Source organism: Podarcis muralis, chromosome Z, assembly GCF_964188315.1.
Source record: "Podarcis muralis chromosome Z, rPodMur119.hap1.1, whole genome shotgun sequence".
NCBI classification, from domain to species: domain Eukaryota; kingdom Metazoa; phylum Chordata; class Lepidosauria; order Squamata; family Lacertidae; genus Podarcis; species Podarcis muralis.
The window spans coordinates 24009820-24081908 of record NC_135673.1 but is presented as its reverse complement, the minus strand read 5'-3'; the positions used below and the strand labels follow the sequence as shown (position 1 = coordinate 24081908).

The 72089-nt window shown below is 43.1% G+C and overlaps 1 protein-coding gene across 5 annotated transcripts; it reads right to left on the bottom strand.

Moving 5' to 3' along the window:
- Positions 1–25392: 25392 nt before the first annotated feature.
- CZH8orf48 (chromosome Z C8orf48 homolog) lies at positions 25393–43071 on the bottom strand. Of its 5 annotated transcripts, none has more exons than XM_077922230.1 (7): positions 42799–43071; positions 41422–41631; positions 38271–38407; positions 37189–37314; positions 30690–30922; positions 28939–29091; positions 25393–26122 (listed from the first exon to the last, which is right to left on the bottom strand). In XM_077922230.1, exons 2-7 carry the CDS (start codon positions 41502–41504, stop codon positions 26018–26020), a joined length of 837 nt encoding a protein of 278 aa, XP_077778356.1. In that variant the 5' UTR covers positions 41505–41631; positions 42799–43071; the 3' UTR covers positions 25393–26017. The 5 variants fall into 5 exon arrangements, with proteins under 5 accessions (XP_077778356.1, XP_077778358.1, XP_077778357.1 ...); XM_077922232.1 differs by having other exon boundaries at positions 38271–38532; positions 42799–43065; XM_077922231.1 differs by lacking the exon at positions 42799–43071 and adding an exon at positions 40985–41101 and having other exon boundaries at positions 38271–38532; positions 41422–41440.
- Positions 43072–72089: the final 29018 nt, after the last annotated feature.

The following is a 72089-nucleotide window of genomic DNA, read 5'->3' as shown; positions in this document are numbered from 1 at the left end:
GGAATCGCCGCGTGGATCACCAGCACACACGTTCTTTCCCTCTCCCTCCCTCTCCCTCACATGGCAGCGGCACCTCCTCCCTCCCTCCTCCTGGCTTCTCCCTGCCCTGCCTAGAGGAGGAAGTGGGCTGGGCTTTGTTGGTGGCAACAGCAGCAGTGCTCGAGCAGCTGCCATTTTAAGCAGCCCCTCTCCGGAGCTCTTTCGCATGCCGCTCATTGTCCCTCCGTCACTGCCGCCAGCCCCTGCCACTCACAAGACACAGGTAAGCAGCCACCGGGGCTCGTGGTGCTCTTGCATCATTTCCCTCTCTTCAAAATATAGTCTGGACCCCACAAGGTCTGAGGGACAGGGGACCAGCCCCCTGCTGAAAAAGTTTGCTGACCTCTGGACCCTAAACGGTCCCCCAGCGAATGCATTTTTAAAACACCTTAAGTGCTTCCACCTTAAACTTAAATGTTTTAGACATTCCTCATAATAAAAAGGCTCAAATCTCCTGATCATTTTGATCACCCTTCTCTGTTCCATCACCAACCCAACAACAACCTTTTTGAGATAGACCAGCTGGAAGAATACTTATACACTGAATGATGCTGCATGATTCTGATGCCTTCCATTTTCTTTTCTGTCCCTTCCTCTAAAATCCCTACCATGAAATTTCCCTTTTTTTCAGTGCCACTGAACACTTCACCGAAGTATTGTTGTGGAATTCGCTCTCATGTGAGGTAGTCAGGCTATCAGTGGCTGTGATCTACCTCCACTGTCAGAGACAGAATACTTCTGAAGATCAACAGCTGGAAACTGCATGAATGGAGAGTGCTGTCATGCTATGGTCCTGCTTGCAGGCTTGTGATAGGCTTCTTGGTTGGCCATTGTGAGAACAAGGGACTGGACTAGATGGGTTACTGCCAGTGCCGGATTTATGTATAACCCAACAAGCTATAGCTTAGGGCCCCACTCTCTTGGGCCCCCCAAAAAAATTTAAAGGGTGAAAAACTGGATGTACATTTCCAAAATATAAGATAAAAATAAAGTAAAACCTACATAAAGTTAGAGCTTAATAATTATTTCACTATTAATACACTTCTACTTTATTGTATTTCACTATTAATATACTTCTTAATTGTATTTCAGTTCAACAATTACTTTGATAAAATACATATTTTGTTATGTGCAAATGGCTTTAGATATCTATTAGGTCCATAAATTACCATATAGCATATATTCAACACAAAAAACAGCGACAATTTGTTGTTGGCAAAAAAAAGGAAAAAAAAAGATGGACATATATAGTAGCTTAGGGACTCATGAAACCTAAATCTGGCCCTGGTCACTGGCCTGATCCAGTGGGCTCTTTTTATGTTCTAATCTTAGTCTGAGAAATCTCCACCATACTTTTTCTGAGATAATCACGTTCAGTAAAGCCATAATTGATAACTGTGTGTTAATTTATTCTATCTTCAAAGGCCATCCCAGATGCCATTTATTTAAATCTATATATGATTGTTCTTCATTGGCCAAAGCATTGTGATCTGTGTTAATTTAGCCTACAAATTAAAGCAGTCAATAGCATTTGCAGATTTTTACTGCATTCCCCTAAGCCTTCTACCCAAAGATAAATGTTCATTTAGAGACTTGACTGGTACTTAAATATGTGAGGGGCAAAAAAAATGGCACTGAAATATGAATCCCAAGAAAATAATGTATTGTTTATTCTGATTTGCTTTGCAATTACTTTGTGTTATTATGGATTTAAAAGGCCTGCCAGTTAATCACACAAGCCAGTAGTTTTGTAGAACAGATTCTATGATCTGAATGGGTATGTGCTGGCTGCCTTTGGGTGACCAATCTCAAAAGGCATTGGGGAAATCTCTCCAACACGGTCAATGCTGCAACCAGGATATGCACATCACTTGTCTTTAAATATTTCATCTACAAACTGCCCAAGTAAAATGGAAACAACACCCTGTAGCAAGGATTGGATCTTCCCACATAATGTGAAGACGCTCAAATTTAAGGTAGAATGTGAAGTATTATAAATTAGTGGTTTTCATTAAAATGTTTGCTCTTATTTGTAGAGTGCATATATAAACTAGGCAGTGTAAAGTACAAGACACAAACAATATCTTCTGGTTTATGATCTAAATCGGGAAGCGGGTGGCGCTGTGAGTTAAACCACAGAGCCTAGGACTTGCCGATCAGAAGGTTGGTGGTTTGAATCCCCACAACGGGGTGAGCTCCCGTTGCTCGGTCCCCGCTCCTGCCAACCTAGCAGTTCGAAATCACGTCAAAGTGCAAGTAGATAAATAGGTACTGCTCCGGCAGGAAGGTAAACGGCATTTCCGTGTGCTGCTCTGGTTTGCCAGAAGCTGCTTAGTCATGCTGGCCACATGACCCAGAAGCTGTACGCCGGCTCACTCGGCCAATAAAGCAAGATGAGCGCCATAGCCCCAGAGTCAGCCAAGACTGGTCAGGGGTCCCTTTACCTTTACCTTTATGATCTAAATAATGTTTGGGAAGGGGAATGGAAAATGCATGACCAGTTAGATAATGATAGAATGAATTGATTCCCCCCCCCCTTTAAATCAGGGGGTTAAATATACCAAAGGAGGAAGCAAAACGTTCCAATACTGGAGAGCAACAATTTAACACAGTGGCTAACCATTTTGACGATCATTTTATTCTATGATTAAAGGTAAAGGTACCCCTGCCCGTACGGGCCAGTCGTGTCCGACTCTAGGGTTGTGCGCCCATCTCACTTAAGAGGCCGGGGGCCAGCGCTGTCCGGAGACACTTCCGGGTCACGTGGCCAGCGTGACAAAGCTGCATCTGGTGAGCCAGAGCCGCACACGGAAACACCGTTTACCTTCCCGCCGGTAAGCGGTCCCTATTTATCTACTTGCACCTGGAGGTGCTTTCGAACTGCTAGGTTGGCAGGCGCTGGGACCGAACAACGGGAGCGCACCCCGCTGCGGGGATTCGAACCCCCGACCTTTCGATCGGCAAGCCCTAGGCGCTGAGGCTTTTACCCACAGTGCCACCCGCTATGATTAAGCTTTGGTAAATGCCTGAGTAGATCTCATTAGGCATGACATGAGCAACACTCAGCGCAGCAACTTGGACCCAGATTGCAGGTCCATCCCAGATGAGATGGGGCAAGTCAAATCCGTTGGATTAGCAACAGAGGAGGCAGATATGCTAGATACTGATCCAGGCCACAGCATCATAAATACTGCAAATATTTGCAAAGGTTGCCATTCTAGGCATCCTTGCAATAAGGAGATGCATCTGCTGGATTTTTTTCTTTGCTGCTGAATGAGGATTTGCCTTCTTTACAACAATCACTGATCAGCACTTCTACGTCCTGTTAAAAAGAAAGGATGGGGGGAGCTCCCAGGAAAAAAAATACATTAAATAAATCACCATCATAACTGGGGAATACTCTTAAGCCCTATATCCATTTGCAGTGAAACAGTTTTTCATTCAGAGGCTTGACTGGCATTTCAAACCAATGCAGTTATCTGAGCAGAACAAAAAATGTCAATAAAAGAAATCCTAAAAATGAGCTTCATTGCCAGGAAGCATGTACTGAAGCATTATCTGGGGCCATTGCAATAAGCAGACAGTAAGCAGACCTGTAACCTGCTGAAATTCAGTACTAATATTCTCTTTCAGCATTCCAAAATTATGATGACGGTGAAGACAAAGACGTTATTCAGCCAAAGATTTTCCTTACTGGGTTTTAGTCTTAAAAACACATATAATATACTGACTTCCCAGTCGGTGAGTCCCATGAGAGGAAGCCTGCTCACAGAAAACAACAGCACAAGTTGCTTTGCTCAGATTTAAACACTATTGAGACCAACCTAAGTGTGTGCAATGAAGACTGTGTGGTTGCCAGAGTAAAAAGATCTAAAGACTGGTTGTATCTCCATTGAATACTCTTCACTTTCTGTGGAGGCATACTAAGCTAGTAATTTTGACATAGCAGAACTTTCTCTCAATAATTGAGGGTCATCACTGATGTTTTATCATGAGCAGAAATTTTGTATGGCTGTGTTGTGCACAGAACCCCACCCTACCCCATCAGCCCTATAATTTGCCTGATGTTGCCCCAGCGGCCACTTAGCTTGCCTCAGATCAAAGTTTGCTTCTCACATAAAGTTAAGATAGGGTTTTTAAATTTGGTTAGAAGGAAGTACACTGATCTGCTGTGACCCAGGGCTGTCTCTACCTGACGTGACTGAGGCCTGGATCCACCCAAATGTGTTCTAGATGGCTTGGGATTCAGGCCTCAGCTGAATCCAGTGCACACCCCTAAAATGTAGTTGTCAGTGCATCATTGTCAGAGAGGCATATACCTGTAGACCTTTCAGCAACATATGATGCCATCAAAGAGGATATCCTTCTGGACCATCTCCCAAAACTAGGTGCTGAGAGGCAGCTGTTCTTAGGAGTTGTCACTGGAATCTCCCAACCTCAAGGCTCAATTTTGACTCATATGCTTTTTGACATCTGCATGAAGCCACTGACTAAAGTCTCGGAGGGTGATGTCATTAATATGCTGGCAACATTTAGTTCTATTTCCATCATATCCAGGTGAAATGGCATTGCTCTTGAACAAGTCCCTGGTCTCAGAAAGGGACTGGATGAGGATGAATAAACATAAGCTCAGCCCAGGCAAGAGAAAGAAAGGGTGAGGGATTCAGCAGAGCATCTGGCTGCAAAAGGCCTGGTTAAAATGGGCTTGAGCTCTTCCTAAGGTATCAGGTTCAGGTATTCTTGGACACATCTTTGATCCTGGAGCTCCAGGTCACCTTTTTCAGTTATGAACACTGACATTCCTGCTTTCATGACCTCTAGATTGGATTTTGTGCTTTGTTTGGAAAGGGCAATTAATACAAAATGCTGCTTCCTGCAACCTGGCCCAGATTGGCAAGATCATATTAGAGGAATCTTCTTTTTAAAGCAACAACAACAACAACAACAACAACAACAACAACAACAACAACAACCATACTGTGTACCAAAGTTCTAACTCAGCTTTAAGCTTTATCCAATCTGGTGGCCCACAGATGTTTTGGACAACTCCCATCAACTCGGACCATGCTGGTTGGGGTTGATGGGAATTAAGAGTCCAAAAACATCTGTTAAAACTATATTTGAGATCCACTCTTGACACCTACCTTGGGGTATGTATGTATGTATTTTGCAGAATTGCTACCTATTAGAGTCAAGTCCTTCTCAGTTGTTGCCACCTACCCTGAAAGAGAATTGTTGGCTTCTTTTCTCATAATATTAGAACCCTGGGTAATCCAATGAAGATGAATGTTGGAAGACTCAGGGCAGACAAAAGAAAGTTATTCACATAGCACATTGTTTGTTTGTTAGATTTCTCATTAACCATTTGCTGAAAGGTCCCAGGGCTGGTTACAAAAGTAACATCGTTTAAAACAGATTAAAAAGTTGCAACCAATTGTAGAAACAATTAAAAGCCATTCCGTATATAAAACAATTAAAGCAGTTCCATATAAGAAAACAGTAGCAACAGTTAAAAACTATTCCCCCTATAGAAGCAGTTAAAAATAGTTCCAGTACAGATGTAGACTGGTTTAAAGATCACCACTTAAAAGGCTTATTGGAAGTTAAGCTATGGAATTCATTTCTACAAGAAGTAGCGATGACCACCAATATAGATGGCTTTTAGAAGGGCTGCACGCACACAATACTTTTAACACATCCCCCCCTCCCCAGATTGCTGGAAAGTGTAATTTACTCCTCACAGGGTTACAATTTCCTGCACCCTTAGCAAACTACAGATCCCAGGATTCTGTGCCTGTGTGCTTTAAGACAATTTAATGGAGGGTAAAGTTACCAGTGGCTACCAGGTATGATGGCTAAATATTACCTGAAGCATCAGATATGCCTTTGAATACCAGTTTCCAGGAATCACAAGTGGGGAGAGTGCTTCTGCCTTCAGGTCCTGCGTGTGGGTTTCCTGCTGATTTACATGGCCTTTGCTCTGATCCAGCAGAGTTCTTCCTAGTTCTTATAGGATATTTCCCCTCAGGTGGTTAGTTTGGTCCCAAAACATGCCTCCTTTTGAAGCCAGCTAACAGTGTAAGCGGGCTATTTTTATTTTGGAGGGGGGAAACAGACTTGGAGCCCCAATCTGCAGCGTGCTCATTGCTGCTTTTTGCTTTCCAAATGAAAACAGTACATTTGGAGAGCAAAGAGCAAACAGCTACAGGGCTATTTTCAGCAGACAACAAGCGAAGGTCTGCAGTCCAGATCATCTTCTAGCCAGCCCAGGATGTTTTTCTGATAGAGGCAAGGCAGAAAATGCCACATCCCCCCTCCTCCACTGCATGCCCACCACACTTCTCCTGCCTGCTGCCCAGAAGTGGCAGGTGGGCAGCAGGCAGCAGGTGTGCTGTGGTGAGCACACAGTGTGTGCATGCCAAAGGAAGATGAGCAGGAGGTGGCTGACAAATGCAGGAGGCTGTGAGTGGCATCTCCTCCCAGCTGCCTGGAGCCTGTCACCCTGAGGCCACTGCCTCGCCTTGTCTCATGGGTGGGCTGCCCTTGCATGCCCCTGCAGCTGCTGATTCTAAAACAAAAAACTGTCAGGTTACGTTTGCTTGTTTAATTGCATGACTTAACATTGCATATTGTTCGGCCCCTGGAGATAGGTAAGGGCTTGTTGTTCTGCCGGGTCTTTGAAATGAAGATTGATATTGCTTGCTGCTGTTGCTGATCCTTAAAGGGATTCAGATTTGTGTTGGCTTTATTGCTTTTAATACATTGAGCTCCATTTTTCAAGGCTGCAAATCACATATCATTACATTATCTGGAATAAGATGTGATTCTTGCTTCTAGAACCCATCTGAGGATTGAGAGAAAGGAGATGTGATGAAAGGAACAGCTGACTAAGACCAGTTTATATTAACTTGTTTAAGAGATTTCTACGCCGTCTTTCAGGGTAAAGACCTTCCAAAGTGGCTTATAAATTTAGGGTTCATTCATATGTAGGGATTGCTGCATTTGTTTTCCTGGTTATAATGCTAGTGCTTCTGTTCTGGTTTCTTTTCTTTTTTCTTTTTACGCTACAATACCTGTTGCATTATGGAAATGTGGCTTTTTGATCAATATGCCACCATTTCAAGCTAAATTTCATTCACACCTGTGGATGTGGTGTGACACAACAGCACACATCATTGAACATGTCATATCATCACTCTTTATTCACATGAGTCCTTCTGTTCCCCCATGATTCACCAACAATAATGGTGGGAGAGAACCATATGCAAGAATTAGCATGCCAGAACTGTATGCCCCAAATTTGCATGACATGATCCATGAAAACCATAGGAAAATTACAGCACAAATCTCCTGTGATTTTCTGGGTTAATGGGGTTACAAATGGGACTTTTTTTCCTGGAAGCAATTAACACAATAATGAGTGCTAGACAGATGCTAGATTTCCACAAGTGGCTTTTATGTTATGTCAAAGATCTTACAAAGCACTGAAATGATTAGGTAAGGAAACATTAGGGAAATGAAAAAAATAGCTCTGTGTCCTTGTTCCCAGCAGGAGAACATGCACACAGCACCAAATTGAACAGGATTGAATGCTGTGCTCACCAACTAGTGATTAGGAAGCATAATCCTGCAATCCTGCTCCCTGAAGGAGTCTCCCTTGCTAGCATGATCCCCGCAGGGCCCAGCAGAATTGTAGGGCCCAGCAGAATTGAACTTTGATGGTGAGCAGAAGGTTCAGTCCTGGACTCTGCTGTGTAGTTTGGCAAGGGGGGGGGGGTGCGCGCTGTATCCATCTGGATGTTTATTAGGGTTTGAAGCTCTAATTAAACATTAGGGCTAGCCCCCAAGTCAGATCAGGGCCTGGATCCAAGACTGGTCAGAGTAGACAGGGTTGGATTAGGCGCTGAAACATATTGGGTGGAGGAGAGCATGCACCATTGAGAGAAAGTCATGGTGGTTTTTGCAGCAACAAGAAGAATGTATAGTGGAACTCCTGCTTTGCCAACAGTTTTCCCCTCTTCACAAATGGAGAGGGAGATTCACACTATCTTACAGCTCCTGTAAAGTGATTTTTTTTTAAAAAAAATACATATAGAACAAACCCAAGAACAAAACTCAAAGCAGCATCAGTTTAAAAGCCAGCATAACAGTTTTAGTAAAATTCAGATTGAAGCAGAATGGAGTTTAAAGACTTTGTGTGAAAAGTTACAAAGATGGGGCCATATACATCGAACCTCCATTACGAGAAAGTTCCAAATGTATGGGGCCACAACTGAAAATGCCTTCTCTATCATGACAGCCTGGTGTCCATGGATAGCAAGCTTGCAAGCAGTGACCACTCATATGTTCAATAAAAATGTATTTTTCTGGCTGCTCAAGAGTTTGATTAAAAGCCTGCAGTTTCCCATATTTGAGGAATGACGCCCTGAACTCCGGTTAAGTATCTCCAAACAATTTGGAATATTATACATCACTGCTATCTTCTTCCAGAACTGGAATTCACCCAGAATGTTGAGTACTTCTCTTGCTCCTGGCCATTCTTTATGGCTCTGCTTCAGATGTGTCAGAACAAGGCTTACTTCTTTTATTGTGAGATGGTGATAAGCAAGGTGGAAAGGCACAGTGTGTTCAAGGGCAGAGCAGACCAACGACTTTACAAGGAGGTCCAAGTGCTTCCTCTCAATGGAGACTTGAGTAGGAAAGGAACATAAGGAGTAACAAATGCAACACTTTATATTGTGAGCAGAGAGGAGGCATAACTGTTAGCTTAAAAATGCAAGCCCAACTTCTCCAGCTCATAATCTTTGCTCAAGCCATAAGAAGCACAGTTCTATTCATTAATGAAATTCTGGTTCTGGCGGTCTCTTGCAATAATCACTCGTTGAAATCATGCTCTTTAAATAGATGAAACAGTGTAAAAATCATAAATGGGGTGTCCCAAGGAAGCTGAAATGTTCCTTCATTGGTGTGGGCTGTGTCCCTTCAGTTTTCAATGCTCATTTTTTAGTCTTTTCAATTTTTTTAGGTAGTAAATTCGCCTGGTGCATCCCAACTGCCTTGATGGGACAAAACTCCTTTGCTCCCCCACCCTCCACAAAACTGTATTCAACTGCAGCCCCCTTCCTCCTGCTCCATCAATGAATGGGGAATAGAAAAATAGGCCTGGTTGGGAAAAGCAGGGTTGCATGAGGAGGCAGCTCTTCTTGAGACTGGGTAAACCCCAGAGAGGAACAACCATATCCCTGCTTTGTGAGAGCTCCCTGCATGCTAAGCATTCTGTGCCCCCCCCCCCAGCAATTATGCTGGGCTGGTCAATGTGCATAATTCATTCCAGATGAAATTGATATTGGTAGTTTGATAAAAGGTGCAAACTGCTATATTTGTCAAAGGTAATGTAAGAGGAAGACTGTGAGCATCCTATATATTTCTTCTTTCCCACCCTTTCCATAACACACGCCCTGCTTTATATGCTTAGATTGTGATATCACCATTAATCTTTGTGTCTAACACTTATTCGGGAAGCTCTCAGTTATGGGAGGAGTGTTTCTGCATCCTAAAATGCTCCTCCCAGTTCGGTGAAGCCCCCCTCCCCATGTGATCTCTCCGTAAATAAAGTTGAGGAATTTGGCTGGGTTCACGGAGCTGCTGCTAAGGCGGATGCTCTGGTGCGTGTGTGTGTATAGGTATGTGCGTGCGTCCTGCGTGTGATGCTATTTCATCCTCCTGGAGCCTGCAGTGCTAGAAGCGGCGCGTCTATTCAGCATTCTGTGCCTCCGGCTTCTTAAAAGAGGGAAGCGACCAGGGCGCTTACACCATCTCAGACCTCCTGCAAAATCTGCCTTCAGTATATACACAGGGAAAAGGGAAGGAACAAAAACACACAGACGGACAGAATAGCCTTGGAAGTAAGCCGTTGCTAGCCCTTGGAGGGACCAAACAGTGTGTGCATATATCCATATCTATATGTCCAAGTAAGGTAAGTGTGACATTGCTATGATTGATCAGACGTTATTTTATCTGGACGATGAGGGGCGTGGAGGGGTGGCTGGGTGCCTCTTTATTTAAATGCAATAGTGGCTATTCCCCGATCCCTCCTCTCCCTGTTGTAGAAATGGAACACAAAGCACGTGTGATCCTTTTCCAGAAAACCTATAATCGCGAGTTGATTTCCTGCAGAAGGAAAGCCTAGGCTGATCAAAGGATTGGAAAGGACATAGGAGCGGGGGTGGTGAATGGGAGTCCAACCCCATTCAAATGTGCCTTTTGTTCGGGTTGGTGGCGTTTCGGATCTTCCCCTCCAGGAGCGTCGTCGGTTGTAAGTTGCGACGTTGCATTTCTCTACAGTATTCAATTACCGCAAGCCATCGCCTCTTTGCATACAAGTCAGGCGGAGAAGGGAGAGAGCTTCAGCACCTGGACAGCGGCAGCGGCTTCTGCATAGGAATGCCCGCGGCCAGTTAAGACTTAATGGAAGATTTATCAAAGCTCTGCTGATGAGTCTGAGGCGCTCTCACATACGTTGAAATTCAGCAGCAGCCTTTTGTCTCATCTGCAGCCCGAAACGAAAGCTTCGCCCTTACTCGAAAGTAAATCCTTGCTTTCAATAGGGGCTCATGCCCAAGTAAGCCAGCGAATTTAGGATAGCAGGCTTTCCTTCTTGCACTAACACACATAGGAAAAAGCATCCATGCACAGCCATATGCACTCAGCACACACTTTATGTTGTCCATTGTTGTTATTATACTGTATTAATGTAAATATTATTTCCCAAAGTGGTTTTAAAAGCTTACAGACCAATGGGTACCATGATTATACTGAAGGCCATTTCCAAAATTATCCATTGTCTGCATTGGAATTAAGACTGTAATTGGTGCCATGAAGTGACCTGCTTCAGGCAGCACCACAAATGAGGAGGTGGGGATAAATGAAGGCAGGAATTGGTGCAGAAATACTTTTCAGAGTGTTAGCCCTAGCGTGGCTGGTGGTGCGTTCAGGCTCTGCTTGAGGCAGCAAAAAGGTCTAGCACAAGTGGAAAGCAATTCCATGTTCATCATGTGTAAGGGACAGCATGTGAAGGTTTTCCAACAGGTGTACATTCAGCAAACAATATGTGTGCATGTCTGTGTGAAGATCCTCACTTGTAAGTCTGCCTGTGCTTTCAGACTTCTATGCACTGTTGCATTCACTCCTTCAGTGCAATGGTAATTTATGTGATGGTGAGCAAAAGGCAAAAATGTACCATCACATTCTGAAGAAGGACATCTTATCATTTCCTCTCTGCTTCCCTTCTCAGGTACAGGTCAGATAGAATATAGCTTAAACATATATTTTCTAAAATCAGAAAGAGAGAGAGAGATCTCACTTCAGGCTTCCTGGGGATGGGAAGCTTTGTGGAGGCTTTGTTCTTAGTTCTATCAGACTTCAGCTCCAACAATCTCAAAAGTCGAGGACCAAAGTCACAGACTTTCTGCATATCCTGGAAAGTCCAAGTATCATAGCCACTACAAAGACACACATTATTGCTTTCCACCAGGTCTTGTAAATTCCCCTGTAATGTCTACATTAGTTTTATGCTTGTGTTGGTCATGAACAGTTCCTGGAAAGGAATTGTTTCTTTGAGAATGTCTCTCAAAGAAGTGAATCTGCAAGATGCAGTTTTTAAAGGGAAAGTATGTGTACAGTGGTACCTTGGGTTACAGATGCTTCAGGTTACAGACGCTTCAGGTTACAGACTCCGCTAACCCAGAAATAGTACCTCGGGTTAAGAACTTTGCTTCAGGATGAGAACAGAAATCGTGTGGTGGCGGCAGCGGGAGGCCCCATTAGCTAAAGTGGTACCTCAGGTTAAGTACAGTTTCAGGTTAAGAACGGACCTCCAGAATGAATTAAGTTCTTAACCCGAGGTCCCACTGTATATGTATAATTGTATATTAAAGTGGTCCAAAGTGGCACAAGGAATGTCTATGTTATTTGCAACCATTTCAAGATGAATGGCAAACATTCCCCCCTTAAATGGAAATTAAAATGCTTAAGGAATTTACTGTGACTCCTTTCTATGATTTGTTATGGCACAGCAATGCTGTTTCTCTCTCTCCCTGCATGCATGTTAGGCAGCGCAATCAGGACTTAAATTGCAAAGGTTCACAGCAGCACTGAATGGAGCTCGCAAGCCTTTCTTGGCATTAAATGACCCTTATTTTGTTAATCTATGGGCTTATATAGGCATAGAGGTTGAACAGCAAAAAAATGTAAGATAAGTGTAATGCAGCTCTCTTGTCATTTGACCTTGGAAAATGGAAGGATTCCTGTAAAGATATCTGCTATGTATGGGAAACACATGGCATATTGCAATATGGACAGTTATCTATGTGAAAGACAGGTGTAATTCAGGGGGTTTGTGTCTACTTAGAAGTAAGCCCAATTTATTTCAGTGGGACTTAGTCCAAGGTAAATGAATGTAGGGCTGCTGCATTGCTCTGTAGCTGAACAGTACGGTATGTTAGGTTTCCTGTGCTGGGATTAAGTGATTGAACCCAAGCAGATACGTACAATTGCAAGGAGAGCAGATGGGGTTTTTGCCTTAGGCAATTTTCAGAGTGAACACCAAAGATTATAAAGCTAAAGACATGACATAATTGTGAAACTGCTAAATCTGTAAAAGATTGATGAGGCTTTATTAATCTGCAAATTCCTGCAACACAGGAACTGCAGTTCAGCTTTATTCTTTTTTATTCATTATTATTGTTTTGCAAAAACTATCTTCTACCTAGGGTTGTCCATTTGCAACCTGGACATTGGTTGTTGTGTCTTCTTCTTTTAAATCTCCTGATTCAGCAGGAAGCATATTATTTTTAAAAGGCAAAAATTTAAAGTATCAACCAAAAAAGGTAAAATGCAGCATAAAACTTTACTTTCTTTAAGAAGTATTTTTATTTGTTAAAGCTGATTATTCTCAAATATTTTTAGAATACCCAAATATTTGCCCTTTGATTTCAGTTTCTCCTAATATACACATTTTGTATGGAATGTATACATTTTTGCAAGCAGTTTTCCCTAATGTAATGCATTGTTGTATGCTATTTGCACCCATATACGCATTCTTTTGCACACTTTGCCTAGCAAATTTTTGCGCACATTGCTTGGAGAGCTGCATTGCAAAATTCAAGGAAGTGAATGATGGCTCTGTTTCAGTTTGCCTGTTGTTTCAGGAAATTCAAATGAGATAATTCTGCATATGCAAACTAGAAAAAAAATTCTCATCCATTGTTACTGGTGATCAAGAATGATGGGAGCTGTAGTCCAACAATAACTGGAGGGCAACGGAAACAGATTCCACACCTGCCCACTTTTGTCACACTACAACTCTACACTAAGACTTGTCTTATATGAAACAGCTGTAAGAACAAACCAACACTGGCCCATCCAGGTCACAACTGCATTGCCTGTTCTGGCAGCAGAGCTCCAGGGTCGTAGGCAGCCTGACATTGGAGATCCCTGGAGCAGATGCAGGACCTGAGCCTTCGGCATGCAGGCATGTGTCTGTCACAGAGCCACAGACCCTCCCACAATTTTTTTTTAAAAAAAGCTTCTCAAAAATGTAATCTGAAAAGCAATTTAATGTTCCGGAGTGCAACTTAATGAAGTTGTACACTGCCTCGCATTAAGAATAAGTTGAGGCTTATTAGGGCTAGGGTTTTCTAGATTTATAGTCCATTCCTGTACCTTGATGTTTTCAGTGGAGCTTCAGCTTGCTCCAAAGCAGGGGTGTAGTGGAGCAGAATGGCTTTTTTTTTTTTCAGGAGGGGAAGCACAACTCTGGCATTTTCACACCAGGAGCAACGTTGTCATCCGTTGGTGTGGTTTTCCCCTGTGCTGTAACCTTATGGGACTGAAGGGCAAATCTGTTTTGGCACAGAATCCCTTTGTTAGGGAGGCTAAACTCAGGTAAAGGACCCCTGGACAGTAACGTCCAGTCAGATTTGACTATGGAGTGCAGCACTCATATCTGCTTTCAGGCCGAGAGAGCCAGCGTTTGTCCACAGATAGCTTTCTTGGGACACATGGCCAGCATGACTAAACCACTTCTTGCACACGGAACACCATGATGAGTGCCAGAGCCCATGGAAATGCTGTTTACCCAAGTCAAAGATGCTGACCACCACACCACCATAGTATCTCAGTATTGTGAATCAACACAGTTGCCCGCCCTTGTGGGTGTGGCTATAATGATGAGCTGATTCTTTTCACCATGATTGTGAAGCTCTTTACTTCTACACTGTGTCTTGATGAAACTGGAGCTGTTTAACATCCTATTGGTTCCTCTTACAATCTTGTCCTGGGAGGTGATGAGTCAGTGCAATCAAAAATCAGTGTTTTTGGATGGAATAAGGAGGCTACAAGGGATCCCACTACCACAACTACACATCACCACAAACACTTTATCTGTAACAACAGTTCAGTGTATAGAATAATTAAATAAAAGAAGAAAATATATAAATTAAAGCCTTAGCATTTTGAAAACCAGTTCTCGTTGGATGGTACAAAAAGTGTCAGGAAGAAAAGAGGCAACTTATATTTAAATTATATTTCTGCTGGTATAGTTCTGGGCCTCGTTGGTGGGGAAAACAGCTTTCTGTTTTGAATCAGAGAGATAAGCAAAATTCAAGGTCCTCATGGTGACAAAGAACATAGCTTTAAACAAATATCTAGAGATGGGTTTCCTGCCGTACAGACCTGTCTGCGTGCAAAGATCTGCAAAGGAGGCTGTGCAGGCAGTTCTGCCACCCTGCGAGGGTCTTGGGGCAATGGTGCATTTGGGGGGTGGATTTTTCTGTGGTGGTTTTCAGACTGTGGAATGCACTCTCGGAGGTGCATCTGGGCTCATCACTGTATACATCTCAACATCACCTTTTCACATGGGTCTTTGGGTCTGGAGGAGGAGTTCAGAATAGCCCTCCCACTGTAGGGCTGTTCCTGTTTCTGACTGCTGTTGATTCAGTTTAATCTGTGGTCTAGAAATGATTTGAGTATTATATAGTTGTTGTACTGAGTTTTATAGTTAAAAAAGGTAAAGAATCCCTGGATGGTTAAGTCCAGTCAAAGGCGACTATGGGGTTGTGGTGCTCATCTCGCTTTCAGGCCAAGGGAGCTGGCGTTTGTCCACAAACAGCTTTCTGGGTCATGTGACCAGCATGACTAAACTGCTTCTGGTGCAACGGAACACTGTGACGGAAGCCAGAGCACACGGAAATGCCATTTACCTTCCTGCCGGAGCGGTACCTATTTATCTACTCGCACTGGTGTGTTTTCGAACTGCTTGGTTGGCAGGAGCTGGGACAGAGTAATGGGAGCTCACTCCATTGCAGGGATTTGAACTGCCGACCTTCCGATCAACAAGCCCAATAGGCTCGGTGGTTTAGACCACAGCACCACCCATGTCCCTACTGAGTTGTATGTAGTCGACCCATTGACCACATAGTGAATAGTGAGCAATAAATAAAATCCTAGAAGATATAAAGTAAGCAAAGGAAAGAGTTGTACATGTCGGCCAGGAGTCATATAGGACTTAGAATTTACCATATGGGGATAATATTGCTGTAGTCAAAGATCTCCAGAAAGGCATTGCATCTGCCTTGAATTCAGAAGCCAGGCAAAGCATCATTCACCTTATCAATTACTATCATTCTTAAGTTTATCCATATATGCTTTTTTCCTCGAGCATTTCCTAGAGTTGGAGGCACTTGGCCTCAAACCTCAATTATCCATGTTCTGCACCCATGAAAAGTACTAATAATGTTCCCCACCTGCAAGCTTCCTAAATTCAAGGTGGCTTTGGTCATTATTAAAAGAAAACATTGCAAGATACAGTGGCAAAGCATCTAGGTTAACCTTCCTTCTGAAATGTCTTTATTTTTTTGCCATCTTTCTTACTGGCAATGAATTACTCATTTACATCTGTTAACATCAACAGAATGCTAATCCCTAGTAAACAGTCATTATTAGAGCCAAAAATCTCTTTGGATGTGCTGTTAATTAGCAAAACAGAAACCCACTCCATTCCTTGGAAGTCTGAGTGCCAAAGATTTTTTCATACATATGGTTCATTCCAAATGCATCTAATAAACCCTTATGTTTAGAGGAAGGTGCGGCAGCCAGTCATCAAGATTTGAACAGAATGCTGGGCTTGAAACATTTCAAAGAGGCTACCTGTAAGATTAAGGGTCTGTAGCTTAATGCAAGATTATAGGTTTGCATGCAGAATGTTTGTGGTCCACTCCCTGGCTTCTGCAGTTAAAAAGCCTCTCAGGTCTCAAAGCCAGAAAGATCGCTGCTGCTTGAGTTCATTGATCACCACTGCTGTTGGTCAGAATAGAGAGTCTTGGATGAGGTGGAAAAGGTGGTCTAAGAGTCACACAGTATTTAAAGCTGCACAAAATATTCACTACTTTCAATATTCACTTTGAAACATTCAGCACAGGACAAATTTACACCCTCTGCTCCCCCCCCCCCCCAAAATCAGAATGTTTATGCTATTCTGCAACCTTTTGTTTCCCTGGCTGCTGCGGCTGCTGTTTCTGTGTTCTTCTTATTTGTCCACACTGCCCTGGCCTCACTTGCCCACACTGCCATTGGCTATGGTGTCCTACATTATTAGAATTGCCCCCCACCTTACAATTAATAACACATGTGGCATGTTCCACACCACAAAGTGTATCAGCCATATTAACTGATTTGTGAAGAACCGTGACATCACCACGTCAGACTGCAGCTTTAAGAACTTTGACAGCAGTTGAAGGTGAATGTGTTGGCAAATGAGGACAACACCAGTGAGGTCAAAGGAAGGGCGAGAGAGACTAGCTATTTAAAGAAACAGCACGGATGCAGAGCTATTTAGCACAAGCACCCCAAATGTGACTCTTTTAAAAATTCGTAGGTTAAAAAAAAAAGTAGTTCCAGTTCAAGCCTAGAAATGAGCTCAGAGGATGGCCACTTTTCTTCCCCAGAGAAATACGGTAGAGATGGGCATTTTGAGTGTGAGAAGCAACATAGTCCATCAATGACACTGCTGGTGCATGCACTGGGAGAGTTAAGCAAATTTAAAATTCAATACATGGCATGGTGTAATGAGCACATAGGATTAAACACTACAAATCCTCCTAATGAGTTGCTCAGAGTTGCAGGAAGCTGCAAGGCAATTCTGGAAGTTAAATGAGGTGAGTAGGGACTGCCTTGTGTCCCTCACATGGCTCCAGCACATGCACATGGACACAAACCCTTCCCTACCTACACCTTTACTCTGGTAAACTCTGGTTTAGCAACCTACCTATTTCAATATAGAGGAAAAAGAGAGGAAAAACTGAGAATCGTGTGAATTGCAGGTTGTTTAGGTTCATACTGAATATTTGGTACGTGCAGGCCCCAAGTTTTGACCCATTGCCAACCAGGTGTAGAACCGTAAGATATGGCATTAGACTGGCTGCACAGTCATCTTCCTCAAGCAATGACCACCCACTCAGCACCTTACATCATGTATGACATCAGGTGTGCAGCGGTTAAGAAATGTCTGCAAAGCAACAATTGGGAGCCTTAAAATATGCTCACAATTGTTCCAAACTGGGGTTGGTTTTGGTACCTTTTAAAGTTGGAGGCTGGGGTTGGTTTCATTTTGGAGTTCCCAATCAGAGGTCTTGAATGGAGCCAAGCTGTGCCAAAAGCAGGGCTTGAAGTCTGCGTAGATTAGAGCTTATTGTAGCACTCAAGTTGTGCTACAAAGGGACAAGCCTTCATCTGAGGTGACCGAGGTAAAGGTAAAGGGACCCCTGACCACTGGGTCCAGTCGTGACCGACTCTGGGGTTGCAGTGCTCATCCTGCTTTATTGGCCGAGGGAGCCGGCGTACAGCTTCCGGGTCACGTGGCCAGCATAACTAAGCCGCTTCTGGTGAACCATAGCAGCACACGGAAACACCGTTTACCTTCCCGCTGTAGCGGTACCTATTTATCTACTTGCACTTTGAGTGCTTTCAAACTGCTAGGTTGGCAGGAGCAGGGACCGAGCAATGGGAGCTCACCCCGTTGCGGGGATTCGAACTGCCGACCTTCTGACCGGCAAGTCCTAGGCTCTGTGGTTTAACCCACAGCACCGTTGATTAACAGCTGGGTGGTGCTTCCTACCTGTCAGAGGTCCACTAGCAGTGGAGAAGCTCAGAATCCAGCCCGCTAGTTAGATCCTGTTCCCCATTCCAGGTTTACTGGAAAGGAAAACACACACACACCATCCTCAGCCAGTTTGCTGCAATAAAGAACTCAAAATCCTGCACCCACTGAAATTCTAAACTATTGTAACAAAACAATCCAGTTGCGTTTTTCACCTTGCTCTTGATCAGGAAATAATTTATCCCTTTTTCTATACATAGGCAACTGTTTACAGAAGTCGCAAGCTATGAGGTCAACTCTTTGCTTCCACATCAAGAGCTCTGGGGTGAAAGAAACACTGGAGCCTTAAAGAGCCATGGAAAGCAAGTGTGCCGAATTCCAAAAGGAGTGAAGAGAGCAGAGGTACTTTAATATATGCATGGAAGCCACAGTGCTGGAACTGATCATAATATTGACCATCTTTGGAAGAACCCACTTCTGCGCCTCATTGAGGAATCTTTGATTGTGAGCTTCTCTTATGAGTGATGAAACAAAAGCCAATTCAGAGTGGAAGAAAACTCAGACAACAACTGTCCACTATGGCTGATGTAAACTTGTTTTCTGTTTTAGCCTTCCACACCATCTTTTGCTGTGAATAAGTTACTACATTTTCCTGGTTAACCATCCAGGACATTAAAGAATAAGAAAGTGGTTCTCAGTTTTACAACAGAATCTTTAGGGAGGGGCTGTAGCTCAGTGACAGAGCATCTGCTTTGCATGCAGAAGGTCCCAGGTTCAATCCCCAGCATCTCCAGATAGGACTACGAATGTGTCCTGTGTGAAACTGGTTGCTGCCAGTCAGTGCAGGCAATACTGAGTTATATGGACAAATGGTCTGACTTGGTGTAACGTGGTCTCCTTTGTTCCAGAGACAATAATACACACCATTTGGACATAAATGAGGTTGGCTGCCAGGCTTGTGTGAGTGACTTCATGAACAGAACTGTGTCCTCCTAAGACGTTGCCTCATGATCATAGGAACTTGCAGCCCGTTTCTTCAAAAGCATCTCTGACTAAAGTGCTCCTACAGAATTCCAATGAGGTCCAAATTCAGTGACACTCCTATCCCTGCCTTTTTGGCATCCAAGGAATACGAGACTTATGCCATCCTGAACGCCACACGGGGTGCTGAAGCCCAACAGACAGAGGAGTCCCTTTCCTCTGCCATTGCACTGATTGTAGTGGTGGCTCTCATCTTCTCTTTGATAAGCATGTCTCTGGTAACCTACTGCTTTCACAAATGGAAGCTGAGGAGCAAAAGACTGCAGAAAGCCCATGAAGAGTATCAGAGAGACCACGAAGAAAGTGGGTTTCAAAGCACAACAAGACTTGTTTCTTAAAGGCAAAACAAAAAATGAACAGCAGCAACCTAAACGTATACGTAATATTTCTGCATTACTGAGAATGTTGTGGCGGGTGGGGGAAGGACTTTCAGAAGATAACATGTGGGTGCAGCAATTGAGTAGTAAATCTCATTCCTTTATCTAACAGGTCCTAGTTACCAGTGGTGGCTGGTGCCCTTTGGGGCCCATGGGATGGAAGGCAGAGAGGCCCTGACTGGGTAGAGCCAGAGCTGATGATAGACAAAGCCGCCTCTTTCTAGTTTTGCTTCCATCCTCCTCCCTGTTGGGTTCTGCAAGGGCAACACTGAGGCTGTGTGCGCGCAGTACCTTTAAAGCACACTTTCTCTCAAATAATTATGGGTGCTGTAGTTTCTTAAGGGTTTCTGGGAATTATAAATCTGTGAGGGGTTAAACTACAGCGACCAGAATGTGCTTTAATGGTGTGTAGTGCTTACACACCTGAGACTAAGGGAGAGGAAGCCTAGACTAAGGAGGGAGGGAGGCTGGTAGGGGCTGTTTGAGGTTGGTTGGACAGTTCCCTATTCACCCTAATGGTACAGCTTCCACTGCTAGTTGTTAATGCTTAGAATTTTTCCTACCGCCTCTCTCTTATGCTATATTTATGAAAACACACCACGACTGCATTGCTAAGTTTTGTTCCGTTTACTACCCTTTTCTATGGGCTGCAACATTCAAACTGGACTAAAAAGGAAAGGTCCCATAATTTGCTATAGGGTTACTCTGGAGGAGCTGGTTTGAGGATGGCAATCTTTTATTCATCTCAAATTTGGTACCAACACCAAAGAGCTCTAAACTCAGTTGCTGCAAAAGGTCGGATCCAGCACTGAAGTCAGGTGTGGCACATCCTGTTTTACCGCCCGAGGTGAAATGGAAAGTGCCACATTACCAGCACCACCCACTTCTGCTGGCACCACTTCCACACCTCTGCCACTGGTGGAGAAGCAATGACTCCTTGTGCTCTGTGAAATCTTGTAAGATTTTGGTGAGCTCTCGTTAGAAAGCAGTGCTGATACTGGCACTGCTTCTCCAGCAGCAGCAGGGCAAGTGCCCTTAGGGTTGCTGCCTCAGGGCTTCCCCCACCTGAGACTGCTGCTTCACCCTGCCTCATGGGCGCACCAGCTCTAACTGAATCACATGTGAATCTTCTGACTTTTCCGCAGCTAAAGGTGAAATCTACCTTTCTCAAACTAGCAAAAGGTTTGCCTGATCAAGGATAGCACAAAGGCCTCTGATAAAATAGTTTGGAATGCAGAATTCCACTGATCTTAATGGGAATTCCATTAAACACAATGGAAGCAAACAGAAGATGGGTGAAAATCCCATTGTAAAGATAAATGAAATGTGTGTTAACACAGATTTTTTCAGAGGCGACACTCAATACAAGGTGAGACATAATTGTAACAAAGAGGATGCTGCAACAAAATGTTGCAGTGTAGCTCACCTTCTGTTCAGGATTCCAGCTAGTCCACTCCACACACACACACACACACACACACACACACACACACACTGCTGCTAGCATTCTTTGACCACTAATCATTCTCAGTCCTCCTCCTCCTTCTTTATTGAGTTTATATACCATCCTATACCCACAGCAGTGGCGTAGCGTGGGTTGTCAGCACCCGGGGCAAGGCAAGTAATTTGCGCCCCCTAACCCATGGATTTGCGCCCCCTAACCTGTGGATTTGCCCTAACCCCAGATGTTGCGCCCGGTGCGGCCGGCCCCCCCTGCACCCCCCACGCTACGCCACTGACCCACAGGTCTCCATTTTGTTTTTTTGTGGTGTGAGGTAGACACACTAGCACCCCAGCAACATTAAATACTGGATTTCTCCATCAATTTCTACAGGCAGCTTTCACATTTTACAATGCTTCTGAGAGGGAATCAGGAAATGTCCATTCTAGCCAATGAGTTGGCCCTGTCTGCTTTTTAAAAAACTTCTATGTGCCTCTTCCTCCTTTTTCAGCCACTCCATTCTCCTCATACAGTTTTCACCCTCCCTCCCCGCGTCAGACAGAATTCTATGGCCACTAGACAAGGTTGGCATCCATCTGTCTCGGGAAACATGGATGAGTGTGCCTTTGGGGGTGAAGTCAAACTATTGGAAGGTTACACTGCCTGCTGTGACATGCTCAGTCCACATTGGGCTTTTAGTTGGGAGCAGGGAGAGGGTGCTACCCATCCCTCCCATAGGTGTTGATTTTACTAAGTTTTTTTGGGGGGGTGTATTTCTTGCAATTCTGCAACCTGCTAACATCTCCCTCTTAAATAAAGATTTCTAGCTACGTAAGGAGACCTTCTTCCCTTGTTCTTAAAAAAAAATAGTATCTCCATATTGCAAGAGAACCACATAATTTTTAATGGAAAAGGAACATTTTTAAAAAAACACACCCCAAAAACACAAAAACAAATTGTTGTTAATTCTGCTTCCACATATTTTTGAAAACAAGCATTGGGACTTCTTTCACAAGGTGAGAAACCTATTTACAAACAAATGAACGCAGATACTCACCTAGGATTAGTGAATTGCTAAAGCCCTAAAGAAGGGGTTGGCAAAGTTTACCTTGCCTGGGCTGGTTCACTCCAGCGGAGATCCCTTCGTGGGCTGGATCGTGCACGTGCCTGCGATTTCCGGTATCTGCGTTTGTGCAGACACAATTTTCGGTGTCAGCGCAGATGCGATTTCCAGCACCACAAAAGTGAGTCCCTGCGCAGTGTCGGTATAGCGCAGTGCATAGGGACTCGCCGAGGGGGTGGCTCGTGGGCTGGTTAAACAACCCCTGTGGGCCACTTGTGGCCCATGGGCCTTAGGTTGCTAACCCCTGCCCTAAAGCAAGCAAAGCACCCTCAGGATATAACTACATTTTCAGACCTCACATGCATTAATTTCATTGGAATAGTTTAAAGGCCAGTATTTTAACTTCTATGGCTGGGCCTGGGATCCAAAAGAACAGGCATCTATTCCACATGTTAAATAGGACTTTGGGCTTCCACTTCAAGTAGCCAATATACACAACAGAAAATTCTCCTACCCTTCAGAATGATTTATTTTATTCATAATCAGACCTATTTAAAACTCATTATGATTAATCAACTAAGATTTATTTAACTGGTTTGCAACCCTGTTTTCAAACCTAAACCCACTTTACTCTTCCTTTTAGCCAAGCTTACAGTGGCATGCTTCTATTTCCATAGCTTACAACATTGACATAATGCAAAAGACAGTGACTTGATGTGAGTAGCATACTCAAGAAATTATTTCTAGCTGGAGTGTTGGATATAACATCAGAACAAGTTTTTGACTTTGTTTTTGTTTTAGTAGGGTTTTAGTAGGTAGCATGTATATATAGACATTCAACCATCCTGCTAAAGTATATATAGCTTGCTTGCAATTATCATTAGCTAGTGTATTGCATATTTTTCAATGAGCTGTAAAACTGTGAGAATGATCTAAGTCTTTCTTTGAGGGCAAAAAAATGTGACCATTGTAAAAAAAAAAAAAAAAACCTGCAGAAGGAAACTAACAAAAAAAATATTCAAAACATAAAATGGTTATTAAGAATACTAAAATGTGGATTTAAAAGGCAATTCTTGTTTAATTGCTACAGAGATATTTTGAAAAATGTATTTATGGATCATACACATGATTATAAGTGGGAACAGAAGAACATTATTTTATTACTAAATAAAATAAATATATAAGCAGTGACCACTTATGTCTTTAAGAAGGATACACTTTCAATGTCCTTAGTAGGGCATATTGGTGGCTCAAAACACATTAGAGGAAGTCAGGCTGATGGCACTGGTAGCAGTCAACAGGTGGCACACACTTGCCCACTGTGTTCATACAGGAACTCCCAGATCTAGTGCATAAGCACTAGGGGAAAGCAGCTGAGTCCTGGCACTAGCCCATCACAGAGACATTAGGAGGGAAAAGGGAGTCCTGACAAGGACAAAGAAGATACCTTGTGCTTAGGGAACTCATGTTTGGGCTAGGTCTCACTTGCTCTGTGATAACAACCAATCTGACATGAAGCAGGGTACATAGTAGCGGACTGTGCAAGGTTCAATTTAGGAATATAGGAACCTGCTTTAACCCAGTTTAGATGTAATATAGATGAGGAAACTGAATCACAGAACCATAGAATTATAGCGTTGGAAGGGGCCCTGAGGGTCATCTAGTCCAACTCCCTGCAATGCAGGAATAAGCATGTTGTGCCTTATGGGGATCAAACCTGCTGTGGCCCTCCAAATGTTGCTGGACTACAACACCTATCATCCATGAGCACTGGCCATGTTGGTGGGGAGACTACACTGGCTGAGTTGGAGTCCAACAACATCTGGAGAGCCACTGGTTCCCCAGCTTTCATTAAAAAAAAATGAAAGAAAAAGTAACCACAACTTTTCCTCCTGTGGTTTTGCTCTTTTCTCCAATGCATCAGCTTCCTTTTCACATCTCTGTGACCAAGTCAACCCACAATGGTAGAAGAAACAGTTGCCACACAGACAAAAAAATAAATGTTGGATTGCTGCTTGTAACGAGAAATGGCATGAGTTTGAAGACGGCCACTTTCTGAACATATGAGCTGTACCCACAGTAACATATGTGTACTTCTGTGCAGTAACGTGTTGTAAAAAGTACATATTAAAAACAGACATTTGTTTGTAACGTTCAGTGGTAGATAAACATGTATTGGATGCAAAAAGCCAAGGTTCAGTTACTGGTATCTGGCAACCATGCCACAACATCAAGGGTATTTTCTTCCTTCTGTTACATGGATGAGGAATATCTTGCTATTACTGCAAGTGAAAAGGGACTATGTGAATATCGTACTAAGATGAGTTGTGCAGAATGTTGCTTGTTCTTGGCATTCATCTGTCTTGGGAGGCAATGGAAGAGTGCGTCTTCAGGGGTGAAGTCAAACTGTTGGGAGAGTTACAGCACCTGTTGTGGCTGTACAGACCAATATGAGAGACATGTTTTGTTGCAGCTGGGACAGATGAAGGCATCTGGTTGTGTTGTTGCAGATGCACCATGGCATTTCTTCTCTCTTTGCTCCTCCCAGCAGTCATTCCTACTCTGGTCACTGCTGGATACACAACCAGACTGACTCTCTCCAGGCACTATCGTCTGCAAGGGGCTAATGCTGCTAGCCTTCATGTGACACTTGCAGACATCTTTATAACACAGAGTTACTGGTGCTTGAAGCCATCTCCCTGCAGAGCACATCCTTGGGGATCCTTCCATCTTCCATTCTGTGGACATGACCAAGCCAGCATAGACACTGCTGAGACAGAACATGGTGGGAATGTGGGCTTGGGAGAGCACATCCTTGTTTGGAACTCTGTCTTGCCTTGTGATGCCCAAAATCTTCCTGACACAGTGCATATGGAAGGCTTTTAGGCATCACTCCTGGTGGGTATAAGTTGCCCAAAACTCACTTCCATACACCAGCATGCTCAACATGCAAGCCTGGTAGACCTTCGTCTTGATATTGGACGTTAGCCTCACATTCTCCCAAACTCCCTGGTGGTACACTTAGTTCAGGTCCACCCATGATTGGTCTCATACATACAATATGTGGATAAGTGTATCCAGCAGCAGCGGACATTCTGATTTTGCTACACACCTCAGAGCTTTTATCCCTTGTAGAGACAGATAAACCTCTTTTCTTTGGACTTGGTTGGCATCCATCTGTCTCGAGAGACAATTATTATGTTTTTATTCTGCCCTTCAATCATATTCCCTGCACATTTCACAACAGGAAAAAACAATTGACATTGAACAAAGCAAATGTAAGAACAGCATTTGAACATTTTATTCGAGTTTTGTCAACTGCTTTGTTCAACAAATTAACATTACTTTTTTAATATCTCTGCTTCTTGTCTTGGAATCCTCAGGGTAATGGATTAATTCCAGTTCATATTGTTAGTGTTTTCAGAAAGATAGAGAAACCCACTCCATTTAACCTCTTCTGCTCTTCCTTTGGAACTTTCCTCTTGCTCCACTGTTTCTCCTTCTACCTGGGGCTCCAGCTTTCAATTTAAGCAGTGGCAGCAGACATAGACTGTGCAGAAACCTAATCTTCCTTATATCTCTCTGCCTTAAAAAAGCCATTTGTTTTCCTTACAGGTAGAAGCAACTGTGCACAGCTCCCAAATCATGAAAGGAAACTCACCAAAACCATACTTATGGCTTATCAGAATGATAATGAGAATAAACTACCTTTTATAATCTGAAAAAAATATTTAGTTAGATGGCAGCATATTGCTCTGTTGACTCTGGGACAGGATGCAGAGTTGGACCCCAGAAACCAAATCAATCGCAAGGGGCATATCTGTCCAGAAAATAGTTTGTCCAATATATCCTGCATAGCTCAGTTTGTGCGGATTTGATCAATGTTCTAACCCATCTAGGTGTTATACTTTCAGACCTCTCTCATTCAGTTCCTGCCATATGTTCCTGGGATCCTCAGACAGCTTCGGAAGACATCTGTGTATTTCTCCAATGAGGGTGAGAGAATCCTAGAAGGAGAGAAAGATGTGATGAGAGGTTTTCCTTCGGACAAAAGCTTCTTGCCATTACTTTTTTTAAATGTAGTAATGCTTGCTATAGCTGCAATTTCCATGCATATGCCTTAATTCCAGAGTATGGAAGAACAAATGAAATTCTATTCATCTTTGCAGCATAATGACTAGGAAACTAAGCTATGAATCCAGAAGTCTCTGGTTTGAATCTTGTCTCTATCACAGGGATGGGGAACATGTGGCCCTCCAGATGTTGCTGGACTACAACTCCCATCATCTCTGACCACTGAGCCATGCTGGCTGGAGCTGATGGGAGTTGAAGTCAAATAACTTCTAGAGGGTAACTGGTTCACCATCCCTGCTCTTCCATGAGCTCACTAGGTGAGCTCTCAGCTTCAGTGCCCATCCCATCTGCAACATGGGACTAAGGCTCCCAAGAAGGGCCGCCACAAGCCCCATGAAGGGAACCCCTTCAAGTGTTGTCCTGAAACCCCTAGACCAAAAGAGACATGGACTGAATTAAAGACTGCTTGACCTTCTAGCTGAGAACTGGGAGGGAGGCACCCAGGGCCGGGCCTGGGAGAGACATCAGTAGCAGCAACCCAGTGAGGACATCCTGGCCTGTATGTGACTGACATTTATTCTCTTCAGCAGCAAGAAGGTTCAGCTGCTGAATGGCATTTGCTGGAATGCTGGAGAAGAGCAGCAGTGGGGACTGACAAACTTTGCTCTGCTGTAGTGACTTCTGTATCACCATCTATTTTAATTATTTGAATATATACTGTAAGTTGCCTTGAGAACTTTGGTTAGTAGGCGGGGTATAAATACTCCTAAACAAATAAATAAACAAACCAATAAAACTGACTTAACAGGGCTGCCTCAAATACAGCAACTAGATAATGTATACAAAATGCTTTGAGTACTGAAAGTATTTTATAATATTACTATCATGTAACATTCATGTACCGTGAATAATTCATGTACTGTTCATGTGTCATGAATAAGATACCAGACACAACATTCAGCACAGTGAGTTCTATTGAACACCCACTCTTCCATTAAATGTATGACTGCTATTCCCTACCCTGAGCACTCTGGATATATTGTGAAAGCAATATAAAACCGATTAAGCAAATACAGGTTATTATCCAGGATAGTGACATACATTTTGAGCATCAGCAAGAAAACACAGCGGGGAAATGCATGAGCAAACGAAGTTTCTATCAACAAAATCCCTGTACCAATGAGACAGAAAGGCTTAGTGGAAGAGAACATGCAGAGGGTCCCAGGTCCAAACCCTGGTGCCTTCCATTAAAGGTTATTGTCAGTAACAGGGCTAGAAAAGCCCCTCTGCCTAGAACCTGGAAGTACTGCTGCTAGTATGAGGACAGAAACAGGCTCAAGTAGACAGACTTGGTGCATGCCAGGTTCATTTGTTCATAGACTGTGCCCATAGTAACCGTAATTGAGTTCTTCTTGTGTTCTCCATTTATATCTTGCAGACCGCTACTGCACTGATTGCAGTAGAATTTTCAGTGGGATGGTTGTGCTGGGGAAATGGTTAAACACTCCCTTCCCTGCACTTCTGATCATGATATCCCCCATCTGCAACTGGGGGTTAGGAAAAAAAAGAAATGGAAATAAAAGCAATGCTATTTGGAAACAGAACAGTTAAATTGGTTCCCAAATGGGGGCTTGGACCACAGAGAAGGAAAGGGCTGGAACATCCCAGGAAATGTCTAGAGAAGTCTTCTCTAACCTGGTGCCCTTCGGCTATTTTGGGCTACAACTCCGATTAGTCTCCTGCTCAGCTGTCCTGGCTCGGCTGATGAGAGCTACAGTCCTGGAGGGCACCACGTTCAGGAAGGCTGCCCTAAAGCTATCAATACAGGCTAGAATTGGTAAGTAAAGTAAAGTAAAGTAAAGGTAAAGGGACCCCTGACCATTAGGTCCAGTCGTGACTGACTCTGGGGTTGCGGCGTTCATCTCACTTTATTGGCCGAGGGAGCCGGAGTACAACTTCCGGGTCATGTGGCCACCATGACTAAGCCGCTTCTGGCAAACCACAGCAGCGCACAGAAACGCCGATTACCTTCCCGCTGGAGTGGTACCTATTTATCTACTTGCACTTTGATGTGCTTTTGAACTGCTAGGTGGGCAGGAGCAGGGACCGAGCAACGGGAGCTCACCCCGTCGCAGGGATTCGAACTGCCGACCTTCTGATTGGCAAGTCCTAGGCTCTGTGGTTTAACCCACAGCGCCACCTGTGTCCCTCGTAGAATTGGTAAGTACAGCAGTGCAATTGGGAATTTGCACATGGGGAATTTGCACAACCATTTCACCAAGATAAAAAAAACAAGAAAGCCAGTTTTTCTGAGTCCTGCTTGACCTTCATGTTTTGTTCATGAAGTTTGTGCAGTAAAGTAAAGTGTCAATCTTCCACATGCTGTAAAAGAGGAAAACAGAAAGAGAGAGCAACTGCATGCAACTGACAGGAACAAGAACCACCTAACAAGAATTAAACAGGAAAGCTTTGCAAACTGGAAGGGAGCTGCTTTCTTTTTATTCTGCTTTGTCTGCCATAAACCACTAACAAAAGGTTTGCATGGACACCTGGGGCAATCCCAGGTTGCCTTGTAAACTTATTTACAAGGTTTTGTAAATAAGTATACTCATAGAATCATAGAGTTGTAGAGTTGGGAGGCACCTGAGGATCATCTAGTTAAACCCCCTGCGATACAGGAATCTAATTCATCTATATTTATTTGTTAGGCTGTTAAAATGCCTGCCTCTCCACCTAAATCCTGACTTACTTTGGTATACATGTAGTCTTCCAACTTCTCTTTAAGTAAAACCTCTTCCATCAAGGCCTTCCCTCGTCGGAGAAATGCATCATCAGCCAGCTCTGCCCTTTTCTTGGTGCAATGGGCACATTGTGAAGGTTGATGCATTTCAGTGTCTGCTACCTGAGAGCAAAGTAAGAAATAGCTATTAAAATCATTAAAATACTGTCTATGTCTAACTTTTATACATGCCATGCTCTCCAAGGCAATGCAAACTACTTAATGAAAAAACTTTCCCCGCAGAATGAGATCAATAACCAAGTCCAAGTTACTTTTTAAATTTACATTTGTTTTCCACCCATGTAATACCCTGTGCAGTCAGACTACCTCTGTTTCACTTAAGGCTGGTCTTATTCTTTTGAAGCTATTGTATTTCAATGGCTGGTATGTACTATAATGCCTAATAAAGGTTTGATAAGTAAGTAGGCTGGTATGTAGTAGTAAGCAAACATGCCCAAAACTTTTGGCCACCGAAAGCTATCAAAAAGACTAACTTTTTTTAAAAAAGGATCCACTGTAAAGAAATCCTGAAACACTTATTAAGTTTCTGATCCTACACATGCTTGTTTGGGAATAACACAGTTTATACTTACCTATGAGCAGGCAATGTTAGGACTGCGCTGTAAAGTGCCCTGAGAATGAGGCAGAAGAATTAAAGCCTTTTTTTTTTTTTTTGCAGGGCAAGAAACCTTTGGAAAACTGGAAGACAGATTGCTTGAACTGTGGTTCAAGTACATATTCCCACTTATGTGGCTTGTGAGGTTAAACGTTATAAGTCATGCATTAATGTGGGTTCACTACTGGACCAAGAATAAGCAAGTTAGGCTTATTTTACCAAAGTCCTCCATATGAACACATAAGACCTACACATAAGATTCCTGCATAAGACAATCACATATCAAATTCCTGCATAAGACAACCACATATATAATACCACAGAGCTGTTAATGCGTATTTACTGGGTAACACTGTGTTTTACATATCTCATCTATCCCACCACATCCCTGTGAAAAGGAGGCCTCTTCGAAGAACAGAGGATGTGGCCAGAAGACAGAACATCCTTCAAGGGCATCCCTGAAACTCATAACTGCATTTGGCTTCCCAATCAGACAGAGAATTGGGCTTGGGTTTTGCTGATTTGGGTACAACTCCTCTTTTAAGGACACATTCTTATAGTGCTTTTGGGGCATTTAATCTTTCACACAAAATTGAATGAGCAAGACTTGGAATAAGCAATTTTTGCACTACCATCACCATCTTTTTGGAATCATGACATCACAGAGCACCCCTGCTCATACTCAAGAGTAGTCTGAAACAAAAAAGGCACTAAAGAAGAACTTGAGTTAATTACATTAATCACAACACAAATTTGCTTCGCCTCATTTTTAAAAAACAAAGAAGCTCCCAATACCATGAATGTTAAAAAACTTTAAGAGAGCTGAGTTGCACTAATGTACACATTAATGTGTTTTGTGAGATCATGTGATGGTAAACAAAAATAGTTTGGTTGAAATATGGATCACATTAATGCAAGGAAAAAACAAGCCCAACCTCATGTTTTAGTTTCAGTGTTAAGAAAAGAACTTCGTCATTTAATGACAATAATATACATAAAAGGATCAGTACCTGTCAAGTCTCAACATCTGTATTAGCAAAGATAATCAACATTTGCCAGGAACATTTCCTGGAACTAAAGACAGATCCATTCCTTCTTTTAGTACCTGTTTCAGTATCTCCTTGATATTTTTCAGACGGAGTCTGTTCAGTAGTTGATCAGGGACAGTGCAATTCAAATCAAATGTCAACAGCTTCTCTGAAGTGAATGCGTGCCTCTGTTCATTATGCTTGCTCCTCTTCAATGGCATTGGGCTTGGCGTATTATGGAGCTGATTTATTTTGATGGCACAAAAGGATTGTAGAGCACTCAGTTCTTCCTCAGATACCTCAATAATTTCTGTCAATATTGCACCAGCAAAAAAAATACATACATATAAATATGACTACTTGAAGAGGCAGGAAAAGACTCCTCTAACTCCCATCTGTGCAACCTGTCATCAGGAATTAGTATTCCCACAACTCGGAGTGTACAATACACTCTATGCAGACTACAAGCCTCTCCATGAAAACAACTGAAAATAAATAGCCCTAGAACAAAGGGGGAAGCATGTGTTTCAAAAAAAATAATTAGATGCTTGATATTACAGCAGAATTTGTGGTAATTAAAAGAAAATGGAAATGTGGTAAATAAAAGTGACACAAGAATTACCCTCAGTGCAGACATTAATGAAAACAGTTTCAGATAATTGCTTAATTTGACTCCTTTTAAATCAGAAATTACAATGTGCATGAGGAAAATACATGAAAAAATATTCAGAAAATAATTCTAGGCAGCTATTAGGCTCTAATCCAACAGATTATGCGTTAAACAGCTGGGGCTTTGGATGCATATAGATAATAACCAAAACAGCTCATCCATGGATGACAGATGAGGGCTTCTTTCTCCCCTTCCTGAACAGACCACCAGTGGAATGTGGGCTTTTGCAAGAGGGCCACATGCTCACAGCCCTAGCTATGCTCAGCTGGGGACCTGTAGCTCCACAGGTGCACTGCTGACAAGTTTGGCAGTCCAAGCCCTGGGTGCAGGGTTTACCTGCCTCTATTTATGAGAATGGTATACCTTATTCGAACTGGGTATCTGTTCAGGAAAACTTTTTTTTTTTATAACAAACTTTAATACCTTATCCTCAATGTTTTTAGAGGGTAGCTGTAAGAAGCTCCTGTAGATAGCAGATGGTTTCTTTGTAATAAAGAAGAGGTGGAGTAGTGCCTCATGCTTTGTTTATATGTAGTCATTGTATTCTTTAATGGTGGGCAAGATAATTTCTAGGATGATTTTAAGAGTCTCTGCTGATTGTTTGGCGGGGGTGGTGGTCCTCTAATTATTGTTGTTGCTGTTTTACAAAGCAAGTTGCAAAATTTCTAAACACTGCAATTTCTCTTAGAAGGTTGTAATTGCTTTCTGATTTCTTTTTATCTTATAAAGATCCTATGTATGTTAGATTCTTTAAAATTTTATTTTCATTGGTCAACCTTAAATAAATTATATTCATATACAATGCTAGTGCTTTTCTGGTTTGTTTGTTTTTAAATGATATTCCTGCATTGAGGGGTTGGACCAAATGACTCTTAGGGTCCCTTCCAACTCTACAGTTCTATGAAAATGCTGAAGTTTCACCTGTCATTCATTTCGCAGACTTTTTACAAAGTTTGTAAAAAAAAGGAAACTAAAACTCTCCAACACTCTTTTTTATCTGCAACAACTGTGCAAAAGTTGCACAGTTTAAATCCAATGATAGATTGGATGAAAGAACTCCACAATCTCAGAAGAAGAATGTATATAATGTCTACTAACTACTGAACTGCAAACCCTGTCTAACAGATACTTAAAGCATCAAACTACAAAATTCAACTGCATCCCATATATTATATGGCTGCAATTGCAAGCTGCAGAGACTATTTTATGCATACAGGCAGCCCCCCGTTTACGCACATTCAATATGGGGGCAGAGTGGGGTGTTTGCAGCCTTTTTCAATGGGTTTCAATTATACATTATTTCACCAGCGCATGGTGCCTTCGAAAGTAACCTCTGTGTAAACGGCTACCTGTATTTGCAAGGAAGATAATTCTGCAGAAACGGTTTCCCCTCCCTTCCCAGTGAACAGCTGGTGCCAGGAGAGGGCCCAGAGGGTCATTTGAAAAATGGAATTAAAAAGAAAGCTATAGACCTTATCCAAGTAATGATCTGGTACAAGACCACTGAATTGAATGGGATTTACAAATAAGCCAGCCTATGTTGATTGTATTTCACATTCCTTGTACAGTGGTATCTCGGGTTAACTTTGCTTCAGGATGAGAACAGAAATCATGCTCCGGCGGCACAGCAGGAGGAGGAGGCCCTATTAGCTAAAGTGGTGCTTCAGGTTAAGAACAGTTTGAGGTTAAGAACGGAACTCTGGAACGAATTAAGTACTTAACCCAAGGTACCACTATAATTTATGTCAAGAGCCGCAGAAAGCCATGTTGGCCCGATAGAAATATATATATAAAACCCACAGAAGGGCAATACCTTGATTATGACCAACCAAACTATAACAAATTATCTATCATTGGATTTAAACTAAATACACATAAACAGGGGAACAGAGGAAAATGTGTTGCTGGCAATCACAACATGCCCAAACTCAAAGTTTGTAACGGATATTGCAAAACACCTTGAAAATATTAAAGGGATTTCTCAGCAGGGTTTCTGGACATTTGTTCGTTCAGGGAACCTCAATGGGTAATTTCAAGCACACTGCTATCTAGGGCATTTCATAAGTAAACATTTGAGTCATCTTTCACAGTATCACTCAAAGGCTGGATTTATTTTTTTATTTTGCAGCATTACCTGAAAAGGGATACTTCAAACGTACAAATTGCTATGTCAATCAATCAATCAATCAATCAATCAATCATTATTACGATCCAGAGACCCAACAAATCGTTACAAAGCAATACACAATTCAGACAGCCTACCTCCACGTTAAACAAACATTTTGTTCAGACTTAGAGATAGGTATCATTGGTTCATGCAACCACTGATAAAAACTTCGCCATTGCTAATGTTCTAGCATTTGTCCGGTCTTCCAATAGGAACCTGACATAGTGAGCCTCTGATTTTCCCAGGAAAGGTTCCAGCAAAGGTAGTATCAGTTCAACCCTGGCTTGCTCGTATTTCGAACAGTGCAGCAAAATATGTTGTATAGAATCGATGTCTTGGGCACACGAGCAAAGTCTATCCTGGTAGAGAACTCCTCTCAACCTGCCATCCAACACTGCAGAAGGAAAGACGTTTAGTCTGGCTTTGGTGAATAAGCTTTGATAATTTGGTACTGTCAAGTTTCTAATGTAAGGTGTTAACTTAAAGACATGCCCATATTGTACTCCTACTGCCAATGGACTACAGTGGTACCTTGGGTTACATACGCTTCAGGTTACAGATGCTTCAGGTTACGGACTCCGCTAACCCAGAAATAGTACCTCGGGTTAAGAACTTTGCTTCAGGATGAGAACAGAAATCGTGCTCTAGCGGCACGGCAGAGCAGGAGGCCCCATTAGCTAAAGTGGTGCTTCAGGTTAAGAACAGTATCAGGTTAAGAACGGACCTCCGGAATGAATTAAGTACTTAACCTGAGGTACCACTGTACAGACAGCGTGTGATCGAGATTGCAAGTCACTGTATGTATTATCCCATAATCTTTGCTATGTTTTCCTGGGCTTAGTGAGTAGGCCTTAATTATCCTGCAGCTAATCTTCAATTATGCATAAAAACGATTAAGAAGCTGTCCCTACCAATTCCAAGTGGATAAAACAAATTGTAAGAGGCTCTTGTGGCTGTAGATTCCAGCATTTATTAAAACCCAGGGATGCATTTTGGGGCTTTAGAATATAAAAGCATATGCAGTTATTTCACTGTTCTGTTACTGTTCTGTCTTCAAAGGAGTATTCGCAAGATGCTACTGGTGTAATTAAGACTATATTGGTTGACCCAAACATAACACAATTTAATAGAGTTTTTGCTAGAAGATCAGAAAGCCAAGTCAAGGAACCTATGCTAACACTTTTGAAGGCAGAATTCTGTAGGCTGGTGCTTGTTGTCAAAGCTTTCTGTAGAGGCTTTAACAGTTAAAATCAAGATTTATGTACCCATAAATATGGGGTTGCCATATTTCAAAAAGTGAAAATCTGAACACAGCACAAAATTGTTTAGCTTTCTTTTTGGATGGGCAAAGTCATTTTTAGTTTTGCCCAAAGCTGTTGAACTTTTTCTGCAAAATCTCAAAAGGGGGGGGGGGGTGAGCATTTTTTTAAAAAATGAAATTCGCCAAAATCTACACTTCCAACACGGACTCCCTTATGTCCAGATGTTCCAGGACATTTTAGCAATTTCCACCCGGACGCTGTTTATGAGGGCTGAATACCAGCTATAACCAGGAAATTCAGGACATATGGCAACCCTAATAAATATATAATAAGCCACTGGAAATATGTCCACCACCAACAAGACACATTCCATGCAGCTAGTTCCAGTCAATCATCTAGCACAGGGGTGTGGAACTGGATTTCGATTTTTATCTCCTCAATCCTCTGTGAGGCTGCCAGACTGGTGACTAGGAACGGCTGCCGGGACCATATAATACCAGTCCATAAAGATCTACATTGGCTCCCAGTACATTTCCGAGCACAATTGAAAGTGTTGGTGCTGAACTTTAAAGCCTTGAATGGCTTAAGCTCTGCATGCCTGAAGAAGCGTCTCCACCCCCATAGATAGTTCAGCCCGGACACTGAGGTCCAGCTCCAAAGACCTTCTGATGGTTCTCTCTCTGTGAGAAGTCAAGTTACAGGGAACCAGGCAAAGGGCCTTCTCAGCAGTGGCTCCAGCCCTGTGGAATGTCCTCCTGTCAGATGTCAAAGAAATAAACAACTATCTGACTTTTAGAAGATATCTGAAGGCAGCCCTGTATAGGGAAGTTTCTAATGTTTGATGTTTTGCTGTGTTTGATGCCTTAATTTGATGGAAGCCACCTATAGTGGCTGGGGCAACCCAATCAGATGGGTAGCATAATAATAATAATAATAATAATAATAATAATAATAATAATAATAATAATAATAATTGTTATTGTTATTAGGTTTAGCAGTCGAATGGAGTACAATGATGACATGTGAGCAGAGGCGTAGGTAGGGGTGTGTGGGAGCAGGGCACACTGGGCACCACAGTGTGGGGGGCGGCACTTACCACGGGGCCTGCACGAGCCACTTGTCTCTTCTGGGAGTGATGCGGTGGCTTGGGCGCCTGCAGGCTAAGCGCTGCCCGAAACAGCAGCATGGGGCTTGTGTCCGTCCACACGCACCGCCCTAGGTAACCGAGCTACTAGCTACAGCACTGCATGTGAGCTGTTTTTTGCCCATGCAAACCCACTTTGGCCCAGCCATGTCCTTACCTGCCCTACCTTAAGTAATATATGATGTCAAGTGAAAGGCCAGCAGGCATGGCTTGGCCAGGGGGTTCCCACCCTTGACCTACCAGCTGCATTTGCATCAACTTATTCGCTTGAATCATTGCTTCAAATGCACACACTTAAACTTGGGAAGCACCCAAATGCTATGACGAAATAAAAATGCAAAAACTTCCAATAATGAAAACAGCTAAAATGGTCACACTGTATCACACAAAGGCCTCCTCACAAAGCAGCTGAGATAAGGGCCAAAAGACCAAAAAGCCAATAATGGCAAGACAGGCATGCACTGTGTGTGCATATGTTCCAACTGCATTCCCTGGCAATTCCAATTAATTTTTTTAAGCATCTCTGGTTGTTGGACATTTGCCTGAGACCTCTGAGTAAACAATTTCTATGACTGTAACTTGCTTTAATCTGTTTTTACATCTTTGTATGCCACCTTTGCACAGTTCAAACCATGCTCAAGACATGAAAAAATACGTAACTACAACATAACAAAAATAGTTAAACAATACCTAAAATATTTGAAAATACACAACCAAACTGAACAATTTCCAAATAAATCACAGTATCTAATATAAACATACAAAAAACTCACAGTGACACCTCCCCCCAACAAAAACCACTAAACAATATCCCAGCCCAAAAGCCTCAGCTTTTTTCAGTCAGGGCCCCTACCTCCCAGGCCAGATGGAGGAGGCTTGCAAGGCAGGGAGCAGGTCTTCCAGAACTCACTCCGACATGGTTTTTACTAGTGTGTTGTAATGTACCCTAGAACCTTAGGGTGAAGGACAGATTAGGAATAATGGTGGTGGAGGTGAGTCACAATCTACTGGGCAGATTCACTCCCTCCCCCTTGCCCAAAAGACACCAGGCCCACAAATTATTTCAAAGAACTGAAGCTGGGGAATTTGAAAAGCAGAAAGAGGATGCTTATCAGGGGAAAGAAGGAAGTCCCTGCAAGCTTCATTGAGTTGCAGTGGTGGCCTCACTTAGAAATTATGTTCAAATCCTTTGCAGGGAAGAAGAAGAAGACTGGAAGTGAGTACAGACTGTCCAACAGTCAAATGGACTACATGAATGAATGAATGATTGATTGATTGATTGATTGATTGATTGATTGATTGATTTACAAGTCACATCTAAAAATTGACTCACTGTTAATTGGTTCAATGGCAGGTTTAGCTAGCCGAGTGCTAGCCTTGTTTTCTTTCAGGAGACTGATCCATTTTCTAGTTAAATATTCTCTTACAACTGCAGATTCCAAAACTTCTGATTTTTGATCTGGGGGGGAAAGGCAATGTATGTAAGAGGACAGTGTTGGAACAGAGTAAAACATGCACACACACACAAAGGAAAATAAACAGGCCTTCACATGGGGCAACTTTCCTGTAATGTACATGCCCTGGAAATCACAGGAATCAAAGAAGGATGTTACGCTCAATTAAATGTACACAGGATGAACAGTAGGGCTGCAATCCTATGCCCTCCTTAAATTGAGTGCTGGTGAACTCATTAGGGCTAATTTTCTGCATAAATATACTTTAGATGGCATGTCATCCACTTTTCACATTAATGCTTATACAGAATAGCTACCACCTCTTGCCATGTCCACCCTTCCCTGCTGCTGCAACACATGGGCATGCAGCCACTGTTAGCCTGGGCTGAATGGTCTGGCTGTACAACATGAACTAAGAGCAGGCTTGTATGAGGAAAATGTGTGTAGAGCCTTCTGCACTGTTTTGCTCAAGTAGTTATCACTGGTGTGAAAGGATGGCACAAGTACAGAACCTGAAATGGGTGCAGGATTCCTCAGCTTTTCCTGTATTAGTTGCCTCCTACATCTCTGCCTTTCTCTTACATTAGCAGAGAGCTTTGTCTGTCCACAATTGTCACCCTAGCAAAGGGAAGTTAGTGATCACCTGCACTTACTCAGGTGAACCCAAGACATATGGAAGATGGAAGGTCTTCCTACCATCACCACCACTAAACATCTACACTTCCTCCTTGGCGCATAATGATTCCTGTACAGTATTGCTAAGTGTCTTCAGCAAAAATAACATTCTGATCTGGTAAACCAGTATTCTGAGTGTTCTGCTGTGAACACTGCAAATGACGTTTCCCTTTCTCTGTCTTCCCCCCTTCTGCTTTCCTTTGCATTTTTGCTGATCTAAGTCTCCTCCCACTAATCATAGGATTGAATGAAGAACTGATAAAAATGCATAGGGAACCTAACACACCTTCATCATTTTGACTTGATGATTGCCATATGCTTTCAGACAGATCCAACACAGCACGGCATTCTGACTCCTCTCCAGAGTAATAAGATTCAAATGGGTCGTTTTCATATTGTCTGTAGGTTTCCTCCTCTCCTTCACTGAAAGATGTAAACGTATCCTCTGAATAGTCTGGGACGGAACTGCTGCAATGCCTCCTCAGGTCCATCTGCTCTGATACATGCGCCCCAGAGTTGTCTGCCCAGCTAGTTACAAGGATGTTCAACTAAAAATAATCAATGCAAAATTAATTATAGATGTAATACTAGGGAGCTAATAGAAAAATATCACTCTATGCACTGTCAGCACAACAGTCAACAATGGACTCTGAATATTAGTCTGAAATGCAGCAATACCACCAGTGATTAATTGCACAACCCCAACATTTATGAATAAAATCCAAGAGGATAACCATGTTAGTCTGTTGTAGCAAAAAGTAAAATAATAAGTGGCATCTTAGAGACTAATGGCTGCATCCAAATTCACACTCAAAGCAGACCCATTGAAATTAATGGATCTGTTAGTCACATTCATTAATTTTAATGGTTTTACTCCCAGTATGACTAACACTGGGTACAAACTTAAGGCTCCAATGCTGTGTGTACCTGGGAGTAAGGCTAACTGAACTACAATCTATTTATTTTGACCTAAAAGTTTTTGAGGATTACTAGTACACAAAAGCTTGTGCCCCAATGCAGTCATTATTTGTTTCATGAAATGTTATACTCCAATTTCTCTTAAAGCAAGGCTTAATGTAGCTTATTAAAAAAGCACCTAACACATGTGAATAACCACCCTCCCCTCCAAAAAAAAAAAAAAGAAAAAAGAAAAGAAAAGAGCACAAAAAAGGAACAGAAGGAGTGAAATTACAGTGGTACCTCGGGTTATAGACGCTTCAGGTTACAGACGCTTCAGGTTACAGACTCTGCTAAACCAGAAATAGTACCTCGGGTTAAGAACTTTGCTTCAGGATGAGAACAGAAATCACATGTTGGCAGCGCGGCCGCAGCGGGAGGCCCCATTAGCTAAAGTGGTACCTCAGGTTAAGAACAGTTTCAGGTTAAGAACGGACCTCTGGAATGAATTAAGTTCTTAACCTGAGGTACCACTGTACTGGGCATTGAAAGCACAGGTAAAAAGAAGTTTGCCTGATACTGAAAAGACAGTACGTAATCATGACACCAGACAAATTTGCTTGGCACTGAATTTCACAACTAGGGCACCAAGGCCATTTGGTTCTTAAAGAATATGACAGTAATTCAGGTATCCCAGTCTCAAGCCATTTAGGTTCAATAATTTTGAATCAAAAACAATATGGCAGCCAATGTATATCCTAAGAACTTGTGAAATACATTTTAGATGTATACTCTGCCCTACAAATACATTATCAAGGCAGCTTACAATAAAATCTTTAAAACACGATACAACAATTAATGCATTAAGATAAGCAAAACACAAAACTGTAACTCTATTAAAGCAGCATCCCATAAATAAACCATAAAAGTGAATAGGTTGAAAAGCTTTAAAGCCTGTGAAAATTAAGAGCCTCTGCCTAGTATTAGGAAGATATCAGAGTGAGTGACAATAGCGTGAGTCTTTTGGGTGAGAAATTGCTGCATGCTCCTCGTCAGAAATTGAAATCACACATGCGAATACAAGTGATATTCACTATCATTGTTTTTTTACTCTGCAAACTTTACACAAATACTTAGATACTGTAAAACTTTTAATTAAAAGACACAGTAACCCTGGAACATCAATAGGGAATTGCCCGTCCACACTAAACAGGCTAATGCTGCAAGTATTATTATTTTTATAAAAAAAAAATAATGGTCACAGATAAGGTCTGGAAATACATGGATGAGTAACAGAGAAGCATATAATAAAAGGTTTCGTATCACTTGAACATATTTTCAAGTGACAGAGCACTCAGAGCAGTTTCCCACCTCTAGCTTTAAAAAAGATGTATTGCTTAATACAGTGGTACCTCGGTTTACGAACTTAATCAGTTCCAGAAGTCCGTTCTTAAACCAAAACCGTTCTTAAACCGAGGCACACTTTTCCTAATGAGGCCTCCCGTCGCCGGTGCCCTTCCACCATTCGGATTCCGTTCTTAGACCAAGGTAAAGTTCTCAAACCAAGACACTATTTCCGGTATTGCGGAGTTTGTAAACCAAATCTTTCTTAAACCGCACTGTCCTTAAACCGAGGTACCACTGTACTTATAAATCCTACAAGCCCAGAAAAATTGGCAGGTACTTTAGATTCTATTTTGTTAAGCTTTTTTTCTTTACAGAGACAGACCAGTATCAAAATAAAAGAAAAAATCCACCACCACAAGCAAAACAATTAACTCTAGCAGGGAAATACAATTCCTTTTTCTGTAACTAAGATCAAACTGCCTCTAGTACACGTTAGCATGATAAAAATTACATATTCTATAAGAAATATTTGCACACTGATAGCCTAATTTTAAAAGCAAAAAACCTTCATACATAAAGAAGTAACCCTCTAAAAGAATTGAGAAGATAAGGTCCCATATTTTTTAAACAAGCACAAATGCATTTTACTTCAATGATGCTATCAGGACTATCATGTATCCAGAAGGTATACTGGATAAATGCTCTTTTATTTTATTTAAGCACCCAAGCACAGTTTAGCAGCGCAGCAGAAATTACCTTCTGTCCATGTTTAAAAAGGACCAACTTGGCATGTTCCTGACAACTTCAGGCAAGTTTATAGTCGGGAACAAATTAGAATACTTGGGTGACTTCAGCAGGCAATCTAAATTCAGGCTATGGCAACAAAGGGACAGGTGAGATCTGCACAGATGCAGTTACATATCCTGACAGCATATCCTGATGCTTCTTCATTCAGAAGCAAATTCTGTTGCGGTCAGTGAAGCTTATTCCCATGTGTATTCAGGATTACGTATTGTTTTGCCTACTAGGGACGCGGGTGGCGCTGTGGGTAAAACCTCAGCGCCTAGGACTTGCCGATCGCATGGTCGGCAGTTCGAATCCCCACGGCGGGGTGAGCTCCCGTCGTTCGGTCCCAGCTCCTGCCCACCTAGAAGTTCGAAAGCACCCTTAAGTGCAAGTAGATAAATAGGTACCACTTTATAGCGGGAAGGTAAACGGCGTTTCCGTGTGCTGCTCTGGTGCCGGTTCGCCGGAGCAGCTTCGTCACACTGGTCATGTGATCTGGAAGTGTCTGCGGTCAGCGCTGGCTCCCGGCCTCTAGAGTGAGATGAGCGCACAACCCTAGAGTCTGTCAAGACTGGCCCATACGGGCAGGGGTACTTTACCTTTACCTATTGTTTTGCCTGGGAATAAGGACTAAGAGTTAGGTCAACAGCTTCACAGACCACACATTTAAGAGAAATCATATATATCAGGAACACCATAGAAAAAGCCTGCAAACACCACAACTGCTCCCTCCAAACCTCCTTGCTCAAACTCCAACTCTCCACAAGTCTCAAAGGTACTGGTGCAAGGGCTCTCAAGATTGCGCGTGCAAAGGATTGCTAGGCACTTTCTCTTGTTTTTTTCTGTTTTCTCGCTCTTTTGGGGTGCCACTTCTGGGTTCGTGGTGATGCATGCATGCGCAGTGCCTTTAACACACATAAATGGGTGGTTGCCTGTACAGAGCTGTTTTTAACTGAATACAGTGGTACCTCAGGTTAACCACTTAATTCATTCCGGAGGTCCGTTCTTAACCTGAAACTGTTCTTAACCTGAGGTACTACTTTAGCTAATGGTGCCTCCCGCTGCCGCTGCACCGCTGCTGCACGATTTCTGTTCTCATCCTGAAACAAAGTTCTTAACCCGAGGTACTATTTCTGGGTTAGCAGAGTCTGTAACCTGAAGCGTCTGTAACCTGAAGCGTATGTAACCCAAGGTACCACTGTACAAAGCATTCTGAACCTTTCAAATATGTGATTGTGATAACTATTAGTATTCACCACTCATTTCACATAGGACCTATGAGAAAAGGGCCACATAGTTCAGGGGCAGAGCATCTGCTCTGCATTGCAAAAGGTCTCAGGTTCAAAACGCAGCATCTCTAGGAACAGACCCGTGCTTGAAACCCCAGGGGGTGGGGTGGCCACTGCCAGATGGTGAACTGTAGAGGGTAGATAATTCCGAGGTAGATGGGCCAACGGTCTAACTCAGCACTCCTATGTTTACAACACCCCTGTAAGGTAGACCAGTATTAATAAAAGCAGCCACAGCCGATAAAAGCTGGGCAGCTGGTTGCCAGGTTAAGCAGCTGCTACATCCTAGCACAGCGACGCAGAGCTAAATGATAACTCTGAAAAAAGGGGGAGCATTCGTGACTAAATCCTCTCTTCTTAAATGCAGGAGGGGGGGAGACACAATAAGAGGGGAGGGGGAGAAGGCGTTTTGGGCCTCCTTTTCCCAAGACGAGGAAACGCCAGAGATAGACTGGCTACATGCATTTGTTTTCAACCCCCCCGCGAGCCTCTCACCTAAATACAGCTTGCCTTTGAATCAAAGCCCAGCCCGCCTCGCTCCCTGTCGAAGGCCGCTCGCTGCAGTTGCCATGGCTCCCGCGAGGCAGCAGCGGGTGTCACGCTCTTAACTTCCCTCCCGCTCACGTTGCCGTCGCTCTCGGGTTCTGCTTGGAGTGGTTGGTTTGCATCTAGGTCTGATGTTTCCTCCCACCCGCATTCAGTGCGATCGTCCTTTGCAGGTTTTGGGGTTGCCAAGCAAGACACAATTTCACCTGCCCTAGCCAGAATCCCACCACAAATAATTTGGAGCGATGTCGTGTGTGTGTGTGTGTGTGTGTGTGTGTGGTGGCGGCGAGACATTTATGTAATGTAATAGGAATATTTAAATACTTAATTAGAGCAGGCGGTCTGCACATGTCCATAGGGACTTTTATTAGAAGGGGTTTCCACACACACCCCATCCCAGGGTGGATGGCGGACCAATCAGCACGTGCTCAAGGGGGGTGGGTTGCGTTTTTAGGTTCATTTTACTAAGCCATAGCTGTCAACTTTTCCCTTTTCTTGCGAGGAATCCTATTCGGAATAAAGGAATTTCCCTTTAAAAAAGGGAAAAGTTGACGGCTATGATGGTAGCTTCATTCACTGAAGAAAGGTCCTCTGCTTATGGCGCAGACGCAAGCAGATCACGGTGCTAGAGGTTTTTTTCAAACAAAATTGGACAACATCTGTAAGTGTCTTTCAGTTTCCATCAGCAATCTTAAGGGAACCAACAGCTGTGGCCTTTTTCCAAAACGAGAAATGCTATTTCTTTGAACTAGAGGCGGGAAAGCCTGACTCTGAAAATGAAGTTAGGATATTATTCAGACATTGCCACCTCTCTCATTTCACAAATGGAATCAAAGGCGCTCTTGTACACTTGTGTATGAGGTTGCTTCTAGTCCACAAAAGTTTATTCTTAACAATGGCGGCAAACGAGGGCAAGGTAAGCAGATCACAAGTAAACAGAGATAAGACATGAAATTGCCTAATGCTGCAAAAGCACATAAGCTAAAAAGGGCTTCACATATTCCACACACATGGGACAGAAGGCTTAAATTTTAATTTACAGAATCAACCCATCTCCATCAATGCTGTAATAAAAAATGTGTTATGTCTTTCAATACCCCAAGGTTGGCTGTGGCTACAGATAGATGTGACCAACCCACACTCACACATGTGCTCAAGCAGGAATCAGGGTATTTCTGACAGGATGATTAGAGCAGGAGAATGTTGCATCCCCATCTGTAGTGGGTGTGGCCTAACAGATGCGCCTTCTCTCCAGTACAAATGACCATCCTCTTTCTTGGTGTGTGGGTCACTAGGAACTGGTTGGAACTTTAGTCTTGCCTGTGTATTATTTATTATACAGTGGTACCTCAGGTTACAGACGCTTCAGGTTACAAACGCTTCAGGTTACAGACTCCGCTAACCTGGAAGTTGTACCTCGGGTTAAGAACTTTGCTTCAGGATGAGAACAGAAATCATGTTCTGGCGGCGCAGCGGGAAACCCCATTAGCTAAAGTGGTACCTCAGGTTAAGAACAGTTTCAGGTTAAGAACAGTTTCAGGTCCAGAACAAATTAAGTTCTTAACCCAAGCTACCACTGTACCTATATCCCACCTCTCCTCCAAGCAACTCAAGGTGGTGTACACAGTTTTCCTCTCCCCCCCACCCGATTTTATCATCACAACACCCCTGCGAGGTAGGTTAGGCTGAGAGCGAGTGACTGGCCCAAGGCCTAAGTGGGGATTTGAACCTTGATCTCCCAGATCTTAGTCTGACACTCTAGCCACTACACTGCAATGGCCGTCCTGGCTGCTCCCCTGAGTTGCTGATCTGTTGTTCATAAATAAACACAACTACAGTATTGAAGTTCTCCTGCTTCCTGACATTAGGGCAGATCTGTTGCAATGTTTCCTTAAAGAAGAGAGAACCAATAACCTTCCCAAAGCCATGGAATTCTACACCATAAAGACATTGGGCTGGGTAGATTGTTTAAATCACTCTGCTAACCACAGAACTGAGTCTGTTTAGTTTTTGCTTCCGCTGGCAAAATTATTGGACTCTTGGGAAGTGGCATAAAATTTTGTTTTGGGGACCAGATCAGGCCTTGAGAAGAGGAGTTAGCTACCCTTGCTTTGAGGTTCCCCAAAACCTTTTCTTACACACTTCTAACATTTCTGCTTTCATCCCGTGATTCACCACCAGCATTAGGATAGTCCAGTACTTTTCTGTAGCTGCTACATTGTCTTCATTTAATATTAATATTTAACATTAGGGCTTTAAAGAATATATACATTTTTATTGCCTTGCTTATTTCATGTAGATTTTGTTTACAGGAATAAACTGCAAGCAGCACCCCATTGGAAATATTTAAAACAAAATACAGTGGTACGTTGGTTCTCAAACTTAATCCGTTCCAGAAGTCTGTTCCAAGACCAAAGCGTTTCTAAACCAAGGGGCACTTTCCCATAGAAAGCAATGCAAAATGGTTTAATCTGTTCCAGACTTTTAAAAACAACCCCTAAAACAGCAATTTAACATGAATTTTACTATCTAATGAGACCATTGATTCATAAAATGAAAGCAATAAACAATGCACTGCAGTCACTCAATCAGCTGAACTGGGCTCCACACAGTCACACACAAAAAAGAGCAGCAGAAACAAAAAAGCAAAATAAATAGCAAAACCAGACAGACCTCGGCGTAACACTCAAAATGGAAGTGGCACTCAAAACAGAAGTGTAACACTCAAAACAGAGCACGTTTGGCTTCCAAAAAAAGTTCGCAAACCGGTATACTTACTTCCAGGTTTACAGTGTTTGGGTTCCAAGTTGTATGAGTACTGAGGCATTTGAGAACCAAGGTACCACTGTAAGTAAATAAATATAGTTACTGTGCAGCAGTGAATCCTGCACTGGCTTTTGAGGCCAATGTATTACTTATTGAAAAGGCCAATCTTCTTCAGCTCAGTGAGCTTCCAAGGAGGTCTACAAGAATATAAAAGTTAAAACAATCACAGTAAAACAGCAGTAAAACAATAAAACTTTCCCATAAAACAGCAATCCTCTGAAGTAGAAGCTGAGGCCTTAGGGTCAAATGTGGGAGATCAGTTACCAGATCTTTCAAAATCCTCAGTCCCCTCCCTCAGGGCTTAGGGGACACTTAAATTCTGCTGTCAATGAACCAGGTAAGGTAACTACAGTCCCATCAGCTGTACTCCACTGATTTCTACCCAGCAAAATGACAAAAAATGTGGAAACTGAAAAACAAAGCACTTTAAAGCCAATTGAAGGAAGATCATTTTTATACAACCAATATACAACCCAAACAACCAATATCAAGATGAAGGTCTACTAGGCTTGTATGTTGAGCATGCTGCATTATGGTAGTGCATCGGGGGCAACTTACACCCCGCCCCCCGGGAGCAATGCCTCAATACCTTCCACATGCACTGTGTCAAGAAGATTTTGGGTATCACATGGCAGGATAGTCTCAAACAAAGATGTGTTCTCCCAAGCCCACATTCCCAGCATGTTCACACATGTCATAACTAGGATTCCCACTTAACCATGAAGTTCTCACTGAGTGACTTTGAGCTGGTCACTTATCCCTTATCCTAACCTGCCTGTTACGAGGTTAAAACAGGAGGGGAGGGTGAGAGGACCCTGTGTACAACCATGATCTCCTTTACATTTACAATATATATAGATTGGATTTACTTACTGTATATAGAGTACAGTGGTACCTCGGGTTGCAGACGCTTCAGGTTACAGACTCCGCTAACCCAGAAATAGTACCTTGGGTTAAGAACTTTGCTTCAGGATGAGAACAGAAATTGGGCTCCAGCGGCACGGCAGCAGCAGGAGTCTCCATTAGCTAAAGTGGTGCTTCAGGTTAAGAACAGTTTCAGGTTAAGAACAGACCTCCTGAATGAATTAAGTACTTAACCCGAGGTACCACTGTAAATAGATGCAGATCAAATGGCTGCTAGAGGCACAGAAAGAAGAGCCAGTTAAAAGTTGGCAATGCTTGTCACTTCAGTCCTGCAAGGCGTGACATGCATGGGAACTGTCTTATACAATTGGTTCATCTAGCTCAATATTGTCTACACTGACTGGCAGCAGTTCTCCAGGATTTCAAAAGGGGAATTTCTCCTTGCCCTACCTGGAGCTGATAGGAACTGAAGCCAAATCCTCTGCATGCAAGCCATTTGTTCTTCCACAGAACTATGGCTCTTTCTCATGCACAGGAATCTGCCTTTTTTAAAGTCAGACCATTGGTGCATCTAGCTCAGTTTTGTCTTGATTGACTGGCAGTGACTCTCTAGAGTTTCAGGTATGAGTCTTTCCCAGGCCTACCTAGAATTGGGAATTGAACTGGGCCCCTTACTGCATGCTTGCAAAGCTTGCTATGAGCCTAGATGTCTCCTTCCGTACTTTCAGTCTGTGGATTTCCAACCCAGGCCTTTTCGTTGTCTTTCTGCAGATCACATCACTGCCAACAATGCCCCCTGTTCCTGTCATAATTTATATTTTGAAGAGCATCATTCTTGCAAGTAAACAGTTGTTTTTTCCCCTAGAACCTGAAGGTGCTAATAGATAGTCAAGCCTAGTTGTGTCATGGGATATTAACATTTGTCAGTGTTAGTATTCTCAAGCTGTTTCTATACAGAGTGTTAGTGCTGTGTAGCATAAGAGACTCTGACAAGCTCTTGTAGAAGTGCATTTAATTGTATGTTAAGTGGTTTTTTAAAAAATCAGCTCTATGTCTAACTAGGGGCACACACTCTAATTTTCCCACTGTTGTTAACAATATGCCCATCATTATTACGTGTGTGTGTGTGTGTGTGTGGAGAGAGAGAGAGAGAGAGAGAGAGAGAGATAGAGAGAGAGAGAGAGAACTTGTACTCTTTGTATCCTTTGGAGTGCAATACACTATGTGCAGTGTTGGTTATACCATTAGGTGGAGTGAGGTTGCTGCCTCAGGTGGCAGATTCTGGTGTGGCAGCGGCGGCAGCAGCAGCAGCAGCCCTGCCCCTCTTCCCTCTTGAGTCCCATATGCTAGCCTCTTGCCCATAAGTTCAATGGGCAATGCTGACTTCAGCATTAAAGTCAGGTACCTCAAACTGAGATTTGCAATAGGCAGCAAAATGTCTTGAGGCTGGACCTGACTCTGTGCACAGAGAAGCATTTCATACAATGAGAACTAGATAATCAAAGTACAAAACTTTACCCTCTCCCCCAGAAATAGATAAAGGCCATTCACTTGTACAGTAGAAATGCTCACTCAGGGACACACATGCTCATGGAGAGCCCAGCAATGAAGAACTAAGTCTACTCCTATCTTTTATTTTACAGCATTTTATAATAACAAGGTTTGCGGTGACACTAACATTTTTCCCCTGAGGAGAGACTGTTCTTTTCTAAATTAAACATTCTTCATTCTTACCACTCACAACTGGTTTATATTGTGGACAGCAAAGGCTAGTACCTTCTGAGAAAATTAAAGATACAGTACCATTGTCATAGAAATAACATCTGTCACAAAACATATATAACATATTAACATGTGAAGTGCTAATGGCAGATAAACATTCATAAATTAACCAAAGGAGATAGAAATCAACACAACAAAGCTAAGTCCTACTTAGAGAAGACCCACTGAAATTAATGGCCATGATGACCAACTTAGGTCCATTCATTTTAATAGGTCTACAGACTTACTATAGGGTTAACACTGGATATAGCCCATTGCCTCTTACTGGTGTTGTGAGTGCTTGCATAGCGGGGTCTTGTGTCCTATTTTACAGTGTGCAGTCTTCTGTTTGAAGTTACAGTCCAAAGAAGAGAAGGGGTGGGGGAGGAGGACTTGAAGCTGTCCACCTCCAGTTAGCACCTGGGCAGCAGTCCGAGAGGCTACACAGATCACCTGGACCCAGTGCTCTCCATGGTGGTTTGATGCAATGTCTTTCCATTGCAGAAGGAACACTGGTTAAAGTGTTCAACTAGAACCTGGGAGACCAGGGTTCAAATTCCCACTCAGCCATGGAGCTCACTAGGTGACCTTGAGCCAGTCACTCAATCTGAGCCTGACCTACCTCACAGGTTGTTGTGAGGATAAAATGCAGAGGAGAAGAACCATATATACCACCTTCAGCTCCTTGAAGGTAGGGTGCAGGGCCATCTTTACCCGAGAGTGCAAGGGGTGTGGGGCACCTGGGCGCTGAATTCTGGGGGGTGCCAGGTGCCCACTGCTGAAGCCGCCTAAGCTCTTAACTATTTACCTGTTATAAAATAATAAATAATTTTGATCAAGCTAGAAAAACAAAATACATATATACCTAGGTATTACCAAAATGTATACCTACTGTTTCACTAAAGGACTTTCGACTTTGTGGCTCATTTACCAAAGGTGCGCCACACCAGCAGCAGCACTTGTCATTCACAACGGCGGTGCTTCAGACTCAACGATGGCGCTTGTCTTTCTCAACGGTGCCATGCACACAAAATTAACTCTTACATCAAAATATTATGTTACATGTTGTATTGAGCTGAGCTGCTATGTGGCAGTGGGGGCAGCGGCACCTTTGACATGACTGACGTTTCTCCTAAGTAGGAGCCTAAACAGTACTTATAGGTTTAAGTGTGGTGGTGTTGTATACTTAAGTATAAGTGTAATGTAAATAAATGAGCAAATAAAAAAGTTTATTTCTTTTTCCTCCCTTCTTTCGTAAACAAGAGATAAGGTGTAAGCGTAGCGTCTCATATAAACATAATAAAAGTTAATTTGGGGGCTAAACTAAATTTGGGGGCGCTGGGCGGATCTTTGCACCCCGGTGATGCATATGCTAAAGACGGCCCTGATAGGGTGGGATATAAATGTAATAAATAATTGCATCAGTATCAGATGCCTGTCACCCTGGGTGTAAAGAAACAAAGTGAAAGGATAAACCAGACTCTCTCTCGCACATGTCAATGCTGTATCCAGTTGGAAAAGGTTTATAATTGAATAGCCGCCACTCTTTCATATGAAGGGGGGCAGTTTAAGGGGAACACTCAAAGACATATGCACCTGCATCTTGTGGTCTCAGTGTTTAAAGTGAGAATCTCCACCATCTGTCAATTATAGCCTAGACTACGGACTTTGCACCATAAACCTTCCAAGTCTCCAATACTCTTTTAATAAGGCAGCTAATCCTATAAAGTTGGGGTGCAGAACCTCCAGCCTGAGCCCAAATGCAGCTCTCTCTGTTTTTATTTTCTTATCTTGGGATTCTCTCTTGGCTACATCTTTTTTCTACGTCATCAGCCTCACTAACCTTGCTCCCCTCCCTCCTTCAGTGCTTTTGCCTGCCTGGAACGTGCCCTTCAACTGTGATAATACTTCTTGCTTCTCTGGATGCAGATATGTGCATGGTACTAAAGAAACCTTCTAACTTTTGCATAGTTTAAATAGAGTTTCCTGCACTAAATGTGGGTAACAGTAATTTCTCTGCCTCTTTTGCCTCCTGCTTCACCCACCGCAGACATGTGGCCCCCATGGTGGTGGTGGTCCTTGGGCTGATTCCCCCCCCCCCCCATTGTTTATGAAGTCTCTCTGTACCTTTCTACTGCTAGGAAAGTGGGAACCCATATCAATATTTTAAAGAGCATCAATAGTGTGAGTTTAGGGTGGGGGTGGGTATAGGGTACATGTCCGAGACCCTTCTAATTCCTAGATCTAACAAAGGTTAAAATCTAATGGAGGATTCAGTTGTTGAAGTAGCAAGGCTAGCTTCTTGGTGGTGGCCCTCTAGCATGAGTTGTTAAGGAAGTGGCTCTGGGTGCCTCCCCTCTCTCAACTGGCTGTTAGTTAGAAGGGCAAAAACCAGAGCTAAGGTGTTTATGAACTATAAGCAGAAGGCAGAAGGTGGAAGCCTGTCAGGGAAAGTCGTGCTTGATTTCTGTTGGAATCTAAGGCTGTGGCTAAGGGAGAAGCAAGACTTTTTTGGGGTGATAAAGCTGCGAGCTCCTCTATCCTATGCTCAGGTTGTAAAAAGGTAAAGGTAAAGGGGCCCCTGACCATTAGGTCCAGTCGTGGCCGACTCTGGGGTTGCGGCGCTCATCTCGCTCTATAGGCCGAGGGAGCCAGCGTTTGTCTGCAGACAGCTTCTGGGTCATGTGGCCAGCATGACTAAGCTGCTTCTGGTGAACCAGAGCAGCGCACGAAAACGCCGTTTACCTTCCCGCTGAAGTGGTACCTATTTATCTACTTGCACTGAGGTGCTTTTGAACTGCTAGGTGAGGGGATTTGAACCGCCAACTTCTGATCGGCAAGTCCCAGGTTCTGTGGTTTAACCCACAGCGCCACCCACGTCCCTCAGGTTGTATATATGTATAAATAAATCATATATCCTAAACAAACCACAGGCTCTGCTATCCCTCATTCCAAGGAAAACAGAATGCTGTGTAAGCACGTGTAACCCCTGGAATATCAAATCACTTGAAGATTATGGTGGTGTGCAAAAATACAGTTCAAAAGCTCCTTTAAAAGAATAGTACAGTCATACTTCGGGTTGAAGTAGCTTCGGGATAAGTACTTTTGGGTTGGGCGCTGCGGCGACCCGGAAGTAAGGGAGCGCGTTACTTCTGGGTTTCGTTGCTCGCGCATGTGCAGATGGTCAAAATGACATCATGCGCATGCACGGAAGCGGCAAATCGTGACCCGCGCAGACGCACAAATGCAGATTGTGTTTGCTTCTGTATGCGAACGGGGCTCCAGAACGGATCCCATTCACATCCAGAGGTACAACTGTAATAGATATACTATTGAAACTGAAATTACACTTAGCCACCATTTATCATGTAATAGCAGAATATTGCATTTAAAATTACTTGAGATATGCATCCTTTGGAAGGACTGCTGCCATTTTTTTATTTCAATAAAATGGCTTCAATTTCCATTTATCCACATCTTCAGCTGGGAAACAGTCTTCAATCCAGTTGTTCTGCATTTGCCCCTGATGGATCAGAAATCGTGCATACAAATTAAATGTTACTAGTGTGAGTTGGTTAAGATTTTAATGAAACTGCGGAGTAAAGATTAATAGTCAAATGTAGGGATCTCAACCAATTAAGGATTTTTAGTTGATTCATTATTAGGCTTTTAACTGCCAGCAGCCCTAACCATGGCATAAGTATGGTGTCAGTTGTAGGGCAGCTAAAGTTGTGGCTAAGCCAAAATGAGATTTGCAGGCATGACTGATCAGCTGCTTGGCCACACATGCAAATCTTCCCAAGCATGACAATCCATGGATTGTCAATGCAAGAAAAAGTACTTTAACTGATATCAAGTGAATGACAGGTGGGCAACCCCCAACACCTGTAAAACATGTCCCACAGACTGTGGGGAAGGTAACGATGCTAGGACCTAGGATTCACAGACCATTCACCACTGGTTTCACATAAAGAGGAAACGCACCCTGTATCATCAGTGGTTCCTATGGCTGCATGTTGCAAGCAAACATTGGTAAGCTACGTACAACGCTGTGCACGCTGACCTAGAAATAAGCCCCACTGACCTTGCTTGTTGTGCATAGGATTGCACCAGAAGGCTAGCAGGCTTCAGGGGAAGCTTGCTTGCTCTTATCTTATCCTATGGTCTAGGATACTAGGAGTCCCCAGGACACAATTTCTAATACCATTTCCTGCTAATCAGTGGCAATGGCCCTGATTTAGGAGCCTCAGTACAACTGCAGTAAAGTGCGTAATGAAGAAAATAGGGAGAAGTTCACCGATTCAGGGAAGCTTTTTTCTTAATTCTTAATTGCAAACTCACAGCACCATGTTGTCATGAAACTGAAGTTTATTCTTTGGCACCAGTTGCCCAATGAAATTTTGCAGAGGCAATTATAGTTGAGCTTCACAGAGGTTAAGGGACCTTCCCAAAATTCACACTGTAGAACAAGTGTAGTGCAGGGCCTGAGCTCCTCTGTTGTGACATGAAACAGAGAAACACCACTTCTTCATCCCTGAATTCATTATCCGGTAATGAGAATACGTATATTACAGATGCAGCCTCCCCACTGCCAGTCTCCTTTAAATTGTTTATATTATCAGGCAAGTAGAACAACAGGTTCATAGAGTTCACAAATCCAGCAGCTGAATTAAAGGCTTCCACTTAAAGCCTATGGACTCCCTCTCGTGATGTAATAAGTTTGCTTATTAACATTTCTGATGCGTAATTATGTGCCTTTCAATCATGTTGCTGGCCTGCATATCCAGCTAAAGAAATGTGGAGGCAGGGAGATAGAGAGACAAGCAGCAGGGAGCTAATACTGAATTTGGTACATGCGTTAAGCAACAAACTGCTCAAGGGATTCATCTGTTTATGTGTGACAGGGAGCTTTCTGAGAATATTTAAAGAACTATGGGTGATGCTCAATGGCCATTCACATGTAGGAAGTGTTACTACTCTCTCAGGGTACTTGAGGTGCGGTGGGGGGTGGGGACTGGACATCTCTGGAGTAGCACTGTGCCAAACCTTAAATTTCTCATAAGTTTTCTTCCCTTGCAAAGGAGTTTGGCATTTCCCTGCTCCTCGCCTCATTTACAGGGTGCTTTTGAATTTCTTTAGCATTTCTGTACTTTTGCAGCGTTGAGCTTCCCATATCATTGCAAAACTGCTGTGGGCAGTGGGTTTTTTTAAATTTCCATTAAATGTTTCTGCATATTCTTGATCTGAAAAAGCCTTATGGGAGAAGTTGCCTTTATGATGTCTTCTCCTGTTTCAATTAAAGGGGGCGGGGGGGGGATTGGCTATCAAGCATGTAAGATTGGTGTACCCACTGATTTTGTTTTTAAAGGAAGTTCTTCCTTTCACTTTTTATTCCTCTTAAATTTCAACGCTAATTTATTTAAAAGTAAAAATACTTCCCTTAAAACAAAATAAAACCGAACAGTTGCCAGGCACACAGTAAGCAACCTCTCCACCTTCATGTGCTTTCAGGATACCTAGATGAAGATGGTTTGGAGCTCTGAATTTAGTTCTGCCAGGGCACTGGAGGTGATGTTGGACACAGGAAGGAGGAACCAGACATCAGATCTCCCTGTCCAACACCAGAGCTCTGTCTCTGACATTGAAGAGCAACATCCACCCAGGAGCTACAGGGCTGCATCCTCATTTGCTATTTTAATTTGGGTATCGTGCTAATTCTGTTATTGGCTTATTTCTCTAAATTGGTTCACTGGCTTATTTTGTTATTGCTTTGTTTTCAGTTACATTATTATGGGCTAAATAATAGTACAAAGAGCAGTGTATATTTTAAATAAATAATTAAGGGTAATAAACCTATTTCTAATATCGATGAGAAAAGGATCCCTGTTTTTGTATTATTCAAACGCAGGCAAAAAAAATATTGTAATGAATCCCACTCAGGCCAAATACAAATATATTAAAATAATAATTCACAGAAAAAATTGACAGAAGTCGATGAGCCAGTAAAACAGAGGCTACATTAACTATATCTATCAGCTTCCATTACATGCTAAACATATTCGCAGGATGAATAAAATTGCTTGCATGTTACCACAGTGCCTTATTAACATTTCGCTTTTGCAGCAGCATCCAGAAACTTTAAAGTTTCCTTCACTTATATTGCATTTGCTGTCTCCCCACCCCACACCCCAGGCACTAGTGATCACAAAAATGATCATCCTGATCCATCAAAAAGAAAGATATGCACACATAGGCAAACATCCATGCATTACATAAGAATGTAAATATAGAGCCCTGCTGGATCCAACCAAAAGCCTATACCTATACTGTACAGTGTATGGGATGCGGGTGGCGCTGTGGGTAAAACCTCACCGCCTAGGACTTGCCGATCGCATGGTCGGCGGTTCGAATCCCCGCTGTGGGGTGCGCTCCCGCTGCTCGGTCCCAGCGCCTGCCAACCTAGCAGTTCGAAAGCACCCCCGGGTGCAAGTAGATAAATAGGGACCGCTTATCAGCAGGAAGGTAAATGGCGTTTCTGTGTGCGGCTCTGGCTCGCCAGAGTAGCTTCGTCACGCTGGCCACGTGACCCGGAAGTGTCTGCGGACAGCGCTGGCTCCCAGCCTCTAGAGTGAGATGAGCGCACAACCCTAGAGTCTGTCAAGACTGGCCCGTACGGGCAGGGGTACCTTTACCTTTACCTTTATACTGTACAGTATAAGCAAATGTTTGAGCTATTTTTATATATGCAGTTGTTTTGTTTATGGTTTTTTTTATTGTATTGTAAAATTGCTTTGGACTACCTCATGGAACTCCTGCCAACCTAGCAGTTCGAAAGCACGTCAAAGTGCAAGTAGATAAATAGGTACCACTCTGGCGGGAAGGTAAACGGTGTTTCCATGTGCTGTTCTGGTTCGCCAGAAGCGGCTTAGTCATGCTAGCCACATGACCCGGAAGCTGTATGCCGGCTCCCTCGGCCAATAAAGCGAGATGAGCGCTGCAACCCCAGAGTTGGCCATGACTGGACCTAATGGTCAGGGGTCCCTTTACCTTTTTACCTCATGGAAAGCATTTCATAAGTGAAAAGAAATAAATAGTTCTCAGCCCAGGAGGGGCTGGGGAAAACACACAGTGATCTCGCTCAGTATCCTTTGCATCTCCTGGGTTCTAAGTCCCATTATCCCTGACTACTGGCCATGCTGGATGGGGCTGATGGAAAGAGCAATCCAATAACCTCCGGAGCATACCATGTTGGCTACCCTTGGTCTACACTGACTGGCAGCAGCTATCCAGGGTTTCAGACACGAGTCTTTTTCAACCTTACCTAGATATGCCAGGGGTTGTATTTGGGACCTTTTGCATGCTTAGTATGTTCTCTACCACAGAGCTACTTTCTGCTTCAGAGCATTGGGGTTAGAAAGTTCTGCTACCCTGCTGACTTATCGCAGCACATCCCATTAGAGCTTCTTGAGCTGAGTTGGGACAAGTGTTTTCTGCATGGCAAGCAGTAGCAGAATTTCTTTTTAATGAAGGGCCCTTTCCCCAAAACGCTTCCCAGTTGCAGCTTTTCAGGTCTGTGTGTCAGGTATACTCTCTGCATCAATTATTCAAAAAGGGCAGAATATATTTCCTTTTTTTAAAAAAAAAAAAAGCTGTGCTTTTCTGTTCAGCCTGTTAGTGCACTCTTGTTATTTCTTTCCTCAGCAATGAGCTTCTGCAGCTACAAACATTTCTTGACTTCTGGTTAAAGAGATGTCATCTAGGAGGTTCAGATCCAGCTTGTGCAACTCAGGGAAAATAAGGAAATAATACTTCAGCAGAGGATTAGCTACTTTTGACAGAGATGTCTCTGTACAGTTTATGAATGGCTGATTGGGTGTCATGGAACATTCACAAACAATTCATTCTGGTCAGCAACAAAACGTTCACACTGGTGAAACGTTGTGGTATCCCCTACCCCAATCCTCTGGAAAAGCTGGCCCTTCTGCCTTGTAATGACTATAAATTATCCAAATTATTCCAGTCTCACAGAGGACAAGTCCACTGTAATTTAACATGACTGCATTAAATAACAGGCCTTTGGGCTTTCAGCAGTGATGCATCTGAGGCATAAGCGTAGCCTAGGGGGGTCAGGGAGGGGCAGCTGCCCACCCCCTAAATAAATAAAAATACAGAGTTAACTCAGATTCTGCCCCCCTAACAAAAGGCCTGCCCCTCCTAAGAAAAATCCTGGCTACAGCTGTGACTGAGGCAGTGGGTCCTTCTAGGTTCCTTTCTCCATTAGGCCTTTTCCCAGCTCCAGCTCCCATCCACTGGAGCAATCAAACCCTGCTAGCCTCAACATCATCCATTTGTCTTTGGACCAGGCCTTTGTTGCAGCACCCAATAGCCAAGAACTGAGACATGGCACAGATAGGAAAGCAGCATATACCTATGGACAGGCAACTTGTAACTTCTGCACATTTAACTTGTGGCATTCAGATTTACAAGCTTGCCCATTATTATTTTTTTATTTATACTAAAAAGGGAGCAGAAACTGGGCAGGCATCTGGGGGAAAAAGACTTTGGCAACCCCACCGCCATTGAACCCAATGTGTTTTGACTATATGGGATTTTAGCTTTAGGTGCTATCCCCAGGGTAAGCTGAGAGTCGCCTGTACACAATGAGTGTGGCAACCATTTTATTTAAGAAGATAAGTGCACCTCAGCAAATATTTGAGTAATGATGTAATGTTTAGGTCAACACAGAGACTGAATTTAAATGCATACACTTGAACCACTGTAGTGTAGTGGTTGCAACAGCCTTTCCCAATCTGGTGCTTTCCAGATGTTTTGGACTACAATTCCCATCAGCTGCAGCCAGCATAGAGACCTTGTTTCAAATCCCTACTCACTTAGCCATGGAATGTATCGCTAAGTGAGTAAAGGTTTGAAACAAGGGCCAACCCTCATCTCTCTGCCTAGCCCACCTCACAGGCTTGGTGTGAAGATAAAATGGGAAAGTAACTTAAGACTAGGGTATTTGATGTGTAAAAATGGCATTCTACAGTGAAGACAAATAATAGAATTGACTAGGGTTGCCATATTCCCAAAAGTTGTCAATCTTTTTAAAATTAATTTAACCCCTGTTGCTGGTTTTCCAGGACATTTGCCCAATTTCCGAAAAATAATCCAGGACGCCATTTTCGGCGGCAAATTCCCAGATATGTCCTGGAAAATCAGTATATATGACAGCTCTAGAATTGACTCTCTCCAGCAAAACAGAATTAGATGTATTCTTCTGGAATGTCAAAGAGAGGGAAGGCTCTTCTTCCCCCTTGTTTTGAAGAACACTGAACTGGATTCTCACTGCACAATCATTTATGTTTCCAACTAGGCATAAGATGTCGAAAATGATTTGCTTGGAAACAGTGTCTGGTAGGAGAGAGTTGTTTGTGCTTGTTAACTCACAAAGAGGTGAAGTGGAGCAACAAGAGGAGGGAAATTGCTATATCCTTCATGAAAAACATCCGGCTTTATTTTGCAAAACAGATTTTTGGTCTGCATTACATACCTGGTATATACAAAAGTGTTTCCACCCACCTAATAATCAGCTGTGTTATTAGTGCTGATGGGACTTCACTTGTTCCCATGCTGTGCCATGGCTAGATAAAATTCAGTAATTACTTGTGCTTTTTTCCCACCAGAAAATAGAGACAAATTGTCACACTGATTAGCAGGGATCCCACCTGCAGCTATAAGTTAGTCTCCTGCCACTGACTGCTGAATTAAACTCTGACAGGAAGCCAAACTGCCACCATACATTTTTGCTTCCAGGCTAGACAATGTTGAGTGAGTTCCCTCTGTAGCTCAAGCGTCTATGGCATAATAACAGAGTTTCAGCCTTTAATTTGGAAAGGCCACTTCCTGCTCAGCTGTTAAGGGCTTTGCTGTTGAGAACATCCCTGAATCTGGGCCATGTGGCTGTTCACACATTTCCCAAAAAAGAGGAGATGCATTACTGTACATCAATAAATAAATAAAAATGAGAGGACACTACATAAAATTTGCTAGGCTAATGTATATGCCTAGATGCGGATTTAGAAATTACTATATGTTAAAAACAAATGCAATGTATTCTAGCCAGGAAGATGGTGACCAGGTGAGCTGTGTGTCTGCTCAGTCTGCTGTGTTCATTAGGTGTTCATTAGTAGGTGTGAAAGGACTGGACTATAACTTTTGCATGTAGGTTGGTTTGAGGACTATGGAGTTAGATTGTTAAACTTTGACCTGCCTGGAGATCGAATTGGAAGGTGGTGGGATCATTCACATGGCAGCATTGCATATAGGCAATGTCTATAGTTGGGAATAAAGACCCTCATACTTCCATGAGTCTTGTGCATTGAGAAGACTTGGGTATCTACTTCATAATGCTTTTAAATTACCGTATTTTTCCATCTATAAGACACCCCCATGTATAAGACCCCCCCAATTTTGGGGGACTCAATTTTAAGAAAATGAGGGGAGATGGCCCAAAGCTGTTGAGCTTCTCTCCCCCCCCCCCCCCAGCTGCGGGCAGGAAACACTCATTTCCCACTCGCGGCATCGGGGGAAGTTGCGCTCCCGCCAACCGGCAGGTGGACCACTTCTCTCGCTCTCCCCATGCCACTATCCATGTATTGGACGACCCCAGGTTTTTTGTTTGTTTGTTTTTTAAAAATATTTTTTATTGATTTTCTTTTCTCATAACAAATATCCAATATCATTACTTAACTTTCATTTTTCAATTTCCCCCCCTCCCTGTGACTTCCATTTCTGGTTTATTACATCAAATGTTACATTCTGCTGTTTGTACATAATACTATGTTATCACCTGTTATATTTCTTGTTCTCTGTAAATAAAATTGTAAATGTTTATTTAAATCCTGCCAACTAGTCCATTTTTTTTTGTTTCTGCAAATAAGTTGTAAAAGGTTCCCATTCTTTTCCAAAGTCACTATTGTCCTTTTCATACAGTTTATCCATTAACTTTGCTAACTCTGCGTATTTCATCAGCTTTTCTTGCCATTTTTTTTAATGGTATTTCTTCAGTCTTCCAATTCTGTGCTATTAAAATTCTTGCTGCTGTTGTAGCATACATAAATAATGTTTCTATTGGCAATTCTTGTCCTAAAATACCCAACAGAAAAGCTTCTGGTTTTTTAACAAAGGTTATTTTAAACATTTTTTTCAGTTTATTGTATATCATTTCCCCAAAAATTTTTATGATCTTGCAATCCCACCACATATGGCAAAATATAACTTCCCCTTCTTTACATCTCCAACGGTTCTTTCATTCTGTTTTATACATTTTTGCCACGTCTAGGCACAGCAGCAGAGCAATCATACCATACTCCAGATGATGGTGTGAGCAATCTCCTTAGCTGACATAAGTGAAAGGATCCTATTTAGGACTTTAAAGCTAATAACCAGCACTTGAATTCAAGCCAGTGAAGTTTGTATAAAATAAGAATCATGTACTCCAAATAAAAGGGCCTCCCAACCAATACTTTAGCCATTGTGTTTTGCACCAGCTAAAGTTCTTGAATGCATTTCAAATGCAGTCCTACACTGAGCACATTGCAGTCATCCTGCCTTGCTGCAAGACATGTGTGGCTGTTGCCATGTCTGTCTTTTCCAGAGATGCTCAGGTGCAGTTGAAGTACCAGCCACAGCTGAGCAGAAGCTTCCCTGCCTTTGACATTGACTGGGCATCCCGGAATAAAACAGGTTAGAGGAGTACCCCACGAACATCAAAATTATTCCCCCTCCCCCAAAAAGAAGCAGACCTCTTTCTAAAACAGGCTTAATTACACCCTTCTCTCTGGATTAGGTGGCACACTGGCTGCGGCTTCAACCCTATACATGGATTGATTGATTGATTTAATGTATATCCTGCTCTTCCTTCCAAATGAGATCTGGGTAGCAAGCAAGTAGTGATAAAACAAGAAAATCATACTAAAAACAATTACAATACAGTGGTACCTCGGGTTACATACACTTCAGGTTACATACGCTTCAGGTTACAGACTCCGCTAACCCAGAAATAGTGCTTCAGGTTAAGAACTTTGCTTCAGGATGAGAGCAGAACTTGTGCTCCGGCAGCGCGGCAGCAGCAGGCGGCCCCATTAGCTAAAGTGGTGCTTCAGGTTAAGAACAGTTTCAGGTTAAGTACGGACCTCCGGAATGAATTAAATACTTAACCTGAGGTTTGTTGAAAAAGTAAGGTCCTCAGTGGGCACTAAACAGAGAACAGAAATGGTGCCTGTCTAATATTCACAGGGAAGGCCCAAGACATTTTGGCACCTGAGGTGAATCACAAAATGGCACCCCATCCTTGCCAGGGCAAAAGGGTTGAATGAAGATCTACAACATGAATGGGGAGGGGAGAGAGAGATAAAGATCAATATTGGGATTTGCTGCCCCTGTGGACCCTGTCGCCTGAGGTGGTCACCTCACCTTGCCTTATGGGTGGGGCACCCTGTTTGCAAGTTTCCCAGTGATTTTGCAGCTCATCTTAGCTACATGCCATACATGCTAACTGATTAACAGCCTCTACTCTCTGTAAAGCATTGACCCTATTTTGCTTTGGGGGTGGATAAGATTATGGTTCTCTAGAAGCTGGTTCTCCCAGTGGGGGAGCTAACCATGCATCCTGACTCTGGTGCTCATGTATGTACATGATACATACAGCCTATGTAGCATAGGGTTAGAAATCCTTCCCTCCCCCCCCCCTGACTTATCTTTTGTTTATTTGACAAATTTCTATACAGTCATACCTCGGTTAAAGACGCTTCAGGTTGAGCATTTTCTGGTTGCGCCAGTGGCAACCCAGAAGTACCGGAAAGAGTTACTTCCGGGTTTTACCGCTCAAGCATGCACATAGGCTCAAAATGACATCACGCACAAGCGCAGAAGCGGCGAATCGCAACCCGCATACTCGCAGACGCAGGTTGCATTCTGCTCAGGTTGCGAACGGGGCTCCGGAACGGATCCCGTTCACAACCAGAGGTACCACTGTACTTTAGCTATGTTTTCAGGATAGTTTAAAAAGTAACATCATCATCATTATTATTAGCAACATTATATGAGGCCACTGAGTAACATTTTCAGTTATGATGACGGTTCCTTCTACTGCCAAAGTTCAGGGAATAATGTCCTTTTTATATAGTCAAAAAGGTGCAATACAGGCAACTCCCTATTTGCACACAATTAGCATGTGCATGGCCATGGGCATACACACAAGCGGTGCCTCAGAATCCAACCCCCTCATAAATGGGAAGTTGCCTGTAATTCTTTAACAAAGAACACCCATAAGCAGCTGGTTTAGGACTGAGCGTTTGTGTCTACTGCGTTTGTTATCCACCATCAATCAGTCAAATCCCATTTTTATTTATGAGTATTTCTTTATTATAATTATTTACATCCTCCCCTCCGGGACATAAATCTGATCCTGGCAGGTTATGCATAACATCAATGCATATTAAAACATACACATATACCAATTTTGAAAAAAGGAAGGGGGAAAAATGTAAATTTATCACCCCACCACTCTCTCCTCCCACCTGCTTAGATTCAGCAAGTTGGTGGCTTCATGCACCTTCAGACCATACCCTAGAACAGGCATAGGCAAACTTGGCCCTCCAGATGTTTTGGGACTACAACTTCCATCATCACTAGCTAACAGGACCAGTGGTCAGGGATGCCTATGTCTGCTCTAGAACCATAGAAAGCTCATAAACAAAATATTGTCCTTTCCCACTCTTGTCCAATGCTGGCTGATATTCACAAACATACTGCCTCGGATCCTTTTCTTCCTGTAATTGTATCTTACTGGTTTTTAGGAACTGCAACCCCCCCCCCCAGCAAAAAAAACTGATGTCTTAAATACATCTGCCTCTGATCCCTGTGATAGTATACAGCCATAACTAGCAGCCAGTAATATCCTCATCTTCTGTGAATTTATCTAATCCCCCTTTAAAGCCATTCAAGTTGGTGGTCATCACTACATCTTATAGAAGTGAATTCTATAGTTGTTTGTTGTTATGCATAAAAAAAATTATGAACTCTGTGAATCATAGAACCATAGAAGGGGCCCCAAATGTCCTCTAGTCCAATCCCCTGCAATGCAGGAATATCAACCAAAGTATCCCTGTCAGATGAGTCTACCACATGTCAAGGGAGTCTGTTCCACTGTCAAACAGCTCTTACTATTATGAAGTTCTTCCTGATGATTGGTATGAATCTCCTTTCTTGTAACTTGAAGTCATTGGTTTGGGTCCTATCGGTCAACAGGGTGGGGAGGGGGGGTTGCAGTGATTTTTAGGAAGTCATCAGTTTGCACCAGGTATCCTATTGGGAAGACCCAGTTTTCTGAGTGCATGTTCTGGAAGTTGGGCAATAGGGGCAGTACAGGATTCCTTTTGGTGTACCGACCTCCCCGCTGCACCAAGGATTCCCTGCCCGAGCTGTTTCAGTTTGTGGCGGATGTGCTCCTGGAGACACCTAGTTTGGTTGTCCTAAGGGATTTTAACATCCATATCAACATGACCTTACAAGGGGCTGCTTGGGACTTTGTAGAAAGCATGGCCTCCATGGGGCTGTCCCTGAATAAATCTGGCCCAACCCATGCCTTGGACCTGGTGTTCACCTCTATGGATGTTGGTGATCTGACATTAAGTAAAAGTGAAACAAAAGAAGTGCCATGGTCAGATCACTTTCTGGTGCAACTGGACTTCTCCGCAACCTTCCCCTCTGCAGGGAGGTGGGACCAATTTGAATGGTTCTCCCTCACCACTTAATGGATCCAAATGGTTTCCAGAGAGTGGTAGGGGATGCTTTATCCCATGTTGATGGCCTTTCAGCTGATTCCCTGGTGACCCATTGGAATAAGGAGTTAAGCAGGGCTATTGACTGTCTGGCTCCGAAGCGTCCTCTCCAATTGCATGGAGCCCAGAAAGCCCCGTGGTTTTCCCTGGAGCTGAGGCTGATGAAACAATCGCTAGAGCGCCGGTGGCAGAAAACCCACTCTGAATCAGACTGGACACAGGTTAGAGCTCAACGTCGAGCCTACGAAGTGGCAATGGCAATGGTGAAGAGGACCTTCTTCGCTGCCTCTATTCCATCTGCAGAAAAAAGCAGGAGGAGACTCTTTCAGGTGGTTCACAATCTATCGGAACCACCTTCGTCATTGGGGCCTAGTAGGGACCCCAAGATCTCCTGCAATGCTTTTGCAAAGTTTTTTTTTTGCAGATAAAGTCACTCAGATTCGGAAGGAGGTAGACTCCACCGTGGGAGCAGGGCTGGGGTGGGAGAGTACCAGAGTTCTGTCTAGCAATGTTATATGGGATCAATTTCAATCTGTTACCTCCAAGGATGTGGACAGGCTGCTTGGACGAGTGAAACCAACCACCTGCCTTCTTGATCCTTGTCCATCCTGGCTGATAAAAGCAAGCTGGGAAAGGCTGGGCGATGGGCTCTGTGGGGTGGTGAATGCTCCCCTCTGTGAGGGAGCCTTCCCAGGCCCACTGAAAGAGGCGGTCATTAAACTGCTTCTTAAAAAAACCATCTTATATCTGAGCAGTTGTTTCTTCCTGCCTAAATGTAGAACCTGACATTTGTCCCTACTGAAATTCATTTTATTAATTTTGGCCCAGTTCTCCAATCTGTTAAAGTCATATTGAATCCCAGTTCTGTCTTCTATGGCATTAGCTACCCTTTCTAGTTTTGTGTCATCTGCAGATTGGATGAGTATCCCCTCAATTTCTTAATCCAAGTTGTTTTTAAAAATGCAGGCTAGGACAGAACCCTGTAGGACCCTGTGAGCACTCATTGGGTTTTGTCAGCCCTGGATCTCTCTCCATTATCCCTGACTGTTGGCCATGCTGACTGAGGCTGATGGGAATTGGAGTCCAGCAACATCTGCAGGGCCACAGGTTTCTAATCCCTAGATTACAGGCATATGCTTACAACCTTCAGGGAAGAGCTGTAGCTCAGTAGTAGAGCACCTGCTTTATATGCATAAAGTCCAAGGTTCAGTCCTCAGTGTCCCCAGGTAGGGATGGGAGAAAACCCTGCTTGAGACCCTGAAGAGCTGCTGGCTGTCAGCATAGAAAATACTGAGCTAGAATGGATTGTATGGGCTGGCTCAGTCTAAGTCAACAGGTGCCTTCTGTTCCAGCTTTTTAATGCCTGAGAAAACTTTCCTGTTCTATTCCACAGGCCTGTGCAGCCAATAAGAACACCTCCTTCCATGATGGTTATTGATATCTGCTTTTAACTGCTTTGTGGTTTTTATTGCAAAGTTTTATCTTTTTATGTTTTGTGTTTTTATTCTGAAAACTGCTTTGATATATTATGATATAGCAGTAAATAAATAAATAAATAAATAAATAAATAAGGCAGTTTCCTATGTTCCTAAATATTGGAGAGCCTCTGCCAGTCAGTGTAGACACTACTGGGCTAGATGAACCCAAAGGTATCACTCAGTATAAGGTGGCTTCCTAGGTTTCCAAACATTGTGTTCACAGCACCACTGGTGCACTGTTTTGTACAGCAGCGCCCTTTTGAATACCTAACCAGAAGTTATGATTCAAGACTCACATAAGGTAGGCAGGGGGGATGGGGAGGAGTTGTTTCTTAGCCGCAGAAAATTTATTACAGAGAGTCAAATAAAGTATTGCTGGAAGAGCCAGCAACCTTGCTGCTGCACCGTTATTGATACAATTGCTTGCCTTTATCATCCATCTCACCCATTCTCCAGGTTTCAGGAGCTTTTGTTAACATCAAGTCAACATTCCTCTTGAATGCCTTGACTTTCCAAGCTCCAGAAATAAAAAACAAAAACAAAAAAACCCTGCAGAGTAGCTGAAAGCAGCCCATTCTCCTCTGGTTGCAACAATCTGATCTTAAAGGTTTTCTGTAGGAAGAAAGTAAATGGGAAAAGCCAAAGAGCAGGTGAACTTTTGATTTTATTGGCGAAGGCAAAAGAATTAACACTTTCTTTTTTTAAAAGCAAATTCTGCAGTTTCTAATGCTGCTACCACACTACTGTACATTTAAAGCACTATGATTCTACCAGGCATGGCTTCCTGAGAAATGTATTGTCTTCCTTTTTAATTAATGTGTGTTTTCAGGGGGCTGGAGCAAGGAGCCTAGGATGACTGGTGCTCGGACTTCCCCCATAAGAAGAGTCCTGTTGGAGCAGGCTAAAGAACCATCTAGTCTAGCAGTCTGTTCCCATAGTGGCCAACTAGGCATTTGGGAGGACGGGGATGGAATATCCACAATGAGAGGTGTGACGACCCCTAAAAACTGGTACTATTGAGAGCCACACTGCCTCTTCTCCTGGGGAAGGGCCGTCAAGGGCCTAAATCTTCCATGCGTTTCTTTAACCCCCCCTTCTACAGCTGCCCAATATGGCAGCAACCCCCATATCTAGTGGCAGGGAGTTCCATACTTAAGCAATGCAATGCTGCATGAGGAAGTCTTTCCTCTTGTCTATCCTGACTCTCCCACCCTTCAGCTTCACTGGATGACTCCTTTGGATACTGTGTCATTTTATATACCTCCATCCTTACAGTGCAGAATAAAGACACAACACATTAAAGAGAGGAAAAAACAGAAGTGCAAAATGGAAAAGAAAAGGAAGGGAGGGGGGTGCCTGGTCAAAGGGAGAGGGAGATGCAAGGGGGAGGTGGGGTGCAAGAATGAATTGGTCCCATCACCTGAAGCCAGTATCTGTTTGAACCAAAGTGGAGACCAGGTGCAAACCCCTTGCCTCCCCTCCCCCCAAGCCCAGGAAAATGTCCATTCTAAGTGATTATCCCCTGGGGTCCAGGAGCACCCCATTTATATCCCATTACTTTCATCATTCTGCAGTCTATGAAAGTCTTTCTTGAATAAAAGCTTGGCTTCTCCCACTTTCAGGAATTTGCTGCAGATCCGTTTTTCTCTCTCCACTCTTTCCAGGCAAAGGTCAGCACTTTAAAGATCCATGCCCAATTTTTTTTTACTTGTTTCTGTCTTTGTTGCCAAGGAGCTTTTGCCTTGAAAACCCACTCTTTAGGATTTCCCCCAAATAACTGGTGGGGCCATCCTCTTATTTGTTCTTTCTAAGGCACCTCTACATATTTCTCTTGCTCTTTCACCATCTTTCTCATTTCCCCAATTTTCCTGCTTTCCTTTGTTTTCGTTGCTATTTCCCCTTCCTTCCTCTTTATCGATTTATTCTTTCACGTTCTTTTGATTACAATAGTTTGAGGGTGGGCAATGTGCTGTCTGCTTGTTCAATGAGGAAAAAGCACTGAGAATAAACCTTGGCACCAACCACCAGTCACCAGGAGTGCGGTTAGGTGATGCTGACTCACCCTTGGGGCCAGGGCTGGATTTATGTATAAGCTAAGTAGGCTGAAGCCTAGGGCCTCTAGATCTAGGGGGTCTCGCCAGCCTGTCCACTCCCCAGTGTTGCAGACAGTCTTCCCTCTCCCAAAATTGCAAACCCAAGACTTCATGCAAGGGCAGGGCAACTCGGGCCTCTAAATCTAGGGGGCCTCACTAGCCTGCTCACTCCCCAGCACTGCGTCTCCCCTCTCCCAAAATTGCAAACCCAAGACTTCATGCAAGGGCATTTCTCCCCCATTTCAATGACATTTTGCTTCAAAAGGAAAGGTGGACTTGGGCATCATCTTCCTCCATAATCCTCTAAGGGAGAGGTCACATACTCAACTTGGATACCACCCTCTCCCATAATCCTTGGGATATACAGTGAAGTACACAGCAGACCCTCCCTTGAGGGAACAATGAACATCCATTGATGAGTTTCCTGAGGCCAGGTGTTCCCACAGCCCATCCTCGAGAAGGCCAGAAGGTAAGGGTATGCATTGATAGTTTTATTGTTCTTTAGGTGGTGGGTACTTGCTGCTGTGGGTTAAACCACAGAGCCTAGGACTTGCCGATCAGAAGGTCAGCAGTTCAAATCCTCATGACGGGGTGACCTCCCATTGCTCGGTCCCTGCTCCTGCCAACCTAGCAGTTTGAAAGCACGCCAAAGTGCAAGTATATAAATAGGTACCACTCCGGTGGGAAGGTAAACGGCGTTTCCATGCCTTGCTCTGGTTCACCAGAAGCGGCTTAGTCGTGCTGGCCACATGACCTGGAAGCAGTACGCCGGCTCCCTCGGCCAATAAAGCGAGTTGAGCGCCGCAACCCCAGAGTCGGTCAAACTAGACCTATTGGTCAGGGGTCCCTTTACCTTTACTTAAGGTGTTTGGAACTTGATCTGATAACCAGGGCAAGTTGATGAACTTGGGTATCCTCACGACTCCCCTCCCTCCTTGTGACATGATGATGATATATAGTGATGTATCAATGTATGAATGATGGTTCTGGAAATGTATTCTGGGTAGGGAGGGAAGGTCTTCAAAGAGTTTGTAGCCCATGTTCGGGGTTCTTACTCTGTGTAGAAACCTGCTGTGCAACAATAAAGATTGTGGTCTACTGGCCACTGTTTTGCTCCTGTATTTGGCTGGAACTTCCTTCTGCTAACCGCCCTGACGAGTATCCTTGCACCCCAGAATTTTCCATCTCAGAATCCAGAGCCAGCAGGCCCAGAGAGTCAACAACCAGCTGCACAGCCTTCCTCAGCTCAAGGATCAGGTCAGTAGTGGTACATGCTACACTTTAATAATGGGAGAGTACGAGTGGGAGGCTGCATGGGGCAGATAGACCAGGCAAGCAAGGTCTCCCAGGTCTCTTCCTTTCCTTCCCTCCTCCTTGGCTTGAACAGAGCAAGGCAGGCACATGTGACTGGCTCTGGCCTCACCCCTCCCAGGTAGAGAAGTCTATCTTTCACACTTCATAGAGCCTATTGGTGCCTGCAACATGCACTGCAGATTGCCCACAGGTGGAGAGAGGTCTTGGGGATCAGGGAAGGCAGCAGTGGGAAGGGATCCTCGGAGGGATCCAGAACTACCTATAGAAGGCAGGAGGCCAGGCTGCAGGCTGAAAACTGGACCTCATCCTGAGGAGGAAAGTAAGTATAGGGATCAGTTCAGGGTCAGAGGAACTGCATTTTGTCTTATTTTATTTGTGCCCGGTGGTGTTTTCCTTTTCTGTGTTTAATTTAAACTGCCTTTTGTGTTTAAAATCCGGTTACTTGTAGATAGTCAAGAAAATATTTGTTCTTTGTTTAAAGCCCAGTCTGGTGCTGTGACCAGAGTCTCTCCCACCCTGCCCACTACCAGTGCCTTAAGAAGGGTCCTGGGAGGGGAAAAGCCCAAAAATGTGCAAGTGCCAGCCCTCCAGGAGAAACCCAAACATCTCCAAACCCCAGGAGTCAGCCAGAGGGGTCTCACTGCCCCTCAAAAAAGGCTTAGGGAAGTCAGTGAGTGGTGGCAGCTACTGAAGAGTGACAGAAGCCCAAGTTTACCCAGTTGAGGATTAATTTTTATTCTTATTTTTAGATTCTAATCTAAGCATGAGTAAAAGACTTGAAAGTGGTGCTAGCAAGCGCAAGATACAGAGACTCGAAAATGCTATGATAATGAAGTTAAGACCAATCACTGCTTTTGTGCATCAACCACTCATTGAAGCAACAAGAGTCAGCAGTGAAGCTATTCCGTCTGAACCAACTGCAAGCATTCAGCCAGACAAAAACCTCCCTGAAAGAGGAACAATGAAGCAGGATGTGGAACAGCAAGCTGATTATGAGGAGGCAGCCATGATGCTAGCTCAAACTGGAAATATAGAACTAATTCAAGAGTCACTTACTGGGCAGGGAGAGGCTAAAGAGCCACAAGAAAAGAATGTGAATAGTCAGATTTTGCAGTTCACGCCTGATGCGATAGTAGGCCAAGTCCAAGGTTTTTCCGGATGCAGGTAAAGATGGTGCCAAATATAGACCTACTATACCAGATGTTGGTTTGTGGTCAGAATTATCACATAAGGAAGTATCCTATTGAGTAGAGAGGGGTTCCTCTCAAGTTCTGCATCATTGTGGACCATTTTCACATTCTCAATGAGTGTCCAAAAGCAGTCCAGGTTTTGCACAAAAGCTCTTTTTTATTCAACAAAAGCAAATGGGAAAACATATAGCCGAGAGTGACTTGCATATTCTCCCTCAAAAGGGTGGATTTTTTGCTTTGTTTGTAAACTCTTTCCAGATCTTGCATCTTCTTCCACAGCTTTAGCTACCAAAGAGTTTGATGACTGGCACAACCCCCATCTTATTCAAAGTCATGAAAATTCAGAAAAGCATAGGAATGCCACGTTGGCCTACCTAACCAGGAAGCGCGGGCAAATGTTTACTTCCAAGCTAGAGGAACAAATAAAAGCAGAACAGCAGTACTGGTGGCATGTCATGAAGAGAATTATTGCTGTAATATGCACTCTTGTAGAACAAGGCTTACCATTCAGGGGAGACGATGAACACTTTGGATTGCCAAATAATGGCAATTATCTTGGTCTTTTAGAACTACAGTGGTACCTCAGGTTACATATGCTTCAGGTTACATACACTTCAGGTTACAGACTCCACTAACCCAGAAATAGTGCTTCAGGTTAAGAACTTTGCTTCAGGATGAGAACAGAAATTGTGCTCCGGCGGTGCGGCAGCAGTGGGAGGCCCCATTAGCTAAAGTGGTACTTCAGGTTAAGAACAGTTTCAGGTTAAGAACGGACCTCCGGAACAAATTAACCCAAGATACCACTGTAGTGGCAAAATTTGATCCATTTTTACATGCTCATATCTATCAGTATGGACATTCTGGATCAGGCAATCCCTCTTATTTGTCAAAAACTATATATGAGGAAATTGTTCAGCTCATGGCAAAAAAAGTTAAGGACGCAATTCTGGCTAATGTGAGAAAGGCTGGATATTTCAGCTTTTCAGTAGATTCCACTCCTGACATTTCACATACTGATCAGTTGACTTTAATTATCAGATATGTATCATCTGAAGATGGTTTGCTAACTGAGAGATTTTTAACTTCCCTTGAGCTCCTGAGTGATCACTCAGGAGAAAGCATGCCTGATTTAGTGCTCAACTATTTTACTTCTGAGCTTGAAATTGACTTCAGAAAATGCTGTGGGCAGTCTTATGACAATGCTGCCGACATGGCTGGCAAGTACAATGGTATGCAGCAAAACACTGAAAAAACCAATTTGCAAAATTTATTCCATGCGCAGATCACTCTTTAAATCTGGTGGGCCGTTCAGCTGTGGATTGCTGCCTTGATGCAGTGAACTGTTTTGGCATTATCAATGAAATGTATACCTTCTTTTCATCCTCCACAAAGAGATGGGCAGTTCTAAAATCATTTTTGCCACCTCAGTCTAAAGTGCCCAAATATTTGTCAAACACTAGGTGGGACACACACGCAAAAGCCACAGAAGCTGTTTTGGAAAGTTTCAGTGCTTTGTACTCTGACATTAATGGGAAGGGGGAGACCAGGCTCCAAGCTAACAATCTTTTGCAGAAAATGGAAGAACTGGAATTTGTGTGTATGCTGCCTTTTTGGACCGGTGTGCTAGGTCATTTTCACAAGGTCAGCAAAGCTCTCCAGAAATCAGACCTGTTATTGAGTTCTTGTGCAAGTTTGTACAGTTCACTTCTGGATTTTTTAAAGGAAAATTAGAGATGATTTTGATGAGCTTGAGAAACAAGCAAAAGCCACCTTGCCATATGTCAGCTACAAAACAAGGAGACAAAGAGTGAGGGAACGGCAAAGAAATGACAGAAGTGCACCTGATCCCTTAGATGCACTATCTTCAAGAGATAGGTTTAGGATAAAATCCTTTATTCCTATATTAGATGCACTTGTTTGCCATTCTTGCTAATTTGACATCATCTAAGCAAGAAATTAAGCAAGGTGTTGAACTGTTGATTAAAGCATACCCAGAAGATATTGACCTGAAACATACTGATGAACTTTTGCACTTTCACCTGTACGTGACACAAAGCCATAGGCCTACAACAGAGCACTCTCTGTCTCATACAGACCTTTATCAAATTATATACAAGGACAAAATTCAGATAGCCTTTCCTAATGTGGAAGTAATCTTGCAGCTATTTCTTAGCCTTATGGTTACTAACTGCTCAGGGGAGAGGAGTTTTTCAAGACTCAAAATAATTAAAAATGAATTAAGGGCCACGAAGTCTCAAGAGAGGTTGTCCGCACTGAGCATTCTGTACATTGAAAGTGACAAACTTACACAGACAAATTTTGATGAAGTTTTGGATGATTTTGCTATGATGAAGAAATCCCAGGCAATATAATTTGTAAACTCAAGGTGTTTTTTTTAAGGATAACATTACAACTTCATTTTCCTAAAAAATTATGCTTATTCCACAACAGCTTTACAAAGTTCAGTAAATGCAAAAGTTTTTCAGTGCTAATGCTAATTCTATGCATTTTTAAAAATTACCGTGGTATTTAAGTTAACAATAACTTATGTCCTTTAGAGGAGAAATTGAGATTTGCAGAATTTTAAATACCCATCATCCTTCGCTTCACTCAGTTTTGTTTATAACACTCCATTTTCTTTTAGTCGTGAGGTGGGGGAGGGGGAGGGCCTCACAAGTGGAGTAGCCTGGGGCCTCTCTTCATCTAAATCTGGCCTTGCTTGGGGCTGTTCATTTTCTCTTGGTGCTGCATCTCCCTGGTAAATAGACACACCTTTAGCCACCTTGCAATATAAATGGCCTCTTTCTAAAAGTTTAACCAAATCCTACAACCTCTCTTTCTGTACTCAACACACCGGGCTTATCCACACTT

Coding starts and splice junctions, on each gene's coding strand:
- CZH8orf48 (XM_077922230.1), bottom strand. CDS start 41,504: ATGACCAGTGTGACGAAGCTGCTCCGGCGAACCGGCACCAGAGCAGCA. Junction 30,923..37,188: donor TGCCATTGAACCAATTAACA/GTGAGTCAATTT, acceptor CAATATTGACAG/AAATTATTGAGGTATCTGAG. Junction 26,123..28,938: donor AAGACTACATGTATACCAAA/GTAAGTCAGGAT, acceptor CTCTCCTTCTAG/GATTCTCTCACCCTCATTGG.